The sequence below is a fragment of the Erythrolamprus reginae genome, chromosome 1, assembly GCF_031021105.1.
Source record: "Erythrolamprus reginae isolate rEryReg1 chromosome 1, rEryReg1.hap1, whole genome shotgun sequence".
Lineage (NCBI taxonomy): Eukaryota > Metazoa > Chordata > Lepidosauria > Squamata > Dipsadidae > Erythrolamprus > Erythrolamprus reginae.
In genome coordinates, this window is record NC_091950.1 from 375,424,491 (window position 1) to 375,494,578 (window position 70,088).

Sequence of the window (70,088 nt, forward strand, 5' to 3'; positions counted from 1 at the left end):
AGTAGAAGACAAGAAATTTGGTAGAAAGAAGTATTGGGTAGTTTTCAGTGTATCCTTGGAAGAGGTATAATGGATTAGCGAGATGAACGGCATATAAATTGGTAAATGAATATTATTAGAGATATGTCAAAATGGCAATTGCTGGCACCTCACATATTGATTAATAACCTTCGCTTGTGGACTGTAAGTTTTAGAACCAAATGTTCCTTTTGGGTGGAAGGAACAAATTTCACAATGTGGAAATTATCAGTGGGAAAATTCAAATTCATGGATTGGAAGAGGTCAGAGAAAGTGAGCACTGCCTTTATTAATAGAGTAGGCAAAAGGTTAAGAAAGTAAGAAGGGTGAAAAGGCAGCCAGCATATATCTGAACTTGTGAAATTATCATGATTTTTGTTTTATTTATCAATTGGTATGCAGCTTAATTAATTCATTTCTATGTGAAGTATAAAAACTATATTTACACACACCTCCCCAAAAAAATCACTCCCCCAATTTTATTTTCTGGATGATGCATTGGTTTGTTCCTTGATCACCTTTCATGAAAAGCATTACTATAAATTATCATTTGTGCATTTAAAAAAAAGACAAAGAAGAATTCTATTTTCCCTGAATCCTGCATATACTAATTTTTACAGAGAGATGAAACATTAAAAATTGTTATAATTTAAATAGAATTCACCAGATGGAGGAAGACTTTGGCTAGATATGGATGTTGCTTGTATGCTAATTCCCTCCCTCTCTGTCTCTCTGTCTCTCTCTATACGTATCCATATCCATATCCATTACATATCCATATCCATGTCCATGTCCATGTCCATGTCCATATCCATATCCATATCCATATCCATATCCATATCCATATCCATATCCATATCCATATCCATATCCATATCCATATCCATATCCATATCCATATCCATATCCATACACACACATATCTGTTTATAAAATATGTGCTTAATGAGCAGCGTCAGTTTGTTTACATAGTGTTGTGGTTGGCTCTGGCCCAGCTCCTGCCCCAGGGAATGTGGAGGTGGAGGCAGGGGAAACGTCAACATGTCCTAGGCCTGTTTTGTTGCCAGCAGAGTCAGGGAGTCAGAAGAGGGGGGCTTGGCACACAGCCCAGGAAGCCAATCACCATTATCTTCGGTCGATTTGGATGACAAAGTGTTAGACCCACGCAGGTGCAGACTTATGCATTGAAGAGACCAATTGAGGAAATATTACAGGAGATAAGAGAGGCCACCTGTGTTTGGGTGGGGCTCCAGTAATTAGAGCTGCTGCTATAAATAGCAGCGTGCTAGTTTGGCTGTTGTGGAAGATTATCTGATTGCAGTTCTTCAGGATTGTGCCTCGATGTGTCTTAACTTTGTTTGTGGATTTTTCACGCCTTTGACACCAAAGCAGAGTAAAGTGTGTGTGTGTTTCACTTCGTGGGAAGAAGGAGGGCTGTGATGTTTCTTCATAGCTACTAGCTCAGTACTTAAGGACTGATTAAGGGACTTGTACAGCCTACTAGGTTGTTTTGGGGAAGAGTGCTCTTTGCAATACAAAAAGGGTGCTTTGTTTCTTTTGAATTTTGTGATAAAGGACAATTTTTGAACTTTCAAATGTGTGTGTGTCTGAAATTTGTACCTGTGAATTTTCAGGAGGCTTCTACCAGAGAGCCCGGCAGAACACATAGTAATATTTCTTAATTTCCTAACTTCTACCCCTTTTATCCAACCATGGATAAAACAAGTTCCAAGTTCCAAAATATTCTGTATTTTCTTTTTCTTTTATCTTCAGTGTTAATCTGTTCATTTCTGCACAGTCCAATATTTTTTTTAATTATATCTTCTTCCATGGGCATTTTCAATGCTTTTCCAATGTTGTGAAAATACACGTGTTGCTGCTGTTAAAATATGCAATATCAAATACAGTATATATTACCTTTATCATATTGTTCTGGTATTATGCTTAAGATCTATATGCTGGCTTAACATTTTTTTCTAACCAAGTATGCATTTTCTCCCAAATTTTTTTTGCTTTTGGGCATGTCCACCACAGGTAATAATACTGTATATACCTGGTTTTGGGTTACATTTCCAACACTTGGTAGACATATTTTTAAATATTTTTGCTAACGTCACCTGTGGTAAGTGGCACCTATAAAATATTTTACACAACTTTTCTTCATAAGTAGTTGCCATTGCCAATTTATAGTTTCTTTCTCAGAGTTTTTTCAGTTATCTAGTTCTATATTATATCCCAAAATTTTGCCCATTTTCTCATTGCCTCTTTCACCTGTGCACCTTCTATTTTTAGGCTTAGTAAAAAGTTAAATAGTTTCTTAATTAACTTGTCATCTACTGTTAACAGTATTTGGTCAAATGTTCTTCATAAAAGCCATATATCTTAGCATCTTTATTGCATTTGTATTTGTGGCCACCATGATAAATTAATACCCTGTTCTTGTAGTTCTTGTTTGATTTTTAATTTCCCTTCTGTATTTAAAATAGCTTTATATATTAGAATTTGTTCAAGGTTTACTAGGTTTGAGTGAACAAATGCTTCCAATTGTTGAAAGCCACCCTTGTATTTTCATGTATATTTTAGTGTTTACCTTTTTCCATGCTAAAAATAGTGCATTTCTTACATAATGATTTGGAAATATTTATGAATTTTATTCTTATCATACAACATGAAAGCATGCCATCCTAGTTGCAAATCATGATCTTCTAAATACAATAGTCTTTTATATCTTAATTTTATGCTAATTCTTGATGAATAATATCAAGCTCTCCATTTTCCCTTCTATCTATCTGTTGTGGTCTATCTATCTATCTATCTGTCTGTCTGTCTGTCTGTCTGTCTGTCTGTCTATCTTAATCAATCAATCAATCAATCAATCAATCAAACAAACAAACAAACAAACAAACAATCAAACAATCAATCAATTATTAGAGTTGAAAGGGACCTTGCAGATCATCAAATCCAACTCTGTACTCAAGCAGGAAACCCTACACCACCCCAATGAGATGGCAGTCCAATTTTCTTTAGAAGGGGTCAAGTGATGGGGCATTCACAACCTCTGCTGGCAGGCTGTTCCACTGGTTGATCACTCTCACCATCAGAAATTTCTTCCTTATTTCCAGTTTTAATCTCTCCTTGGCCAGTTTCCAACTGTTGCTCCTGGTCTTCCCCTCTGGTGCCCTGGAAAATAGTGTGATCCCCTCCTCTCTGTGGCAACCCCTCAAATATACTGCTATCATGTCCCCTCTGGCCCTCTTTTTTGCTAAACTATCCATGCCCAGTTCCAGGAACCTCTCTTTGTATGTCTTGGTTTCCAGTCCCTTTATCATTTTAGTTGCTCTTTTCTGTACTTTCTCTAGAGTTTCAATGTCCTTTTTGTAGCGGGGTGACCAAAATTGAATGCAGTACTCTAGGTGTGGTCTTACTAGGGCATTATAGAGTGGTATTAATACCTCCTTAGTCTTGGAGTGTATTTTTTATTATTATTATTATTATTATTATTATTATTATTATTATTATTATTATTATTATTTAGATTTGTATGCCGCCCCACTCCGAGGACTCGGGGCGGCTCACAGCAGAGAAAAACAAATCATAAATAATCTGAATACATTTAAAACATTTAAGATTTAAAAAGAAAACCCCATATAATACATACACACTCACAAGCATACCATACACAATTTAAACATGCCCAGGGGGAGATGTATCCCCCTGTTGATGCAGCTTAAGATTGTGTTGGCTTTTTTAGCTGACGCTGCACATTGCTGGCTCATATTTAGTTGGTTATCCAACAAAACTCCAAGGTCTCACTCACAGTCACTTCTGTTAAGTGTGGTTTCTCCCAATTTGTATGCGTGTCTTAGGTTTTTCTTACCTAGGTGTAAGATTTTGCTTTTTTTCAACATTAAATTTCATTTCGTTAGTTTGAGCATACAGTACTAATCTATCTAGATTTTTCTGTAGTTTGAGCCTATCCTGGGATGTTGGCTACCCCCGCCAGCTTGGTGTCATCTGTAAATTTGACTAGTTCCCCTTCTGTTCCCTTATCTAGGTCATTGGTGAATACGTTGAAGAGCACTGGGCCCAGGACTGAAACCTGAGGTACCCTGCTCCTTCCATGTGGATTTGGAACCATTGAGGACTACTCATTGGGCGCGGTTGGTCAGCCAACTGTTAATCCATCTACATGTGTTGTAGTCTATCCCACTTTCCAATTTGTAGAGTAGTAGGTTGTGCTTTACTTTATCAAAAGCTTTACTAAAGTCCAAGTATATTAGGTCTTCAACCTCCTATCTGTACGTGGTTTCATCACTGTTGTATCTTCTGTAAACTTTAGTAGTTTAATGGATGGATCGTTTGAGATGCAGTCATTGGTATATAGAGAGAAAAGAAGTGGTGAGAGCACACAACCTTGAGGGGGCTCTATGCTAATTGTACAGGTATCTAATGCGATTTTGCCTAGATTCACCTGCTGCCTCCTGTCTGTTAGGAAGCTTGTGATCCACTTACAAATGTGTTCAGATACCACTAGCTGATTTAGTTAAGTTAGAAGAATATCTGGCATGATATTCTTCGGATATTCAAGATGTAGTGCAGAGCCATATTAACAATTGATCCATTTGCTCGGTATGCAAATTGCAGGGAGTCTAACAGTAGATCCATGATAATTTTCAAGTGGGACATCACTAGCCTTTCAAAGATTTTATAACTACACATGCTGCTCTGATCTCCCTTATTAATACATTTCTGGACTGATTGTACAGCATTCTATCACCTTTTCGGTAGGCTTCCTCTTTGGAACAAAGTAGCTGCTTAAATTTAGCTGTGAACCAAGGTTTATTGTTACTGTATTTTCGCAAGTTCCTGGTCGATACACATAGATCTTCACAGAAGCTGACATGGGGTGTTACAGTATCTATGAGCTCATCCAGATCAGCAGAGGTATCTTCAAAAATATTCCTATCCATGCAGTCAAAGCAAGCCTGTAATTTTAACTTTGCTTCTTCAGTCCAAGTCCTCACTGATTTAATTGTTGGTTTTGTAGCTTTAAATCTTTGCCTGTAAGCAAAGATCAGAGTGGCCTACAGCTGCTCATGGTAAGGACTGATAAGCATCATTTAGTGCTGTGTAGAAGTGGTCTAAAGTATTCTTGCCTCTGGTGGGACAATTGACATGCTGAAAATATTTTGGAAGCTCTTTTCTTAAGTTACCTTTGTTAAGATCACTTAGAATAATGGCCAGTGAATCTGGGTATTTGGCTTCAGCCTCCATAATCTGATCAGATAGAGTTCTCAATGTGTTGTTTACACAGGTTTGTGGCAGGATATACACATATAATAGATAGATAACAGAATCCTCCTATACTGACAGGTTTTCTGTTTGTCCCATCTTGGCCCCCTCATGGAGGTGGGTGATTTGTATTACTATGTCAGCCACCTTGCTCTTCCATCAGATCACAAATGTCTCCCCTTAAATATGGGACAGGATTCCTACCTGATTCAGATTCTACCATAAATTGTTTTGTATTTTTGTTGTTGAAATCATCCATAATTTTGCTGCTTCTTAACACTCTGCTCATATTTATTTATTTATTTATTTATTATTTAGATTTGTATGCCGCCCCTCTCCAAAGACTCGGGGCAGCTCACAACAAGATAGAACAAATCATAAATAATCCAAATAACTTTAAAATATTTAAAGATTTAAAAGAACCCCATATACTAGCAGACACACACACAAGCATACCATGTATAAAATTGAACATGCCCCGGGGAGGTGTTTCAATTCCCCCATGCCTGACGGCAAAGGTGGGTTTTAAGGAGTTTACGGAAGGCAGGAAGAGTAGGGGCAGTTCTAATCTCTGGGGGGAGTTGGTTCCAGAGAGCCGGTGCCGTCATAGAGAAGGCTCTTCCCCTGGGGCCCGCCAACCGACATTGTTTAGTTGACGGGACCCGGAGAAGGCCCACTCTGTGGGACCTAATCGGTCGCTGGGATTCGTGCGGCAGGAGGCGGTCTCGGAGATATTCTGGTCCAGTGCCATGAAGGGCTTTAAAGGTCATAACCAACACTTTGAATTGTGACCGGAAATTGATTGGCAGCCAATGCAGACTGCGGAGTGCTGGTGAAACATGGGCATACCTAGGTAAGCCCATGACTGCTCTCGCAGCTGCATTCTGCATGATCTGAAGTTTCCGAACACTTTTCAGAGGTAGCCCCATGTAGAGAGCATTACCGTAGTCGAACCTCAAGGTGATGAGGGCATGAGTGACTGTGAGCAATGAGTCTTGGTCCAGATAGGGCCGCAACTGGTGCACCAGGCAAACCTGGGCAAACACCCCCACCGCCACAGCTGAAAGATGGTTCTCTGATGTGAGCTGTGGATTGAGGAGGACGCCCAAGTTGTGGACCCTCTCTGAGGGGGTCAATAATTCCCCCCCCCAGTGTAATGGGCGGACAGATGGGATTGTCCTTGGGAGGCAAAACCCACAGCCACTCCGTCTTATTCGTGTTGAGTTTGAGTCTGTTGGCACCCATCCAGGCCCCAACAGCCTCCAGGCACCGGCACATCACTTCCACCGCTTCGTTGACTGGACATGGGGTGGAGATGTAAAGCTGGGTATCATCAGCATATTGATGATACCTCACCCCATGTCCTTGGATGATATATCCCCATTGATCCCTATTGATCATATATCCCCATTGATCATATATCCCCATTGATCCCTGGTTACAAATTTATTATTCCAGATTTATTTATTTATTTATTTATTTGTTTATTTATTTATTTATTTATTTATTTGTTTATTTGTTTGTTTATTCATTCATTCATTCATTCATTCATTCATTCATTCATTCATTCCAATACACAATAATACACAATGAATGTTATAGAGGATATAGTAGAGAAGAAATACGAGATATAGGAGAGACTATAGGACAGGGGGCGGAAGGCACTCCGGTGCACCTATGTACGCCCCTTACTGACCTCTTAGGAATCTGGAGAGGTCAACTGTGGATAGTCTAAGGATAAAATGTTGGGGGTTAGGGGATGATACTATGGAGTCCGGTAATGAGTTCCACGCTTCAACAACTCGATTACTAAAGTCATATTTTTTACAGTCAAGTTTGGAGCTGTTAATATTAAGCTTGAATCTGTTGTGTGCTCTTGTGTTGTTGTTCCCCATTTCTGTTCTATTTACCTGAAAAGTGCCTCCCTACTAAATCTAACTGATTTCACATCTCTTTCTTCAATCCACTCTTTAAATTTTACATTTTTGGGAAGCATTACCATTCCTTATTGAAACTGAGTATGTAGTAGTGAACAGCTGCCCATTGCATATCACTTTTCCTTTTTATTGCTTCCTTTCCCCTGATAAAATCTTGCATTAAATTATAGATTGGGAATTCCTTGAAAAACAGTCTGGCTTTTAATAAAGTTTGTTATATTCACAGTAATGTAAACGAAACAATATAACCACATATCATCACCAGACAGGTGAGCTGTATTCCACAATTGGTCTAACAAATGTCTTGTAAACTCTGGTGAGCAGATTAATATTGCTAGAGAAGAAGCTATGTAAAATTAAATTAACAACTCTTAGTGCTTTTTTGGCAATGTTGTTACAGTGGGCTCTAGCACATAGGTCATTGGATATGAGTACTCCAACATCTTTGACAGAATGAGGGTCATCTACAAGTTCATTTCACCCAAGTTTATATTTTGTATTCTGATTCTTTTTGCCAATGTGTAAGACAGAACATTTGTTGGTTGAGATTTGAAGTTGCCAGTTGTTTGACCATTCTGATACATAGTCGAGGTCTTTTTGAAGGATAGCAGTATTGGTGGTGGTATTAAATAGTTAAACATAATAAGGAAAGAGAATGCAGTTGCTTATAATATGATCACAAAGATCATTTATGTAGAGTATGAAGAGTAAGCAAATATTCCATGTTAAATGGATATGATGAATGAAGAATGAAGAAACCTGAAGACATCCTAGTTGGTCCTAGAACACTGCCTGAGGGACACCGCTATTGACAGGAGCAGGATTTGATATGGCACTTCCTATTTTTACCACTTGTTGTCTGGTAGACAGGAACACGGTTATCCAGTCATGTAAGGGTCCAGAGATGCCATAGGATTTTAGTTTCAGAAGTAGTTTGTTGTGTATTACTGAATCAAAGGCTTCACAAAAGTCTATGTGAATTGCGTCTATTGTTTTACCTTAATCAAATTGAGTGGTCCATACGTTTTTGCAGTGTAAGAGTTGCAGATTACAGGATTTTTTCCCTGAAACAAAATTGTTTATTGGAGAGTATGTTATTAGTTTCTAAGTGGAGTGTAAAGGATTGGTTTATGATTGATTCCATGACTTTGCAAGTGATGCAACCCAAAGAAATTGGTCTGTAATTTTCAACATTACTTGAATCTCCTTTTTTGAAGATACGGATAACTGTGGCTTGTTGTGATCATAGGTTGGGTAAGGAGCTAGTCCTTACTATCATCTCTTAAATACAATCAGCTAGGTTATATTCCAATTTTGCTTTCCCTCATTCAGTCTGCCTCAATTGTATCTCTCACCGCTCCCCTCTTTCTATCTCAGGGGGCTATTCTGCCTCTACTACCTACTTTCTTACACCTTCTCTCTCCTTTCCTCCCCCTTCCTTCTTTCTTCTCCAGTTTCTCCTCTTCTCTCTCCCCTTTCTCTCATTCTTTCCTACTTCCTCTTACATCCTCAAAAATCCTTCCCTGAGTGGATAATTCTATTTCTATTGCATGACAGACTGAAATTACCTGTCTTTTAGTCTGTCATACTAACTGTGCATTCTCTGTTGCATCACCTTTTCTGATTGAGACATCATCTCCCACAAATGATCCAGAGACATGATTTCTACTGTTTCCATAAAGTTAAGATTACTTAAAAACATGAAATTAAAATTCATGCCAGAATGCACCAGAATAATGTAGCAACATAGTTCCAGTGATGCTACCCAAGAACTGATCATCTTAAATTCAGAACTAGCTGCTCATTATTCTAGTTACATTTGCCCTCTACACATGATCATTCAAAAGTGCTTGAGGAATTATGAGACAGCAGAAAAGACTTATTCTTTGGAACAGCCTTTTTACTTTCCTAAGGTCACATAAAGATTAGGGGCAAGTACCTCTGGTTGGTTAGCCACGCCCATACTGAGCTCCATCCCTGGAGGGCAGGCAACTTTAAGGTAGCTGAACAGTTAAGATCTCACATACCCAAGAGGAAGAAAGGAAACCAGACTCTAGCTGTGTAGAGCGAGGACTTGTGTGTGTGTGATTTTGAAAAAGGAAACAGCACAATGTCTTCAGCAACTGCCACAGCTTCTTTACCTAGTGGTGCTTCAGTCCTGGCATCATTTCCTGACATTCTTGTTATTCCTGAGTTTGTGAGTATAACTTTTTCTTCTTTTAAACTAAACTAGTTTAGTTGCTAGAAAACACAATATAAAAACTGTCTATCTTTATTCTGTATCTAAAAAGCCCGGGTTAGATTAGCCTTCACGTTTGTTTCATAGGGATTCTAAAAGCAAAGTGTCTAGGTTTTCCAGTTTTGCTAATACCTTTCTTCCCAACATCAGATACATTTTTAGTGGAATGAGCTATAGTTTATTAGAATGAATTATATTTTGAAAACAATAACATGAGGCTGGGTAACAAGTTTTTTTTAATTAAAGAACTAGACTAGCAAGGAGATAACATGGTCCCACTCTTCCATTCCATGTTGACAGGCTTCAGAGTTTTTTTAAAAATTCTATTTTTAAATTGCAAGAGCATGTTTAGTTGACTTTCAAGGTTATACTCGACTAATTCATGCATATAGCAGGTGCACATTGGGCAGGTGCGCCGCACTAAAGTAGCTAATTATTTGGTTGAACTGGTGACCTGTGTACTGAAAGCCAATCTTCAAGGTCTATTGAATTTACTGTTTCCCGGAGAAACAAGGCATATCATGCTTGTACATCGAGGTGCCTGGGTCTTTTAATAGATATTAGAAGAGGTAGAACACATGTTTGGAATGTGAATGACTAGAGGGGTAGCTACAGTTGCAATGATTGTAAAGGCTAAGAGAGTTTGACAGTTTTGGGTCCAATGGAGCTCCCAGAGTTTTGAGTTGATCAAATTTACTGAAGGATGCTTTTCTCATAGCTCACCAGTCACCACATCTATCCTGGGAAACTATCACTTTCGGTCTTTCAGGGTGTTTGGGGGGGGTATACACATAGAGCTTATTTTCTGTTCACCCTAGAACAGTGATGGCAAACCTATGGCAAGGGTGCCACAGGTGGCCCATGGAGCCATATCTGCTGGCACGCTAGCCATTGCCCTAGTTCAGCTCCAACGTGCATGTGTGTGCCGGTCAGCTGATTTTTGCCTTGCACAGAGGCTCTGCAAAGGTGTTTTTGGCTTCCAGAGAGGCTCTGGGGGTTGGGGGAGGGCGTTTTTACTCTTCCCTGACTTCAGGGAAGCCTTTGGATTTGGGGGAAGGCGAAACATGAGCCTACTGGGCCAACCAGAAGTTGGGAAACAGGCTGTTTCCAGCCTCCAAGGGCCTCCGGGGAGTGGGGGAAGCTGTTTTCACTCTCCCCAGGCATTGAATTATGGATGTGGGCACTCGCGCATGTGCGATAGCATACACGCATGCTTTTTCGGCACCCGAGGGAAAAAAGGTTCGCCATCACTGCCTTAGAACACTTCTGTAAGACTGATAGGCAGAGGGAGCCACTGAGGTTCCATTCCTGAACTTCAAGAATGAGTGAAGTTTTAAACTTGAGTTTCCAATATTCTATGTATTTACACTGAAACAAAGAGTCATATTTATTCTCAAGGAGCTTTATCCTTAAGGTAGGCATTCAACAGGTGGTTTCCAAGAGAAACACCTGAAAATATGATAGCTTGGTGACTTTCTATCTCTATAGGAACTCTGCTAATTGGCAACAACAGCCTTGAGTTACCTTTTAGATCTGCATGCTAAAAGAGGCTGTAGATTCTTTTACCTATATCTACTATTATATTGCAGCTCTACTTATTTATTTTTTTAAAGACTTAAGAGTGGAGTTCTTAAACAGCTACCCAGAAAGATGATATTTCCTTCTTCAATGGGAGACTTGATATCCTCTCCAAATGTTAAGCGCTCATAATAAATACAAGATTGTACAGATAAATCAGCTCTAGTAACTTATCAGGGTGGGGTTCAGTTGTGGATATGCTTTTTCTGTTAAAGGGATTTAAATGTTTATTATTCTATGGGTGCTACATCGAATGCTTAGTGAGCTTTAATCTCTATGCATGTCCTAGCAATTCTTTGAAAATATCAGATCATTTCCTTATGAATACTGGTTGGCCTCTGTGACTGGATTCACACAATATTCTAATCCCAGGTAATTGCTATATTCTTCTAACAAGCTCTGTCCAAACTGAGAAGCATTTTATTTGTTAGTGTCCTCACCTAGTTTACACAGCCTAAGAAAAAGATTTCACAATGCATTGAATGGCAAAGTACCCAAACCCATTTGAGCGTAATTTTGGGCATTGGATGGATTCAGTTTTTGTCTTCTAAAATTTTAACTGTAGCCAGGAGGAGGGAGGCAATTTCCACTCCAGTCCTACAGTTTCCCTAAAAGACTCTCAAGATTCTCTCTTCATACCTGGAGGGTGTTGTGATTCCGTCTGAGGCCCCTCAGGGAACGGCTGATCCTCTGCCGGCTTCCTGCTCAGAGGGGGAGGATGAGGAACAGGAGGTTCAGGCAGACGGGGAGGAGGAATCTCAGGCTGAGGGAGAGGGAGGGCAGCCAGAGTCCCCCGAGAGGGAGCTCTCCCCAGCAAGCAGCCTGGATTCCTTAGATGAAAATGCACAAGCAATAATCGATCTCCGGCAGAGAAGAGCAACACAACGAAGGGGACAATTAGCCAGGTACTTTCAGCACTAAAGAGGCAACAGCTAGGTTTGGGTGTGGTGCTCTCTGGAAAGGCTAAAAGGCAGACCCACCCTTCCTGGCTTGTGGAGTATTATCTTTGGGAGTCCTGGGACCTGGCTGTGATCTTTGGTGTCTTGGAATTCTGGTTTGTGACTTTGAATACTGAAACCTTGGGGGGGAAAGGTGTGGGTCTTATTCTCTACAGTGGTGGGTGTGCCAGCAAGAAGTCTGCTGTATTGTCTGGCCATCAGGACTCTGCTGTGAAGTCTCATAGCCTGACTGTTGGGAAGAACAGGTTTTTCTCTGTGTTTATTTTTCAAACTATAAAGTGCTTTTGCTTTTACCAGCGTGTCTGGCTGCTTTTTCCAGTTGGTGTTGAAGTCTGGGGGCACCCAGGCAGAACAGAGGGGCTATTAGTTGCTGAATTCTCAGGAAGAAGAAAAATATGGACTTTGGTATCCAATAATAAAAAAATGCCAATGGCATGATTACTCTCATGTACAATTTGACCTTAAAATCATCTTTTTTCTAAACCTCCCATTTGTAACAGAACACACAAAAGCCTTCTTTTCTTTCCTAGAAAATAAGGATGAACTACAAAGCATAAACATTTTAGTAATCAAAATTAAAAATAACAATACAAGAGAGACTGGCTCATCTATTCCTATGTGAAAAGAAATTTCTGATCTGTTAACAAAATACGATTTTTCCAGAGTGTGCACCAAAACTATATGCTAATTGAAAGAGATACTTTGAAAAACATGTCCTTAACTGTCTTATACTGAGTAAAAAGCATATTCAGAAGAATCCCCAAGTCCAATCATGGAATTATTGTGTCACATCTCAGCTTTGACATGCAAATCACACTAAATCAGCTTTTTTTTAAACCAGTTCCTTCTCTTTTAGGAGTCTCCAGCTGTTGATGTAGACCTGCTTAGTTACTTCTGAACAGGACAGACAATGGGGAAATTCCAAAACCTTTGCTCCATTAGTTGCAGTGTTTCTAGGGATTGTGGCAGGTCACTATATTAGTCAATTAAGAATCTAATCTCTGGGTGGAGCCATACCTTTAATATTTGAATTCATACCATTCATATATGGACTGTGTGACATTTTTTCCAATTGGACTACATAATATGGTGAATCCCACCTGCATGATGTATTTATAAAAATACGAAATGTACAGCATGCTATAACTATAATCCCCAGCTATATTGTAAGGTGAGAGTGGGAGATTTGTACTTAGTCTAGAAAAAAATAAAAATGCATCAGAGAGGAAAAAAATCTCTTCTTCTCCTATTGCTCCTATCTAAAAAAATCTTCATTCAGTCCTAAGCAAACAGTCCACTAACAACTACCAAAGATTTATGTATTTTCTATTGGTCTTTCCCCCCCACCCTTCTATATTTTTTCTATCTGTCTGTCTGTCTGCCTGCCTGCCTGCCTGCCTGCCATTGAAGGGCACTTAGAAGCTACAATTGGCCCAGAACTGACAGTGACCCACAACCACGAGCTGATTATCTCAGTGTCGTTATAGTTGCCGCCATCTTGTTTTTAAATACTGTGCATGAGGCATGTCCGCAATTGAACCAGCAGTGGGAGAAACCAGAACCCACCCCTGGTGATAACTCTGGTAAAGAATAGTTATTTCTCTACCCTTATGATGTCCAGATGAAGCTGTCCAGTGGCCTTGCTTAAAGGTGACCCAGTTCCTTCTGGGCTCTTTTATGGCCCCTGAGAAGATTATTCTAGACATCTACTGGATAAAGTTATTCAGAGTTGGAATCCAGTTGTACAGGTTTTGTGGAGTTGCCTGAGGGATGGACTTGCCTGGTTAACTGGAAAGAGCGTTAAGAGTTCTGTTAGTTCTAATGACCTGCATAGGGTCCTCGGAGAGGTGAATTCAGTCACCTGTATTTTAGATCTCTGTCCTTCCTGGTTGATTAAGGTCTCTTGGGTGCTGGAGGTGGCTGGGCTTGTGCCTAGGTGAATATTTCTCCTTTGGGAGGCTGTGTGTTTCTTGAAGGAGGCAGTTGTTTGCCCCTCCTTATCAGAAGTATATTAGACCCAATGAATTTGAACAATTTTTACTGAAAGTGATTGAATTTATAGTTTTTAGAAGGCACTGAAAGAAGCAAATCTTTTCAATTAGGATTCAGGACTGAATATGGCATTGCAACTATTGTCCTTTTTTATCATTACTTTTTACTTATGTTTATACAAAATACTATCCTATGCATGTTTGACAAATAAATAAATACATAAAATAGATAAAAATAAACAACATTGATAATGCTTGGCAATGAAATCTGTTGGATTTAAAATGGGGATAGTGCATCCATCCTGGTCCTTCTTGATCTTTCTGTTACCTTTGATATCATTAATCATGAATCAGCTTGCATCAGCTCAGTGGGTTGGGCATGGGAGGCACTGGGTTACAATGGTTCTCCTCCTTTCTCCAGAATTGATTTCAATCAGTGGAGGGTGGAAGGAGGCAAGTTGAGCCTAAGTTTGCTACCTTTTCCTCTCATTCTGTTTAAGATCTATGAAGCCACTGGGCAAGGTAATCATCAACAGTGTGTTAATTATATCCAGTTCTACTTTCCACTCTGGGCCAACCAGGCAATGGGCAAAGTCTTTTACCATTGCTTGAAGGCTATGATGGTCTGGCAGGAAAGAACAAGATTGAATGGATGTGGCAAGATTGAATGGATATGGGTTAACTTTCAGGGCACCCCAATTCTTGGGACTTTACATCTTAATTCTGAATGATGGTGCATTTTCCCAGTTAAAGTTGGTGCCCATTTTAAACATCTTCCTCAGCTTCTGAGCAAAGATCAAACGGCAGCCATGGCCAAGGAGGCTTTTGCGCATCTTCCACCTGCGAGTTTCACCCCTACTTGGATTGATCGATCGATCGATTGATTGATTGATTGATTTAGTTAGTTAGTTAGTTAGTTAGTCCAATACACAATGACAGTTTTAGTGGGTATATATATATGACGGTCTTGGTATATTTGGGTTTCTTCCCATGTAGGATTTGGAAATTTCTGGCGACGTTTCGACGAGGTCCCACTCGTCATCTTCAGGCTGGTGTTTCTGTCCTTGTTGTAGGGTGAACAGTGTTCGCTCTAGAACAAGGACAGAAACACCAACCTGAAGATGACGAGTGGGACCTTGTCGAAACGTCGCCAGAAATTTCCAAATCCTACATGGGAAGAAACCCGAATATACCAAGACCGTCATACCTGTACCCGTGAAAATCTACGAAAACACACACACACACACACATATATACACATACACACACATAGTAAAATACATGATGAAGGTTATAGAGGAGATATTCATAGTAAAATATATCTATGAAAGAATAGAAAAGAAGATATAGTAATAGAACATATCAATGAAAGAATAGAAGAAGAGATATAGGAATAGAAGAAAGGTATCTGGAGTCCTTGCTCATGGTGAATCTCGCCTTAATTACCTCCTTAATTAGATTGCTGTAATATTCTCTATAGTGCATCAAACTACCATTGAAGGGCCATTGAAAGCTGCAATTGGTCCAGAACAGAGATGGATTCCTACCCATTTGGACCAGTTCTATAGAAGAGGTAGTAACTTGCCTGCTATGTCCGAGCTGGCTCTCTTGTTGGTGCCATAGGCACTGCCATCTTGTTTTTTTAGTACTGCACATGTATGTGCCTGCGTGTTGCGTCCCTGAGCGAACTGACAGTAACACAACCCGGAACCCACCCCTGGTCCAGAATGTAAGTTTTGTGAGTAATTTTTGGCTTCTCTTATTATTCCCCTGTATCATCACTGCTGTGTGAGTTTCACTAGTTCTGAGTAGGCTTCTGGGTTCAATTAAATTCAGGATGATGGTTATCGCTTGTAAAACCTTGCACAGCATAGGGCCTGCAGCAGTGGTGGGTTGTAAATGATTTTGCTACCAGTCTGCACATTAGCAGAAGCATCCTGGGTGGGTGGGTAGAGCCTCCCACTGCCAGTGCTACTGGTTCTAAGAACACAGAAACACAGAAGATAGCTGGCATAAAAAGACCTCATGGTCCCTCTAGTCTGCTCTTATACTATTTCCATCTAATCTGCTCTTATACTATTTCCATCTAGTCTGCTCTTATACTCTTTTATCTTAGGATGGATATATGTTTATTCCACGCATGTTTAAATTCAGTTACTGTGGATTTACCAACCATGTCTGATGGAAGTTTGTTCCAAGCATCTACTACTCTTTCAGTCAAATAATATTTTCTCATGTTGCTTCTGATCTTTTCCCCAACTAACCTCAGATTGTGCCCCCTTATTCTTGTGTTCACTTTCCTCTTAAAAACACTTCCCTCCTGAACCTTATTTAGCCCTTTAACATATTTAAATGTTTCAATCATGTCCACCCTTTTCCTTCTGTCCTCCAAACTATACAGATTGAGTTCATTAAGTCTTTCCTGATACGTTTTATGCTTAAGACCTTCCACCATTCTTGTAGCCCGTCTTTGGACCCGTTCAATTTTATCAACATCTTTTTGTAGGTGAGGTCTCCAGAACTGAACACAGTATTCCAAATGTGGTCTCACCAGCGCTCTATATAAGGGGATCACAATCTCCCTCTTCCTGCTTGTTATACCTCTAGCTATGCAGCCAAGCATTCTACGGTTCAGAACTGGTCTGAACCAGGAACAACCCACTACTGGCCTTCAGAGTACCTACAGAACCATCTTTCTCCCATTGTTTCTGTTTTCCCCAGCAGATCTAGCAGAAAAGTCATGCTCAGGATCCCTTTCATCAATGAGCCATGTTGGTACAGTTCTGCAGACTAACTCACTGCTGACTCCAGGAGTTTTTTTATGAGTAGCTCAAAGTTGACTCAGCCACCATCCTTCTGTGGTCAGTAAGGTGAGGACCCAGATTGTTGGGAGCAATATCCTGGCTCTGTAAACCTCTTAGAGGAGGCTGTAAAGCACTATGAAATGGTATATAAGTCTAAGTGCTCTTGCTTTTGCTATCAGATTTAATGCCATCTTGTGGAATGCCCAAGTTTTTCTTTTCAGTGCCTGTCTAATGGTACAGGCAGATTTAGATGGAGAGCATTCATGGACCATCTCCCAATCTCCCCTTTTCTGAAAAAACCCAAAGGACTTGTCTATTACCTTCCTCCATTCTTCACAGAGGTTGCTGTCTTCTCTTGTTCATTGAATCAGCCATGACTCACACCGGAAACCCCCATGTTATGCCACGAGGTTACATACAACCTTTACTGTGGGAAATGAGTTGAGACACGGAATACTTGCTTTCAGGTGTTTTATTTCATAAAGGGTTCAGCAATGGTTAATTAATTACTAAGTTGCCATTTTCAAACACAGAGAATTGGATAGATCACACTTAGAAATACATGGTCTTTTTGATCTAGTTCAAACTTTCTGGTTAGCTTTTTCCTGGTTATTCCAAAGCTGTGTGGATAGAATGATTAGGGTGGAAAGAAACGGCAGGAAAAGTACTTGGTACACTCAACTGTAATCTACACATGTGAGGTGTGACTGGATGTGAGAAACTAAGTACCAATGATTCTCAGGCTAGATTTGATAGTTCTGCTCAGATTTGACAGTTCTGCTCAGACTCAATATTATCCAGTGCTACACAAAGCCCATTATTTATGAAAAGAGTGAGAAGAAAATTCTAAAGATTTAAACTACCAGCAGTATAAGGAGGCCCTTGTGCACTGAAAGCACATAGTCAAAAGTTTAATTTGATGTCGTTCTTGTATGATAGAAATATAGAAACATAGAAACATAGAAGACTGACAGCAGAAAAAGACCTCATGGTCCATCTAGTCTGCCCTTATACTATTTTCTGTATTTTATCTTAGGATGGATATATGTTTATCCCAGGCATGTTTAAATTCAGTTACTGTGGATTTACCAACCACGTCTGCTGGAAGTTTGTTCCAAGGATCTATTACTCTTTCAGTGAAATAATATTTTCTCATGTTGCTTTTGATCTTTCCCCCAACTAACTTCAGATTGTGTCCCCTTGTTCTTATGTTCACTTTCCTATTAAAAACACTTCCCTCCTGGACCTTATTTAACCCTTTAACATATTTAAATGTTTCGATCATGTCCCCCCTTTTCCTTCTGTCCTCCAGACTATACAGATTGAGTTCATTAAGTCTTTCCTGATACGTTTTATGCTTAAGACCTTCCACCATTCTTGTAGCCCGTCTTTGGACCCGTTCAATTTTGTCAATATCTTTTTGTAGGTGAGGTCTCCAGAACTGAACACAGTATTCCAAATGTGGTCTCACCAGCGCTCTATATAAGGGGATCACAATATCCCTCTTCCTGCTTGTTATACCTCTAGCTATGCAGCCTAACCTCAACCATTATAATAATAATGGTTGAGGTTGGGACTAAAAACTAAAATTATTAGTCACTGCAAATCCTTCACATAAAAACAAGTCTGAAATTTTTCAAAATCAAATATAACAATACATGAAAGGGGCGGCATACAAATCAAATCAAATCAATCAATCAATAATTCAGAGCATCCTTTTAAACAGATTGAGAATTCTCCTTGGCAAACAAAAACCACTACAACAGTCTTTCCTGATACGTTTTATGCTTAAGACCTTCCACCATTCTTGTAGCCCGTCTTTGGACCCGTTCAATTTTGTCAATATCTTTTTGTAGGTGATTTTGTATGATTATTGTATGCGGTTCTTTAGCTTTATAGTTACTCTTCTGTTGCACACTGCTCAGAATCACATTGTTTGAGTTGGATGGCCCTATGAATTCAATAAGGCCTAAAGGATTCAATAAATAAATAATCAACCAATATAGCTGTGCCATGCTGATAAGATTTCTAACAGTTCTTAGCTTAGAAATCAGGTTAACTCTGTACAATGAAAATATTTTGATGGGCTCCAAAGTTCTTGGGTGTCTGAAATCTAGCAATCTGTGAATATGCTTATACCAAGTCTGGTTCTTGGTCAAGAGAACACAAAGGGGATGATTGGAGAGATCTCATGTAGCTTGTACTGCATGCCTGGTGTGGTTTTTTTGAATGGTGCGGAGAGAATTCAAGTTGCTTAAGTTACAACATGTTTTATACTTCTGCTGAAATAGCAGTTTTTTGTATTGCTATACAACAGCAATATCTCTTCTCCTTTGAGATTACTCTGCATTAAAAAGAACAGATTGCACATTCCATGCAATACATTTGATTGCATTTTTTAAATCATCATTTAAAAAATTATTGCTATATTTATTTATTTATTTATTTATTTATTTATTCATTCATTCATTCATTCATTCATTCATTCATTCATTCATTCATTCATTCATTCATTTATTTATTTATTTATTTATTTATTTATTTATTGTTAGAGTTGGAAGGGACCATGCTGGTCATCAAGTCCAACCCCCTGCCTAAGCAGGAACCCTATAGCAGCCCAGCCAAATGGCAGTCCAATTTCCTCTTAAAAATGTCCAGAGTATTGGAGTTCACAACATCCGCTGGTAGGTTGTTCCACTGGTTGATCGTTCTGACCGTCAGGAAGTTCTTCCTTATTTCCAAGTTGAATCTCTCCTTGGTCAGCTTCCAGCCGTTGTTCCTCGTCCGGCCCTCCGGTGCCCTAGAGAATAAAGTGATCCCCTCCTCTCTGTGGCAACCCCTCGTATACCTGTAGACTGCTATCATGTCCGCTCTGGCCCTCCTTTTCTCTAGGCTATCCATGCCCAGTTCCCGCAGTCTCTCTTCGTAAGTCTTTGTTTCTAGACCCCTGATCATTTTGGTAATGATCATGTGTTAGAAACATTTAATGCAACAGCTCCTTCAGTTCTTGGATGAGAAGCTGAACATCTTCAAAGAAAAAAAAAAGAAAATTTAGTTGCCTTTTGAAAAACACCTTTGGGACAACCATGACCTGGATGGTTGAGAATTTCCATAGACCTCTAATCTACACAATCCTTTTTTCCCAACATTTATAACAATAGCCATATGGCTAAATTGGAGTGCATAAAACTGGGGGCCCTGTCACAGTGTGTAAAAATTTTGACTATGGTGAGCATTAGCATAGCACAGCACAGCACAGCACAGCACAGCACAGCACAGAACAGAACAGAACAGAACAGAATAGAATAGAATAGAATAGAATAGGAATTCTTTATTGGCCAAGTGTGATTGGACATACAAGCTTTGCATAATGTGCAAAATTCAAAACTTATATATATGTTTAAATTGCAGCCCCTTTTTGGTACCCCTAGTGACTGAGTTATTTTAGTTTAAATGGGAATTATCTTCCATGTTCTAAGGACTGGCTTACTTAGTTGTACCTTGTGAGTATTCAGCAGAGAGGTAGTTATTTGAAATAAGGAATTTCCTGATTTGTACTTAAATTTCTGAGCCTTATAATGCAAACCTAGCTCTTCCACAAGACAGCGTAATAATCTCATCAGACATAAAAAACAGACAAGAATACCATGCTGCCTTTAAAAAGCCATAGCTGCACTTCCAATGTTTACTCTGCCTGGACAGAGATTCTGGCTACATCAGAAGTTGGTATGTTGAGGGAAGAGTGAGAGTGGGGAAATCTTCCTTTGCTATCAGTTGTCCAACACCACAAAGATCAAAAGAATTGACAGCAGGAAACGTGTATTCCTCTTCTGCACTTTGTAGGGAGAAGAGAGTCTTTGTGGTGCTGGAAGAACTCGCAATCAAAACACCCTTTCCCCTTCCTGCTCTCCCTATATTTCCCACCTTATCTAGATTGGCAAGAGAGGCAACAGAGATCTTTGATATAGTGAGAGAATCCTTCTAACAGAAGAGCAGCTCTGAAAAGAAGTAGCCATTTGACTAGAGCAGGGGATGTGCCTGTGGTAGCTTCAAGTGACCAGTAAGGGAGGTCAGTTTATTTTGGGACAGTTCAATTGAAGTCTAGCCATTTGGAATGACTAGTTCTGGCAGAAGTTGAAAAACACTGTTTTTGTAAAAGCAAGAAATTATGGATGGAAATTGCCTTCCATCAAGGAGGGGTACCAAGGAGGGGAATAGCATGAATGCCCTCAACAGACAGTTAGTGATATTTTTTGGCGAAGGCAAGCAGAATGTGTGGAGGAATTTTTATCATTCTTGGAAATAAATTTTTGTGGGACTTTAAAACTTATCTGTTTATAATACAGGTTTTTTTTACAGGCCAACTTTAACCCACTTTTTCAAAAGTATCCACCCTTTGTGAGTTTCTGTCTGTCTCACAAGAAAAGAGGTTTAGGTTTTTTTATTATTATTTAAATGACTCAAACAACAGAAAAGTTAACAGTGTGTAAGTACTGGGTTGTATTCCACTGGAATGTCTGCATTTGCAGCAGAAGATAAGTGTTTGAGAATGAAAGGCTGGGAACAGTTAAAAGATGGAACATGAAGTACTGTTACAGGTCTCAAAGAGAGATTGCAAAATAGAAGTATTCTGTCTCTGCTACTGATAGACATACACTGACTCGAGAAGGAGAAGTACCATATCTCTCAATATCAGGTACTAAGGGACAAAGTGGGACAGTGCTCAGACCTTGGTTTCATACCTAAAGGCTTCCCTACTTGACCACCACGAAGAAATTTTCTGGACTCCTTATTACTTCTAATGGGAATCATTATGGGATACTTTCTTAAAGGTAGACCTATCACTTTGAAATGAGCATGTTACTCAAGTGTAGTTCAGAAGCTGTTGTGCATAAAAGCAATGTACCCTAGCATTACTTTCCTCCAACAGTTGATATGTTTGGGCAAATATACCTATCCTTAAAACTTAAGGGTAGCAGGAAAGAGGTGGCCATGGTATGTACCTGTTGCGAAAGCCCAGGATTCCAGCACACCCAACTTTATTTTCACCATTAAACAAACTGATAATAAACTACAGGCATGGGGAAATAGCAAATAGTGTGGCTTATAGAGGTGGTGCCCACTCAGTGAAAGATTAGAGAATGGGTACATAGTTCGGCTGCTTAAAATTGGCTTCCCACCCACCTGATACAATAGCAGAAAACTTTATAGCGAGCAAAGATAAAGAAGAGGGTGGTGCAAGTCCAGGGGAGGGGGCAGACTTATGGCTCCAGTGCTGGGAAGAAGGAAAGGGGAAGAGGAATTAATGGCCCATTTCATTTTTGTGTGGAGCAGCTGCCCGAAACTTGTTAAACCAGGTAGTCTGCTATAGACTGCTGCAGGCGATCTTTAAAAAAACACACCAAACAAATGACCAAACTTTATTGAGAGCATTTGTAGAACAACTAACAAGAATGAAGAGGCATGTTTCTACGTTGTGCATATGCCAGATCTAGTCTACTAATCTGCTGTTGGAAGGAAAATCCATCCGGTTCAGTTCCCCACTGGGACAAATATGCTGGAAATAAAATGGAGGCTGACTGGAAAGAAAGATTCAATTTAGTGATGAGCAGAACCACCCTGTGATTCTGGGGCAGTGGACCAATTGGTTGAATGAGTGGATGGATTTTTGTAGGTTTTTGTGACTTGGAAGTTTGAACTGTTCTGGGGGTTTTAAAATGAAGGGGCTTGGGTCTTTTGCTAAATGGCGATAGGTTAATCCTATTACAGTAGAACCTGTGGTCACGAATGCTTCTGACCAAATCAGGTTCTGACCAAAAAATTCACCTTTTTTTGCCGTCAATTTTTCCTTCCGTACCATTTTTTTGGTAAGTGACAAATTTCCAAAATTAGGCTTGAGTCACAACCAAAATGGGTTGTGACCAATGGTATAGAATGAATTATGATCATGATCAGAGATTCTACTGTCATGGTCCTGTCCTTCTTAATCCCGTCACCTTGGAGCTAAAGTTGTTTTGTTTATGAATAGATTGGCCTGGATTTCTTAATGGGCACAAATACAGTATCTATTTCTAAAGACGTCTTGCATCTGCTGGAGGCTCTTTTACTATGCAGGAAGCTTCACTTCTTCTTTGTGAAAATATAATATCCTGTCTTTTTAATACGTCCCCAAATATTACATTCTCTAGGACAGTGATGGCAAAACTTTTTTTCTTGGGTGCTGAAAGAGCGTGCGTGTATGCTATCATGCATGCACGAGTGCCCACACCCATCATTCAATTCAACAGCTTCCCCCACATGCCAAAGGCCATCTGGAGGCCGGAAATGACCTGTTTCCCAACTTCTGGATGGGCCCAGTAGGCTTGTGTTTCACTCCCCAATGGAGGCACTCTGGAAGCCAAAGACGCCCTCCCAGAAAAATCAGCTGGCTGGCACACACATGCATGTTGGAGCTGAGTTAGGGCAATGGCTCGTGTGCCAGCAGATATGGCTCTGAGTGCTACCTGTGGCACCCATGCCATAGGTTCACCATCACTGCTCTACGAGGATGGGTTGGTGCTGACTTGTACACTACATAGCCTTCTCTTCCTCCTCCTGTTTTTTCTTTTAAAATTCACATGGCTACTTGAGCATATTGACCATCACCATCTTTGAATTTGGGACATTCAATATACTTAATATTTGATATACTTCACAATATATAGCCGCTCTGAGTTTCCGGAGAGGGACGGCAGACAAATCTAATAAATAATAATAATAATTCATAAGTTGGAATATGGCATTAGGGTAAAGCAAGTTATATCTTTTTACTTGTATGCATCTAATGAATTTGGCCTTTCCGAATTTACTGCCCTCTAGATGTGTTGAGGCAATGGCTCCCCAAATTTTCATTTAGAATATCCAATGATTCATGCTAGCTAGGAACTACGGAATTATAATTTCAACGCATCTGAAATGTGCCTGGTAAGGGAAGAATGGGTTGCAATATAATATACCTGGAAGATACCACTGTGGATATGAAGGATACTCTATGCATGATTTGAAGTCTGTCTTCTTCATGTTCTAAAAGAGATTCTTGTTTTCTAGAAAACAGCCCTCCTCCCCTCCTCCCTGTGGCAGCCCCTCAAGTATTAGAACACTGCTATCATGTCTCCCTTGGTCCTTCTTTTTGCCAGACTGACCATGTTCAGTTCCTGCAACCGCACTTTGTATGTTATAGTTGAAGGCTGCTGTGTTAGGGGTTTGTTACTTATTATCTTGGAAGGAAGTTAGGCAACTCCAATGACTTGAAGTGGGATAAGGATCAGCAATGAGGAACAGAACATTTCAAACTGGTGTCATTTTTATTTATTTATTAGTAACTCAAGGATGGATGGCTATTAGTTCAACTTGGCAGTGGACAAAGATATGGGACATGAGGTGAGATGCTAGAGGAAGAAGGGAAGGACACATTTTCTCTGAGTTTGGAGTTAGCTAGAAAAAAGTGGGGAACAAAATAACTTGGGAAGAGTGTTGGTAGGATATTTTTAAATGCCACCTTGCATTCTAGGTGGCTGACTAGATGGATCAGTGGCTAAGGCACTGAGCTTGTCAGTCAGAAAGGTTGGCAGTTCGACGGTTCGAATCTCTAGTATAGGTCTCCTTTGTGAGCAGGGGGTTGGACTAGATGACCTCCAAGGTCCCTTCCAACTCTATTATGGTTACATTCAGTTTTCATTCCTGCACTCTCGTACCCTTTAGCATTTAAGCTGGAAATCTGTTATTTGTCTTAAACTGTGTAATTCTGAACGGAATGTACCTTTCCCAGGAGATAATGGTAGAATAACTCAGCGAAATAATAGAAGTAAGCCAGGGTGGACTGTGTCTCTAAACAGTTTCTTTCTACCCCTATCTAAGGGAAGCGTTGAGCAGGAGCTGGTCAAAAGGAATTGCACAATCTGGTGACACACCCGGCGACAAATATTTTAAAACAATCTCTTTTACTGTATCTCAGAAAGCCAATCTCGTAATTCAGCAGTGGTTATTCCTGTCCCACCACATTGCACGTTGTGGGATGCGGCAGAAGAATCCAGCTTGTGCATGAAGTCAGAACTACTTGCCTAACAGTAGAGTTTGGTTGCAGTTAAGTCCTGGAATAGGTTCCAAAGTCCAACTCATAATGGGTGGGCGTGGGGGGTCATCTGTAAAAAAAAAGGACTGTAGATGCCATTTGAGGTCTGAGATGAGAGGAAAAAAATGCCTTTGGTCTATTCTGCAAGCACAGCAGCCATGCTCTTTGGCTGCATAGCTAGAGGTATAACAAGCAGAAAGAGGGAGATTGTGATCCCACTGTATAAAGCGCTGGTGAGACCACATTTGGAATACTGTGTTCAGTTCTGGAGACCTCACCTACAAAAAGATATTGACAAAATTGAACGGGTCCAAAGACGGGCTACAAGAATGGTGGAAGGTCTTAAGCATAAAACGTATCAGGAAAGACTTAATGAACTTAAACTGTATAGTCTGGAGGACAGAAGGAAAAGGGGGGACAAGATCGAAACATTTGAATATGTCAAAGGGTTAAATAAGGTTCAGGAGGGAAGTGTTTTTAATAGGAAAGTGAACACAAGAACAAGGGGACACAATCTGAAGTTAGTTGGGGGAAAGATCAAAAGCAACATGAGAAAATATTATTTTACTGAAAGAGTAGTAGATCCTTGGAACAAACTTCCAGCAGACGTGGTTGGTAAATCCACAGTAACTGAATTTAAACATGCCTGGAATAAACATATATCCATCCTAAGATAAAATACAGAAAGTAGTATAAGGGCAGACTAGATGGATCATGACGTCTTTTTCTGCCATCAGTCTTCTATGTTTCTATGTATTGAGATCCCTTTTTGAAACATCCGTGTCATTCTCTGATATCCCAATTTTCATATTTGGGACCTGCTGAGTGGGTCTCTCTTTATTCCCAAATACAGTACTCTACTGCAGGGTGTTAAATCTAGGCAATGATTGAGGCTGGCAAGCATGGAAATAAAACAGGTTTCTTGAACGAGAGCAACCAACGACTTCAACACTAATCCAGAACAATGCTGGTCACGCCTGGCAGCTATATATATATATGTCCCGTTGCCAGGCTCTGCTAGCCAATAAGAACTTAGGGATTTTCTCATTGTGGAAAAAGAATGCCCATAGATACCTGGCTGTTGCTAGGACATAACACCCCTCCCCACCTGATTTGAGCACACATAGTCCCCTAAATCTCCGACCCCTCCGAGTCTTCGGAGAGGGGCGGCATACAAATCTAATAAACTATAACTATAAATACGAGGGACGCTTGTGCGACCTTGTGGAATGGCGTAGTTTGGTTTCTGGCGGCGTTGGTGGTGTTTGGAGTGGTCTTAGTGTTTCATGGGAGGATGGTTGATGAAGGTCTTCTGAATTTGGTCCCGTAGAAGAACCTCCCTCTCTTGGTGTTACCGGCTCCTGGTGTGGGATTTGAGGAACCGGTCTTGAGTCAAGGGTGTCTGGCAACAGGACATCTGGTGGGTGACTTGGCGGGGTGGTTCTGGGCATTGGGACAAATGGTGGAAGAATCAAGTGTCTGGAGGTGTAACTGGTCAACATACCGGCACCAGGTCCATCCATCATTTAACTGGACCCTGTAAGAACAAGGTCCATTTATCTCAAAGATCCAGCCCAGTTCCCAATGTAGATCTCCCCCGCCCCCGTAGTGGTCTCCAACCGTGGCAACTTTAAGACTTGTGGACTTCAACTCCCAGAATTCCTCAGCCAGCTTTGCTTTGCTGGCTGAGGAATTCTGGGAGTTGAAGTCCACAAGTCTTAAAGTTGGCAAGGTTGGAGATCCCTGCTCTTATGGTCAGCATTACTTCCTGAAATTTGGATTCACAGTGTAGAACCTCCATTATGTTATACTGAACCAGAAGCTAGTGATTTTAAGCTGGTGTGCTGTTGAAATTCAGGCTCCTGTGGCGAGCAGATGGAACATCCTGTTGCGTAGACACAGAAAATTGACTTGAGTTCAGCTATGTATGAGTATGCATGTCTTTCAAACACCTACTGGCTGAATTAAGATGCAGATTGATTGTGTCCTTTTTCACAATATTTAAAGCTAGAGCTTTGAAGAACCTCAGTAGCGCTTCCCATCCCACTACTACTTAACTCTCACTTTTGTTAGACCGCCACCCTTCAAAATCAACAAAGGTTTTTAATAGTCCCTAGTTGAAGCAGGTAAGATGAATTTGCCTCGGTGGCATAGTGGTTAGAGCAGTGTTTTCCAACCTTGGCAACTTGAAGATATCTGGACTTCAACTCCCAGAATTCCCCAGCCAGGGAATTCTGGGAGTTGAAGTCCAAATATCTTCAAGTTGCCAAGGTTGGGAAACACTGGGTTAGAGTGCAGTATTACAAGCTCAGTAAAATGAGGACCCAGATTGTTGGGTGCAATATGTCACTCTCTGTAAACTGCTTAGAGAGGGCTGTAAAGCACTGTAAAGCGGTATATAAGTCTAAATGCTATTGCTATATTATATGTAGTTTATATATTTCTGTAAGATTTTTTAGCTATAATCTTGTGCTGAGTGGAAAAGGAATGCTTGGCTTCATTGGTCAGAAGCCAAGCAATGGCAAATTAGCTCTGCACGTTTGAATTTTTTCTTGTCCTAATTTGTACTCCTAGGATTTCGCTTTCACCAGAAGTGTCTGAGGGGCAGAGGACAGGTCAAAATTGCAGCTGCAAATGCACAACTGAAGAATTGCCAGTGTTTTTAAAATTGTGCATCAGGTATAGGAAGCAGCACAATTTACAAATGAGGATATCGTTTTCTGCAAACCAAGCAGGGCAATTGCATAACCAACAGCTTAGGTATAAGAAAAGAAAGAAAAGATGAATTTGGATTTATAGACATCTTAGTGTGGCAGATTTGAAATGGCTGATGTCTACTGGTGCTCCTGCCTGTTAAAATATTTAAGTTGTTTATATCTCAGAGTTCAACCTGTATATGTGCAAATAGATGCAAATGTTATAAAATGTTTGTTTTGCACTTGGTACAAAGAATTTGGTAATATTTCACCATCCAATGAAACTTTGCTCCTATAACTTCTTGCCATCTGGAGAAGTGGAATGAATGAAATAATGATTAGAACATGGACGTTGGAAATGTTTGTTGTACTTCTACAGATAACTCTACCCACAGTTATAGGGTAATTTCAATGATTTTCCCATTCCATTTCTTGCTTTGCTTGTAGATGAGTTGTAGTTGAACCACACTAAAAATGGTCTGGCTTCCAAAATCAGCATCCGCCTGTCCATCTATCTGTCAATTTGCCTGCCTGCCTGCCTGTCCCTCTCTCCTCCCTCTTTTTCTATCTCTATACTAATCATCTGCCTGCCTGCCTGCCTGCCTGCCTGCCTGCCTGCCTGCCTGCCTGCCTGCCTGCCTGCCTGCCTATCTATCTATCTATCTATCTATCTATCTATCTATCTATCTATCTATCTATCTATCTATCTATCTATCTATCTATTAAATTCAGTTACTGTGGATTTATCAACCATGTCTGCTGGAAGTTTGTTCCAAGGATCTACTACTCTTTCAGTAAAATAATATTTTCTCACATTGCTTTTGATCTTTCCCCCAACTAACTTCAGATTGTGTCTCCTTGTTCTTGTGTTCACTTTCCTATTAAAAACACTTCCCTCCTGGACCTTATTTAACCATTTAACATATTTAAATGTTTCGATCATGTCCCCCCTTTTCCTTCTGTCCTACAGACTATACAGTTTGAGTTCATTAAGTCTTTCCTGATACGTTTTATGCTTAAGACCTTCCATCATTCTTGTAGCCCGTCTTTGGACCCGTTCAATTTTGTCAATATCTTTTTGTAGGTGAGGTCTCCAGAACTGAACACATCCTACTTGCTTTCCCTACCGCCTGACTGCACACATTTTGAGACTGTCAGAAATCACTACCCCTAATGTTGTGATTCCGTCTGAGGCCCCTCAGGGAACGGCTGATCCTCTGCCGGCTTCCTGCTCAGAGGGGGAGGATGAGGAACAGGAGGTTCAGGCAGACGGGGAGGAGGAATCTCAGGCTGAGGGAGAGGGAGGACAGCCAGAGTCCCCCGAGAGGGAGCTCTCCCCAGCAAGCAGCTTGGATTCCTTAGATAAAAATGCACAAGCAATAATCGATCTCCGACAGTGAAGAGCAACACAACGAAGGGGACAATTAGCCAGGTACTTTCAGCACTAAAGAGGCAACAGCTGGGTTTGGGTGTGGTGCTCTCTGGAAAGGCTGAAAAGGCAGACCCACCCTTCCTGGCTTGTGGAGTATTATTTTTGGGAGTCCTGGGACCTGGCTGTGATCTTTGGCGTCTTGGAATTCTGGTTTGTGACTTTGAATACTGAAACCTTGGGGGAAAAAGGTGTGGGTCTTATTCTCTACAGTGGTGGGTGTGCCAGCAAGAAGTCTGCTGTATTGTCTGGCCATCAGGACTCTGCTGTGAAGTCTCATAGCCTGCCTGTTGGGAAGAACAGGTTTTTCTCTGTGTTTATTTTTCAAACTATAAAGTGCTTTTGCTTTTACCAGCGTGTCTGGCTGCTTTTTCCAGTTGGTGTTGAAGTCTGGGGGCACCCAGACAGAACACCTAAATCCTTGTCTTCTGAAGTTTTTGCTAACACAGAACTGTTAATACAATACTCAGATTGAGGATTCCTTTTCCCCGTGCATTATTTTACATTTGGAAACATTAAACTGCAGTTTCCATTGCTTTGACCATTTATCTAGTAAGGCTAAATCATTTACCATATTACAGATGCCTCCAGGAATATCAACCCTATTGCACACTTTAGAGTCATCGGCAAATAGGCAAACCTTCCCTACCAAACCTTCCCCTATGTCACTCACAAACATATTAAAAAGAATAGGACCCAGAACAGACTCTTGTGGCACACTGCTTGTAACCTGTCTCTGCTCAAAATACTCGCAATTAACAATAACTCTCTGATGTCTACGCTTCAGCCAGCTGCAAATCCATTGAACTATCCAGGGATTAAGTCCAATCTTCACTAATTTTCTATCAGCTCTTTATGTGGAACCATATCAAAGGCTTTGCTGAAATCTCCTCTCACAAATGACTGTATGACTGTAACTTTGTCGCTTGTATCCTTACAATTGATATTGACTGGTTCCTAGTATGATTTTATTGCTAATTTGTACCCAGACTATCATTAAGTGTTGTACCTTATGATTCTTGATGTATCTTTTCTTTTATCTACACTGAGAGCATATGCACCAAGATAAATTCCTTGTGTGTCCAATCACACTTAGTCAATAAAATTATCTTCTCTTCTCTTCTCTTCTCTTCCAGTCTGTCTACCTATTATCTCTCTCTCTCTTTTTCTAAACTATCATCTATCATTTGTCCGTCCGTCCGTCAGTCCATCTGTCTGTCTGTCTGTCTGTCTCTCTCTGCCTCTGCCTCCCTCAATATCTACAGTATCTTTATCTCATAAGAGCATCTAGGTCCATCGTTGCTTCCGAAGCAATAGAAAGCTCTTTTTTGGGAGAGCCCACAGATGTCCTTCAAATAATGGATCAGAAACCTCAAGATTTGGCGATTATAATTTAGTACAAGGAAACCAAACAGTACATGTTAGTAGTGCTAATAATGTATTGTTATTGTGTTGCTTTAAAGAAATATTTCCACCTGGAAAAAAACACTTAATACCTGCATTACCTGGGGCTACTTTGCTTGGCCTCTCTTGGGCATTACCATTTTCTGTTTCTCCACAAACAAGTGGAGCTCCTGGAACTGAAAATATTTTTTCCTAGGAGAGACGTGGGGTCTGGAATGTGTGCATACAGTCCAGCCTTTTGTAAAACTGTTGCCTTTAGATGTATTGGGGCTACAGTGATAAAAATTTCTCACCTACTGCACAATTACCTAGTCTTAGTGATTTCCTCCAAAGGCTATAGTAAATATCCATCCATTGTCCTGTATCATTTGTCGTTCTCCACTCAAATCAACCTATTTATGATGGCTCAAGTGAAAAGAGCTATGAAAAAGACTATAGGCAAAGTGTGTAGGAAGTCACAATTTCCTTTTCCGATGTATGTTGTCCAGGGAAATCCAAATTATGGGTACATTTCTACAGGGATTATTTACATTAGAATTGGAATTATTTTCTCTATTAGCTGGGAGAGATGTCAGGAGAAACATGCATTTTACCTAGAGAACAATCTTTTCAAAGTTCCCATGTACCATTCTTGTTTATTATACAGTGGTACTTCATCTTACGAACGCCTCTTCTAACGAACTTTTCAAGATACGAACCTGGTGTTTAAGATTTTTTTGCCTCTTCTTCCAAACTATTTTCACCTTACGAACCCAAGCTGCTGCTGCTGGGATGAAGGGGTTTCTTTCCCCCCCTTTTTTTGAAGAAAGAAAAGGGAGGGGTGGCTTGGAGGGGGAAAAGACTGCATTTAAATAACTAGGAGAACAGCCTGTTTGCAGTAACTGAAAGGGTGTCTTTTGAAGAAAGAAAAGGGAGGGGCCGCTTGGAGGGGGAAATGACTGCATTTAAATAACTAGGAGAACAGCATGCTTGCAGAGGCACTGAAAGGGTATCTTTTGAAGAAAGAAAAGGGAGGGGCCGCTTGGAGGGGGAAATGACTGCATTTAAATAACTAGGAGAACAGTGTGTTTGCAGGAACTGAAAGGGTGTCTTTTGAAGAAAGAAAAGGGAGGGGCCGCTTGGAGGGGGAAATGACTGCATTTAAATAACTAGGAGAACGACGTGTTTGCAGGAACTGAAAGGGTGTCTTTTGAAGAAAGAAAAGGGAGGGGCCGCTTGGAGGGGGAAATGACTACATTTAAATAAGTAGGAGAACAGCGTGCTTGCAGAGGCACTGAAAGGGTGTCTTTTGAAGAAAGAAAAGGGAGGGGCGCCCCCCTTGCCTTTCTTCCTTCCCACTCACCCTTTAGCCTAGCCTTGCTTCTTCCACCCGCCCCCTTTAGCTGCTCCTCCCTGCCCTCTGTTCACCTCTCTTCTGAAGTTTGGGATTTTCCTAAAGGATTTGCACGCATTATTTGCTCTTACATTGATTCCTCTGGGAAACATTGTTTCATCTTACGAACTTTTCACCTTACGAACCTCCTCCTGGAACCAATTAAGTTCCTATCATGAGGTACCACTGTATAGTGCAGAAAATAATTATTTTGATTATGTTGAAGTCTTGTTTTCAGAGTAAGGAGTAGTACAGAATTTAGGGGGAAAGTGTGTCTATGTTGGTGGTTTAAACTACAGTATGTTGATTCTTTGTTTTGTATGACTTCTTAAGTTGCTTAAATTTGGCCCAATTGAAGCAGGATAGAAATCGCAAGTCAGGAAAATAGCAATGCTGTATATTTAGTGCCCTTACTCTGAGTAAGTCAATTTGAGAACATTTAAGTAGAATTTTCTCTCCCTTTTTTGTCTTCACAAAATCCTTGGATGATAAATTCCTGCACTCTGATAGAAATCCTCCCCAAATCAAATTCCAGTCAGCCCAGCAGAACAATTTACCAGATAATTGCAGAGTAAATTATTAAGACATAAACCTAGGGAAGAGGATATAGCAACTAATTTGCCTCCTTAGCTCTGTTTCTTAACAGCAGAGTTTTGGTTCTAGCTGGTATGAACAAGAGCCCTTATTGGATTCAGCATTGTTGTCTATCACAGTTGCCCCTAGAAGGAAGCGTTCCAGCCACATGTTTGTGCTTTAAGAAGTAAGACGATTTGAAAGAACCCATACTACTATCCAAGCAACCAAAACTAGCTGAGAAGGGCAAATAAAAATGTTTTCAAGGTTGGAAAATCAAGGAACAAGAAGCTGTCCCAAGTTGAGAGCTGATAAAATATTGTCCAATTGACACACCAGATAAAGCTATAAGTTGTTTAAAAGGATTTACTGTATCACAGTTGACTGAGTTCTCATAATATCTTAAAAATCCCAAATCATGGTTGTTGTTAAGGCCGAGGAAGAGGGTAACAGCTCTTTATTCAATAATCAGGAACATTAAAAGTGACCAGCTCGCAGGCAGGTAGTGACTAAAGAAAAGTGGCCGAAGCCGCACCTTATATACTTTGTTACCAGCGCTGGGGATTGGTGACAATGTTTCAAGACTTCGCGCCGGGGCTTCCTATTGGTTGTGCCCGGAGGTTCCTTATTGGTCGTGCCTCGGCTTCCCATTGGTTGCGCTTGCGGGTTTCTCATTGATCGCGCCTGCTCCAATCAGCGATCACATTTATTCTAACAACTTGCAAACATAACAGTTGTCAAAGCTAAGCCAAGCAGATTCAAATAAAGCTAAGCCAAGTAGATTCAAATAAAGCTAAGCCAAGTAGATTCAAATAAAGCTAAGCCAAGTAGATTCAAATAAAGCTAAGCCAAGCAGATTCAAATAAAACAGGTGATAGCTAAGTACACACACCCTATTTTCCTATCCTTCAGTAGCCACTGGTTGATTCTCTGTTGTTTGCTGTCTGACAAACTCCAATGTGAACTAGAAGACCTTGCAAGCAATAAACACAATATATTGGGTAAGGGAAGACTGATGCAGTGACAAAGTAGCTGCTTGACAGGAAATGTTTATAAACTATGAAATAGTGTGTATCTGCTCATGACAAAAACGCAAGGTGTTTTGAGCATCCTTGAACCCAAAGCCTTTCCTTTCTTTGGAAGAGTTGAATTATAGTTGATGGCTATAGTTACACTGAGGGTTGGAAAAGGGATTAATTATAACTAGAGCTTGGTGTTGGGTGAACAAAGCCTGTGTCTGCTTTGGCAATCAATGCGGAATTACTGTGAAACAATTGATTGCATTTCTTTATTAAATTTATATAGTCACCTATCTCACACTTATGATTCAATTGCAACTGAATAACAAAGGCCATTGTGCTTTTGTTATAAAAGAAAAATGTAAACAACATGCACATATGTTAACTTATTAGTTCTCTTGGAAATCTTGGCTCTATCAGTAGTAAGTGTCTGGTGGGAAACAGAGGGTACCAACATGTCATATTTAGGTTCTATTCTCACACCTTCTTTGAATTCCAGGGCAGTGATTGGCTAACAAAATTTTTACTACCCCACTGTGGGCATGGCTTATGCATTTTGTTTCAACATCTTTCAGTGCAAATTGGGTACTCTGGGGTGGAGCTCCAAATTTTGCTACCAGAACTGCGTTCCTGACCATTCCCGTAGGAGCCCATGACTGGTTCCAGGGGACCTGGTTATAGCTGTTTCCCAAGGGAAAGGGACCTACTCAGGAGGTAATTAAATCCTCTCAATGTCTTTTTGAAGAGCAGGTGCCCAATCCTTTACATCTGGAATCTGAAAGGAATGGAACAGGAAATTCCTTCTCTAGGCCAAGCCTTTCAATAAATAACTCCAGCTTCCTTCTTTAACCAGGTTTATCAGGGCAAGTGCTTTTGAAACAAATAGTACTAGAACAAAGAAGATAGTGGGGGAATAAGTTAGCTATACCAAGTTATAGCGGGGGCCTGGATCATCTTACGAAAGCTTGCATTTGTTACTCTGCTGCAGGCTCATAGACAAAGAGATAGAGACAGAAATTGTGAGCAAAGATAAAAGGGCACAACTGAGCAAAGGAATATTGAAATAAAATATACCCAATACTTCTGCCTATATTTTTGGATTTTGGATTTGGACAGAGGGTACCAACATGTCATATTTAGGTTCTATTCTCACACCTTCTTTGAGTTCCAGGAGACTTGGTTATAGCTCAGGGAACGCCTTCTGCTGCACGAATCCCAGTGACCTGTTAGGTCCCACAGAGTGGGTCTTCTCCAGGTCCCGTCAACTAAACACTGTCGCTTGGCGGGACCCAGGGGAAGAGCCTTCTCTGTGGCGGCCCCGACCCTCTGGAACCAACTCCCCCCAGAGATTAGAATTGCCCCCACCCTCCTTGCCTTTTGTAAGCTTCTTAAAACTCACCTCTACTGCTAGGCATGGGGGAATTGAGATACTCTTTCCCCCTAGGCCTTTACAATTTTATGCATGGTATGTCTGTATGTATGTTGGTTTTACAATAGGGGTTTTTAACTGTTTATATTGGATTGTCATATGGTGTTTACTACTGTTGTTAGCCACCCCGAGTCTACGGAAAGGGTTGGCATACAAATCCAATCCAATCCAATCCAATCCAATCAAGCTGTTTCCCAAGGGAAAGGGAGAAGAGTACTGCTTTTGAGCGTATAGTTGTCTTAAATCCAATCAAAAACACTCCTACAGCCCTTGTTGTTCTCATGACTTGAAACCCAGAAGAAGAAATCCTGCCACATTTCTCAATGGAAAGGGCTTTATAACGTTTGACTTGAAACCCTAAAATCTGTAAGCAAAGTGCTAGATGACAAATCTACTACATGTGGAAAAGAAAGCAATAAAGCACGTATCAGTAGTAGAGTAACAAAGGTATATGTACATTCTCGGAGCTGGGAAAAGAAATTCTGGCTCAAACCCAAGTTTCAAAGGAATGTAACTGTGAGCAAAGTGCTGGATGGCAAATATGAAACTAAGAAAATGAGTTTGTGCCAACTGAGCCAATGGTTCAACATCATCTGGAATCAGAATCCGCCCAAGAGTAATATTGTTGTAGAAGATGGTAAACACCATATCACCCTGGTAACTCATTAGTAAGCTGTTCCAAAAGCACTGAAGGGAACTGATATAGGGATGAACCAGTGTTTACATATCCATTATGTTACTCCTTTGGTGGTGTTCTGTCGGGCTCTCTGGTAGACTTCTCCCAAAATTCACAGGTACAAATTTCAGACACACACACGTTTGAAAATTCAAAACAATGTTCTTTAATATGAAAAGTCACTTAAACTAAGCCCTCTTTTGGTATAGCAAAGAGCACTGTCTCCAAACAAACTGGTAATTTGTACAAGTCCCTTATCAGTTCTGTGATACTTATCTTGCAGCTGTGAGGCAATTCACAGTCCTTCTTTCACAAAGTGAAACACACTTTGCTCTGGTTTAGTTTCAAAACGGGGAAAACTCAGCACACAAAAGGTCAAAGTCAGTAAAGCAGTCACGAAACACAACGATCAGATAATCCTCCACAGTGGCCAAACCCACAGGCTGCTATTTATAGCAGCCTCACTAATTACCACAGCCCCACCCAACCACAGGTGGCCTCATTTTCTTTGATAATAATCTCTCAGTTGTTGTTGCCTATGCATCGCTCTCCACATGCGTGGCTGTATCATTAACTCTTGTTCTGAATCCAAGGAGGAGCTAGATAATTGATCTCCTTCTGAGCTGTCTGCCACACTCTCCTCCTCCCTGTCACTCATGTCTTCTTGGTCAGAGGAGCCTTCATCAGCAGATTCCACCGAGGGGCAAAACAGGCCTGCAGCATGTGGATGTCTCCCCCACATCCACAGTCCTTGGGGCAGGAGCTGGGTCAGAGCTAACCACAACAGGTGGTAAGTGACATCTCCCAAAACTTAGCTTGCCCTGATGGGATTTCAGACAGACACTTAGTCATCATTCATGATCATGAAAATGTGCTATCAAGCTATAGTTTTTAATGTCATAAGTCTTGGTTTGGGATCTAAACCGAGAGTACATTTCTAATAAACTGAAAGACAAAAAGTCGAAACAAGAGCACATAACTAAGGCAGAATATCAACAAAAAGCTAGAACCAACAAAGATAAAGTTGGCAAAACAGCCTCAAAATGAACTAAGGTTTGTGACAGTGCTTTACAGCCCTCTCTGAGTGGTTTACAAAGTTAGCATATTGCCTCCAACAATTTTGGGACCTCATTTTACCCACCTGAGAAGGATGGAAGGCTGAGTCAACCTTGAGCCTGGTGAGATTTGAACTGCCAAACTGCAGTTAGCCAGCAGTCAGCAGAAGTAGCTTGCAGTATTAACCAAGTACTACACTCTAACCACTGCACCCCCATTTGTTTCAACATGAAAAAAAAACCAATTAAAAATCAAGGGAATGGTCCATTAATGGGAGAAAATGACAGAAAGGAGATGAGCAGCAGGGAGAAAGAAATGCTTAACTCATTTTTGGATCTATCTTTATACAAAAGGGGAAAAAACCAGTCTGACTTATCCCTCACCCCACCCCACCCCAAATACTGTAAAATACAGATTAGAAATGTAAGTCAAATAAACAAAAAAATGGTAAAAGTACAACTTTCCACTCTAGACAAGTTCAGTTCATGAGAACTAGATTGATTACACCCCTAGGTTCTGAAGAAATTGCAGACATGATCTCAGAACCATGTCTTTCAATGATCCTTCAGCACTAGTGAAATATTAGAGGACTGAAAAAGGGTTGATGCAGTTCCCATCTTTAAAAAAAAAAGATCCAGAAAACTACAGTCCTATCAGCCTGGCATCAACATCAGGGAAGACTCTGAAAAAGATTATCAAACAATGGATTTGCAAGCACCTAGAAGTGAATAAAGTCATAAACCAGAAACCAACACGGGTTTGTCAAAAACAGATCATGTCAGATAAATCTTATGGCATTCTTTGACAAAGGGACCAAATTAGTGGACCAGTGAAATGCTGTAGTATAGTACTTTAGGATAGGGATGTCAAACCCGAGGCCCGGGACCCAGATCCGGCCCAAGGGGTGCTTAGATCTGGCCCACGGGGCCTCACTGGAAACAGGGAGTGACCTGTGGTGCATTTGACAGTGAAAACAGAGTTTGGGAAGGCTGCACGTAGCCCTCATGGACTGTTTTCACTGGCAGAGAATTGCAGGAGTCCGTCACCACTGAAAATGGAGCTCAGGACCCTGTTTCTGTTGGCCACCACAGGTACCCACAATATGAGTGACATACTCAGCCTGGCCATGCCCACCCTGCCCCCCTAGGTCAAACACAACCCTGATGCAAGCCTCAATGAAATCAACTTTGGCACCCCTACTCTAGGAGAACAAATGGATATAAATGATTTTTTTAAAAAATTAACTGCATTCTTCTAAATCTGTTTAAGGCTTTCTCCCACTTAGGACTGTATGACTGTAACTTGTTGCTTGTCTCCTAAGATATTTATTAATATTGATTGTTTCTCCATTGCTTATTAGATCCCTATGACAATCATTGAATGTGGTACCACATGATTCTTGACAAATGTATCTTTTTCTTTTATGTACGCTGAGAGCATATGCACCAAGAGAAATTCCTTGTGTGTCCAATCACACTTGGCCAATAAAATTCTATTCTATTCTATTCTATTCTAAAGATGACATGTCTGGATTTTTATAACTTGTCTATTTTAGCATAGTTTAGCACATCTAAATCTAGTCAACATGCTGTTTATTACTGATAAATTGATAACTTGTTTTTATATTTTCTTGTAGGTCTTTGGTGGCCTGGTCTGGATCCTGGTGGCTTCTGCCAAAGTTTCTATAGCCATGAGTCAAGGCTGGGTGATGTTTGTCTCAGTGTTTTGCTTTGTAATTTCTACGCTTCTTTTCCTCTTATATTTGTGTGGAGCTCACGGAGGAAAAAGTGTTTGGGTTGCTTTGGTAAGTCACTTAAGAGAGACTAATACTGTGTATGTTGAATCTCATCTCTTTCCAAATTACCAGATCTTACAATAATGCATCATATCCTTCCTCACTCCTGAATTTAATTCACATGATGCAGAAAAACTGGTGAGCTATACAAAACGAAAATGTACCCTCAAAATATTGAAGCAAATGGCTTCAGATGATGGCAGTCTTGCCAGCTGACATTGTTTGGTCGACGGGACCTTAAGGAGGCCAACTCTGTGGGACCTCACCGATCGCTGGGATTTGTGCGGTAGAAGGCGGTCTTGGAGATAATCTGGTCCTGTGTCATGTAGGGCTTTATAGGTCATAACCAACACTTTGAATTGTGCCCGGAAACTGATCAGTTGCCATTGCAGTCCGCGGAATGCTGGCGAGATGTGGGCATTTCTTGGAAGGCCCAAGACTGCTCGCGTGGCTGCATTTTGGACAAGTTGAAGTTTCCGAACACTCTTCAAAGGTAGCTTTACAGACCAATCACTTTATACTTTTTCCTAGAATCGCCCAAGACATTAGTATTAGCATTATAACAGTCAAAGAATCCTTCACTTTCCTAATTTTGAATATAGGGACAATAGTTTCCTTCTCCAGACATCTACTCTTTCATATGTTCTCCAGGAATTTTCAAAGTCAATAAATGAAGCATTGATTAAATCAGTGATTCACTTAATTTCCTCAGATATGGTAGGATGCAATTCCTCAATCTTAGAGATATTTCCATGAACACCCCCCCCCCCCCCCGCATTTCATTATTCAATTCCCTTCTCGGCACAATTTTTTGATGAAACACATGCATTTTGTTTTGTTGTGAAAACTGGTTTTGCTGGCTAGTTTGAGCCCTCATGGGGGCGCTGTTCATTGGAGTTGATTATTGACGGGATAAGAGAGAAGACTCCACCCCATGTTATCTAGTCCCTTGGTTTTAATTCTTATTTAATTCATATTAATTTTAACTGCTTTTATATCTTTTTTGTCATTTTCTAAGCCTCCAAAAATCACTTTATGAGTAAGATAAATGGTATATAAAAACAAAAAACCCAAACAAACTTTAGTTCTTTCTGAATTTTAGCTTGCTTGAACATATTCTTACTAATCCAGACTTTCAACCTGTACCTTCAGTTACCTGATTCTTTTTGCAACACGTCCAAATATTCATTCTTCAATTATTTTAGTTCTTCGAGGACTTTTTAAAGTAGCCACATTTGCTTCTTTTATTGTCCTCTGTCCTCACCCAGTGGAATTGCTTGTTTGCTATTATGCTTTCAGTACAGTAGTACCTCTAGATACGAGCTGCTCCACATGCGAGTATTCCAAGATACGAGCCACGAGGGGAGAGAAATTTCTTTTCGAGACCCGAGCTCAAATTCAGGATACGAGCCGAGCGTCCACTAGGTGGCGCAAGAATCCTTGCTTTTGGTTATCTCGGAAGGGAAAATTCGACATACAAGCTCCCTTCTGGAACGAATTAAACTCGTATCTAGAGGTACTACTGTATTCCTTTTTAGATACTTCTGCCCACTTTTTTCCATTAGTTTTTCCTGCTATAAAATCCTACACAATATTGTTCAGGGTTTCAAGATACACATTTTTTTTCTGTTAAAGCAAAAAATTTCAACATTTATTTATTTTATTTATTCATTTGTCCAATACACAAATACATAGGAAGAAAAATAGACATGTAGTAATATATATTAGGGTAAAGTGAACTTAGAGGAGAGGATATATGAAAGAAAGAAAATATGTATGATAAGTGAGAGAAAGGAAAGACAATTGAACAGGGGACGAAAGGCACACCAGTGCACGCCCCTTACTGGCCTCTTAGGAACCTGGAGAGGTCAATCGTGGAGAGTCTAAGAGTTGCTTTCCCTATTCTTTCTGAAACGTCTATTTCCTCAAGCAAATCTTTCCTGTTGATTAGTATTAAGTCAAGGATAATTAATCACCTTTTGCTTTCCTTCACCCTCAGAAAAATACAATAACCACAAGATAAGTCATGAATTTTCTGGAATGTACAGGCAGCAAAACTCAATAATATTATATTTTATTTAAAAAGCATTGTTCAATGGGTTCTATTACTACATTTTTCATTTTTAACTTGCACCACTCTTAAAATTTTCATAATCAAGCTCACGACGCTTTCTCCACTTGTACCACTACTTACTAAAACCAATAATATACCAGCAGTCCATCAATGAAATAATTTAGACAGTGGCTCAGAAAACAAATTTATCCTATTAACTTCTCCTATCAATCTGTATAGTCTGGAGGACAGAAGAAAAAGGGGGGACATGATCGAAACATTTAAATATGTTAAAGGGTTAAATAAGGTTCAGGAAGGAAGTGTTTTTAATAGGAAAGTGAACACAAGAACAAAGGAACACAATCAGGACTTCCGGCTTGGCGGAGATCGCGGCGGGACATCTTTGGCAGGGCTCTGCCAGGCGATCCCTTCTACCCCCTCCGAAGGTCGCATTTGTGATCGGATCGGGCTCGGATGGCCCGATCCCAGAACAGGGGGCTCTCCTCTGCCCGAGGAGCCATCGCTGAGACTCCGGAGGCAGCGGTTCGCCCCGCAGCTTCGAAGACGGGAGAACCGATCCTCTTTGCTTAAGAGGACCGGCCAGCGCTTTCTCCCCTCACCCAGCGGGAAGCTGAGAAAAAATTTTAAAGTGAAAGTCTATATTTAACCAACTGAAAAAGAATACATTCGATAAAGGACTCAAGGTAAAAAAATTCCTCTTTGTTTCAAGACTAAAATTTGAAGATTTGATCGTTCGGAAGCTTCAAGGGAAAGCTTTCTTTAACGAGGCGAAAGTGAAAGTTTTTCTCTTTGAGTCTCATCCGCAAATAATAGCCGAGACTAATCCTTCCCATTTTCATTGTTTCCATCTTGCAAGTGAATTTTGGAATCTATAAAACATTTTTCTACCTTATGCTTTAATAAAAGAACTTAAATTGGAAATGACTATTTAGAAGATTTTGATGCTTAAAAGAAATCAGCAATGATGAGTAAAACTTCTTTTTTATAGTCTGTTAAAAACATTGTGTTCCGGGCTGACATCTCAACAGCGGAGGAATATAACTTTGTTGCCATATTTTTTTTTCTCTCATCCTGTTGTCTTTGCAACATAATAACATTATATAACAACTTGAAAACAAAAGGGAAATAGAAGGAACTGATACCTTTCCTTTGGATTAACCTAGCTGGACTACTTGCTGATTGCCTTTGGATTACTTTGGATTACTTGCTGATTGCCTTATTCTTGGGATTATTTTTTTTCTGAGAACTTTTTCACATCTGCCTGGTTATATGAATTTCTGACTTTTAACCTGACTCCATTTTGGGATCTACTTTTTTTGCCTTTGTCTTGAATTTGGAAAAGAACATAGACTCCATTTTAATCACAAGGAAATTATTAATTTGACTTTTGTTTTTGAGACCTGCAACTGGGATTAAGTATAACTGTATTTTCTGACATTTGGATTCATATTTTTCATTTATTCAGTATAATCTCTTGATTTATAAGAAGACTATAACTATATATATTGTGTTCTCTTTTTGATTAATTAATTCTTTTTTGATTCCCTTCTGACTTTCCTTTTTTTTTACACCTATCTGTAAAAGAAGTTTGATGCACTGTTAGCAAACCTTGGTCTCCTGCTCTATTCCAATTATTTGAATTGAAATATTCCCCCTTTTTCTCTCCTTTTTTCTCACCCCTTTTTACTGCCTTATTAAGTCTCTTTTCTCTTCTTTTTTCTTTTCCTTTTACCTTCTTAGAATCTCCCTTTCTAAAATAGTTATTATTCTTTCTTTGCTGTTATTTACTCTGTTTTCTTACCAGACCATTTATTTTCAACTCTTATTTGTTTCTTATTCCTAAAAGTGTTACATTTGTTTTTCTGTGCTGTTATATTTTTAAATTTTTAAATCTTCAAAATAATAACAATAATAACAATAATAACATATATTGGATTTTCAACTTTGAATCTTCCTGACAACTGAATAGTTATAATTTAAGGGTAACTGTTAACAAAACAGATTGAATAGATTTGGAATTTATAGAAATTTTCTCTCTTTCACTACATATAAATTTTGATTGATTTAAATTAATTTGAATTTTAAACTGTGGATTCAAAATTGATAATGTCAACTTCTTCAACTGTTGTTAAAACGGTCAAAAAACAAACCACTGCAACAATCTCTTCTCCACAAGTGTCGCCGCGTCCTTCCCCGACGCACCAGGCGTCAGCTATGTCTTCCAAAGATAAAGAAAAAGACAAAACAATGCAGTCCAACTTTGCAACACTACAAGAAACTCTAAACAACATGCAGGACTTTATGTTCAAATCTCAAGAAAATGCTACTCAACAAAGAGAGGCTATAAAAGAGGATGCAACACAACAAAGAGAAGCTATAAAAGCAGACTTGACAGAATTTAAAAAGGAGATGGCCCAATTGAAAGTTGATATGGCTGAGGTGAAAGACCAGATAAAGGTGATTCAACAAACACTACAAGAAAGTGATGATCGAGTGAAAAAGGTTGAAGAGAAATCCGACAAAAATGCAAAAAGAATAGATTATCTTGAAGGTAGAGCTGATGCAAGACATAGAAGACACGATGAATCAATCATACAGCTGGAGATGCAACGTGCTTCGTATGGACTACGATTTCAGAATATGAAAGAGGAAAAAGATGAAGATTTAAAAATGACTATGGCGGAAACTATTGGAGGAATACTCCAGGAGGATCCTGCTGCGCTAGTGAAAGAAATCGATGAAGTTTACCGAACTTCGAATAGTTACATCCGTCGCCACAACCTCCCAAGAGAGATTCACATCAAATTTACCAGGAAAACTTTGCGAGATGACATACTCCACTGGGCAAGAAACTCCAAACTCCAACATCAAGGAGTAGAAATAAAAATATTAAAACAAGTTCCAAAAAGTGTCAGAGAGAGCAGAAGAGATTACCATTTTCTTACCAGAATTTTGATCAAAGAAAATATAACCTATCGTTGGTTAATCCCACAAGGTCTTTCTCTGACATGGCGCTCTACAAGATACAAGCTGGAAAATGTAGAACAAGCTAGATATTTCTTTGAAAATAGTGGCATCAGCCACATGGACTTTTCAGATAACCAACAAGAGGCTCAACAACAACCAGCACAACACCAACCAGGGGAGAAATTAGTAATCCAACAAGAAGAACTTTTGGGGGCCACTGCTATGGCAATAGAGCAGGACCAAGGCGCTAGAAGAGTTCAACCCCAGCGAGAAACCAAAAAACCTACTAAATGACAACAACTAAAGATCTAAAGATCTTTTCGGTAAATGTTAATGGACTTAATGAACCAAGGAAAAGGAAACAAATTTTTTCCAAAATCAGAAGTCAAAATGCTCAAATTGCAATATTACAAGAAGTACATATTAAAAAAGATAATCAAAAATTATTGTTGAATCCTAAAATTGGAAAAATGTATGCTGCATTAGCAGATCAAAAGAAAAGAGGTGTGGTGATGTATGTAGAGAATTCTATAAATTCCAAACAAATATACAAAGATAATGACGGTAGAATACTGATTGTACAAGTTGATATTGAACCTAGACCTATAGTGGTTGTCTCTATCTATGCTCCCAATGAAGACCAAATTACATTTTATAAAAATTTACATCAAATAATAATAGATTTAGCAATTGAGAATGTATTAATAATAGGCGATTTTAATGCTATTGTGAACAGGCAATTAGATCATTCAGGGGGGGGGAGTAATAATAAAAGGAAAAAAACAAAAAGAAATCTACTACCCAGTACTTTCCAAAAAATGAAAACAGAATTACTGTTAAATGATATATGGAGGGAAAGACACCCCCATAAAAGACAATTTACGTTTTATTCTAATCCCCACAAAATCTGGACAAGAATAGACATGGTATGGACACCAAAAATGGTTGCAGAACAAATAAGGGACGTAGAGATAGATGTTAATACATGGGCCGACCACAACCCAATAGTGGTTTACATAAGAATGAATAATAAACAGAATACTTGGCGGATGAATAGAAATATATTGAATGATAAGAAATATAAGGATTGGATCGAAAAGGAATTAAAAACATTTCTTGAAATTAATAAAACTCCAGACACCACTTCACAGAATTTATGGGACACACTCAAACCTTATATAAGAGGGTTAACAATATCCTATACAGCAAAATATAATAAGGAAAATAAATTAAAGTATCTACAATTAATAAATGAATTAAAACAACTGGAATTTGCATCGCAGCAACACACCAAGAACAGAGATTTTAAAACAGAAATAAATGTAATTAAACATAAAATTAGAATTATAGAACAAAATCAAATAACTGAAAAAATTAAAAGAGCAAAACAACATTATTTTGAACATGCAAATAAACCAGGCAGATGGTTAGCATATAAACTTAGAAAGCAGAGTCAATCCAAATTGATAAAAAAATTAGAAGATAAAGATGGTACAATAAAATACGATACAGAAGGAAAGGCAGATATTGTCTATAACTTTTATAAAGATCTTTATGCCAAAGACAATGTTAGTGAAGATGAAGTTTTTAATTACTTACAGGCTTCAAAATTACCACAAATAACAGAAGACCAACAGACTATGTTGGATGGACCAATAACAATGGAAGAACTCCTATCTATAATTAAAAAACAGAAAAACAACAAAGCCACTGGTCCGGATGCTATACCGGCAGAATGGTATAAGATAGAAAATGAAATAGTAAGAAATCATATGTTAGAAACCTTTAATTTATGTAGACTTGAGGGTAAAATTCCGAAATCTTGGTCAGAATCGTTGACAACTTTAATACACAAATCCGGTACTGACCCAGTAAAAATTAAAAATTATAGACCCATATCTTTATTAAATGTAGATTATAAAATATTTATTGCCATTTATGCAGATAGACTTAAAAGAATTATAAATGGAATAATACACCAAGACCAAAATGGATTTCTACCAGGGCGACAAATTAAAAACAATCTTAGAACTGTAATAAATACATTAGAATATTATGAACAACATTCAGATAAGACAGCATCTTTAATGTTTTTAGATGCTCAAAAGGCCTTTGACAACGTCAACTGGACATTTATAAAAATGCAACTAAACAAAATGAGATTTGGCCCAAAATTTGTTAACTTAATAGATACTATATATTCAAAACAAACGACTAAGATAATATTAAATAATAACCAATTACAAACACTTGATATAAATAAGGGAGTTCGTCAAGGATGTCCTATATCACCATTGCTATTTATTATGACACTTGAAACTTTATTAATTAAAATAAGAGCGGATTCTGAAATAAAAGGTTTAACGATAGGAGGCGAAACTTATAAACTTCAAGCTTTTGCAGATGATTTAACGTTTATAATTGAAGAACCGATAACAACAGTTTCTTTGTTATTGCAAACTATTGAACAATACGGAAAGGTAGCAGGTTTAAAGATAAATAAAAGCAAAACTTCTTTCTTAACTAAAAATATGAATAAAATACAAGAAACTAAATTAGAAAATATTTCTGGAATAAAAACCGTAAAGAAAGTAAAATATTTAGGAATAAATTTAACAGCGAAAACAATAACATTAAAAAATGATAACTACATAAAATTATTATCAGAAATTAAAAAAGATTTAGAAACGTGGAACAGCCTGAAAATATCATTTTTAGGAAGAATTGCTACAATCAAGATGAATATTTTGCCTAAGGTTTTATTTCTTTTTCAGGTAATTCCAATAAATCCAGGGGGAACTTTTTTTAGAACTTTGACAAATTTAGTTAAAAAATTTATATGGCAAGGGAAAAAAGCAAGGATAAAAATAAACTGTTTAGAAGATATTAAAGAAAGAGGAGGATTTGGTCTTCCAAACTGGAAATTATATTACCAGGCCGCCGCCCTAACATGGATTAAAGATTGGATAACTTTAGAGAATAAAAGGATATTAAACTTAGAAGGACATGATCTCATGTTGGGTTGGCATGCATTCATATGGTATGACAGGGAAAAAAATCACTCATATTTTAAAAGACACACATTAAGGAAGTATTTACTAGAGGTTTGGAAAGACATAAAGAAAAATCACTTCTTAAACGTTCCAGAATGGATAGCCCCCCTAGAAGCAATAACACACCCAAAGTCTATAAAAGACACGAAAATATTTTATAGATATAAAGAACTATTAGATGATCAGATGAAGTTAAAACCTAGGAATAAATTACAAGATGAAGGAATAATAATAGACTGGTGGCATTATGCCCAGATTCGATCCAGATACCAGAAGGATAAAACTCTTTACATTTTTAATAAAAGTAAGAATTTGCTAAGTAATTTAATTATCACCAATTCAGTAAAAATGATAGGGAAACTATATAAATTTCTTATCGCTCACAAAAATATAGAGTTGACTTTAAAAGATACTATGATAAGATGGTGCAGAAATATAGGTAAGGAAATAGACATAGATACTTGGGAAAAAGTTTGGATTAACAATTGGAAAATGACCAAGTCAGTTTCATTAAAAGAAAACCAAATTAAAATGTTTTATAGATGGCACCTCCCACCAAACAGGATAGCAAAAATGTTTCCTAAAACATCCCCACTATGTTGGAAATGCAAGAAAGATATAGGAACTTATTACCATCAATGGTGGACATGTGGTAAAGCCAAAATCTATTGGAAAATGATTGAGAAGATATTAAAAGAAATATTAAAGCTTGATATAGATAATACCCCGGAATTTTACTTATTAGGAATTACTAAACAGACTTATAAGAAAGAAACTCTTTATTTAATCATACACATATTAACCGCGGCTAGAATAATATACGCGCAAAACTGGAAGGGGGAGGAAATCCCCAAGAAAGAAGAAGTTATAGCTAAAATATTAGATTGCGCTGAAATGGATATGATGACAAGACGATTAAACGATCAAGAAGACACTAAATTTTATGAAACATGGAATAATGTATATAGATGGTTAGATAAGAAAAAATAAGAGATAGATCTGTTTTTATTTAGGTAATAACAATATTAATATTAGTCCAAATGTATTTGTTGATGACTTTGATATAATAGTTTACTTACAAACAACATATTAAGAATTTTGTTTTATGTATGTTTAGTAACTGAGATTTGTTTAAATGTTTGATTAGATGAATATATTACACATAAACAACATATTAAGAATTTTTACCTATACCGTACTAACATTGCATTTAAGATTTGAAAATTTTTTACTAGACTTTTTAACATTTAACAAATGTTTGATTATGTATTCTTTTTTCTATTTGAATGTATACTTTCAAAAGAAGCGGGGAAATACATCCCCATTTTATGTTTAATGTTTGTATGTCTGTATGTCTATTTTATGAAAAATAATAAAAAAAATTTAAAAAAAAAAAAAAAGAACAAAGGAACACAATCTGAAGTTAGTTGGGGGAAAGATCAAAAGCAACATGAGAAAACATTATTTTACTGAAAGAGCAGTAGATCCTTGGAACAAACTTCCAGCAAACGTGGTTGGTAAATCCACAGTAACTGAATTTAAACATGCCTGGGATAAACATATATCCATTGTAAGATAAAATACAGGAAATAGTATAAGGGCAGACTAGATGGACCAAGAGGTCTTTTTCTGCCGTCAGTCTTCTATGTTTCTATGTTAACTTTCTACCTAGTTAGTTATTAGTCTACAGCAGATTAATTCAAGCTGATTCAATATGGGTTATGGATGAATAGAATGAAACAACTTGAGAACATTGCTAAAGGAGGCTATGGTATTGTTGTGCCATGTTTGGTGCAAGTAGGAAAAGTCATTACAGATGTTTTATAAATGGCCATTGTTGAAAAGGAATGCAAACTGAACCATCTGCTCATATTAGATACTTATAGTGCCACTGGGGTGAGATGGGAATGTTGGTGGATGCTTATAAATAACAGAATTTGCAGAGTTGTTAATACTTTTTTTCCCCTGATGTCCTTTTTTCCAGGATGCTTTCTACCAGGTAACTGCATCAATTTTCTATTTGAGTGCAGCAGTTTTGCAAGCCTTCACAACGAAACAATTTTATTATTTTAGCGTGGAAACAAAGGAATACAGAATAGATATAGCAGCTTCGGTGAGTATATGTCAGTGATGATTAATCATTTCTGGGCTGAGTGCCAAAGCTCCCAAAATGCATTGTTATAGATCTCCACCCCATGTCCAGTCAACGAAGCAGTGGAAGTGATGTGCCGGTGCCTGGAGGCTGTTGGGGTCTGGATGGGTGTCAACAAACTCAAACTCAACCCAGACAAGACGGAGTGGCTGTGGGTGTTGCCTCCCAAGGGCAATTCTATCTGTCCATCCATTACCCTGGGGGGAGAATCATTGACCCCCTCAGAGAGGGTCCACAACTTGGGCGTCCTCATCGATCCACATCTCACATTAGAGAAACATCTTTCAGCTGTGGTGAGGGGGGCGTTTGTCCTATTTGGACCGGGAGTCACTGCTCACAGTCACTCATGCCCTCATCACCTTGAGGCTCGACTACTGTAATGCTCTCTACATGGGGCTACCTTTGAAAAGTGTTCGGAAACTTCAGATCGTGCAGAACGCAGCTGCGAGAACAATCATGGGCTTTCCCAAATATGCCCATGTTACAACAACACTCCGCAGTCTGCATTGGTTGCCAGAAAAAATTAAAAACTATAGGCCCATATCATTATTAAATGTAGATTATAAGATATTTATCGCCATTTATGCAGACAGACTCAAAAGAATTATAAATGGAATAATACACCAAGACCAAAATGGGTTTCTACCAGGGAGACAAATTAAAAACAATCTTAGAACAGTAATAAATACATTAGAGTATTATGAACAATATCCAGGCAAGACAGCATCTTTAATGTTTCTAGACGCTCAAAAGGCCTTTGATAACGTCAATTGGATATTCATAAAAATGCAATTAAATAAAATGAGATTTGGCCCAAAATTTGTTAACTTAATAGATACTATATATTCAAAACAAACAACTAACATAATATTGAACAACAATCAATTACCAACACTTGATATAAATAAGGGAGTTCGTCAAGGTTGCCCTATATCACCATTGTTATTTATCATGATTCTTGAAACTCTATTAATTAAAATAAGAGCGGATCCTAAAATAAAAGGTTTAACTGTAGGAGATGAAACTTATAAAGTCCAAGCCTTTGCAGATGACTTAACGTTCATAATTGAAGAACCGATAACAACAGTTCCTACTTTATTGCAAGCTATTGAACAATATGGAAAGGTAGCAGGTTTAAAGATAAACAAAAGCAAAACACATTTTTTGACTAAAAATATGAACAAAACACAAGAAACTAAATTAGAAAATATCTCTGGAATAAAGATTGTAAAAAAAGCAAAATACTTAGGAATAAATTTAACAGCGAAAACAATAACATTAAAAAATGATAATTATACAAAATTACTAACAGAAATTAAAAAAGATTTAGCAATGTGGAATAATCTGAAAATATCATTTTTAGGAAGAATTGCAACAATTAAGATGAATATTCTACCCAAGGTTTTATTTCTCTTCCAGGTAATTCCAATAAATCCAGGGGGAATTTTTTTTAAAACTTTAACAAACCTAGTTAAAAAATTCATATGGCAAGGGAAAAAAGCAAGGATAAAAATGAACTGCTTAGAAGATATCAAAGAAAGAGGAGGATTTGGCCTTCCAAATTGGAAATTATACTATCAGGCTGCCGCATTAACATGGCTTAGAGAGTGGATAACTCTAGAGAACAAAAGAATACTAAACTTAGAAGGACATGATCTTTTTTTTTTTTTAATTTTTTTTTATTAATTTTCATAAAAAACAAACAAATACATACAAACAATAAACATAAAGTGGGGGTGTATTTCCCCCGCTTCTTATGAAAGTATACATTCAAATATAGAAAAAGAATACATAATTAAAAATATGTTAACTATTGTAGAAAAAAAAAAGTTAATAAGTTTGAGTTAAAGTTTTACAAATCTTAAATTCAATGTAGATGTTAAATAGGATTAGTATAACATAGTTGCCAGAAAGATACCTTTAATATAATCCTAATTAGTATGATAAAATAATGTCAAACCATCAATCCAAACATTTAAGCTAATTTCAATTATTATACATCAAAAGTCTTAGTATATTGCATTATATTTGTGCATACACTACTATATCATAATCATCAAAAAGTACTTTTGAACTAATATTAATATTGTTATCACCTAGGTAAAAACAAATACAAAAGAAATAACTAAAAATCAATCTATATGTCTTATTTTTTCTTATCTATCCATTTATAAACATTGTTCCATGTTTCATAAAATTTAGTATCTTCTTGATCGTTTAATCTCCTTGTCATCATGAGAAGGACATGATCTTATGCTTGGATGGCACGCATTTGTATGGTACGATAAGGAAAAAAATCATTCATATTTTAAAAGGCATACATTAAGGAAGTATCTACTAGAAGTCTGGAAAGACATAAAGAAAAATCACTTTTTAAATATCCCAGAATGGCTAGCTCCCCTAGAAGCAATAACGCATCCAAAGTCCATAAAAGACAAGAAAATAACTTATAGATATAAAGAATTACTAAATGATCAGATGAAGCTAAAATCTAGGATTAAATTACAAGAAGAAGGGATAATAATAGACTGGTGGCATTATGCTCAGATTCGATCTAGATACCAGAAGGATAAAACTCTTTATATTTTTAATAAAAGTAAGAATCTTTTAAGCAATCTAATTACTACCAATCCAATAAAAATGATAGGGAAAATATATAAATTTCTTATCGCTCATAAAAATATAGAGTTGACTTTAAAAGATACTATGATAAGATGGTGTAGAAATATTGGCAAGGAAATAGACATAGATACATGGGAGAAAGTTTGGATCAATAACTGGAAAATGACTAAATCAGTTTCATTAAAAGAAAATCAAATCAAAATGTTCTACAGATGGCATCTCCCACCAAATAGGATAGCAAAAATGTTTCCCAAAACATCCCCATTATGCTGGAAATGTAAGAAGGATATAGGAACTTATTACCATCAATGGTGGACATGTGGTAAAGCTAAAATATATTGGAAGATGATTGAGAAAATATTAAAAGAAATAATAAAGCAAGATATAGATAATACCCCGGAATTTTACTTATTAGGAGTCACCAATCAGACCTACAAGAAAGAAATTCTTTACTTAATTATACACATATTAACTGCGGCTAGAATAATATATGCGCAAAATTGGAAAGGGGAGGAAATCCCCAAGGAAGAAGAAGTTATAGCTAAAATACTAGATTGCGCTGAAATGGATATGATGACAAGAAGATTAAATGATCAAGAAGATACTAAATTTTATGAAACATGGAACAATGTTTATAAATGGATAGATAAGAAAAAATAAGATATACACATTTATTTTTAGTTAACTTTTTGTATTTGTTTTTACCTAGGTGATAACAATATTAATACTAGTTTAAATGCATTTTTTGATGATTATGACATAGTAGTTTATGTATAAGTATAAGTATAAGCAACATATTAAGAACTTTGGTCCGGTCACAATTCAAAGTGTTGGTTATGATCTATGAAGCCCTCCATGGCACCGGACCAGACTCCCTCAGGGACAGCCTTCTGCTGCACGAATGCCAGTGACAAGTTAGGACTCACAGAGTGGGTCTTCTCCGGGTCCCGTCAACTAATCAATGTCGCTTGACGGGACCCAGGGGAAGAGCCTTCTCTGTGGCTGCCCCGGCCCTCTGGAACCAACTCCCCCCAGAGATTAGAATAGCCCCCACCCTCCTTGCCTTTCGTAAGCTGCTTAATTCCCACTAGGCCTTTCCAATTGTATGTATGGTATGTCTGTATGTATGTTTGGTTTTTATAATAATGGGTCTTTAACTGTTTTTAGTATTGGATTATTATTATATGCTAACTACTGTTGTTAGCCGCCCCAAGTCTGTGGAGAGGGGCGGCATACAAATCCAATAAATACAAATACAAATTGTGTGTGCAGCACCTGCACATGTGAAGTCCCCGTCCTTGTATGTCCCATGCATTCACCCTACCCCAACATGTACCCCATGCATGCATATGTGCCCCTGCATGTCTGCCCCACGAACACCCCCCCTAGGCATGTGTGACAAACCTGAAGACCAACTGGCTGGCAGGAGGTGCATGCACAGGCAGGGCAGAGCTGAACTGGGGCGATGGCTCATGTGACGACAGAGAGGGCGCTGTGTGCTACTTGTGGCACACATTTATTTTTATTTATTTTATTTTATTTTTAATTGGATTTGTATGCCACCCCTCTCTGAAGACTTGGGGTGGCTCACAGCATATATAAGACAAAACAATACAATAGATCCAAATAATGCAGTTAAAAATCTTTAAAAATTCTAAAACACTTTAAAAACATTTATTAACATTCACCCAATAAATTTACACTAAAAACACTCATTGGTCAGGGGGAAGATCTAATGACCCCAGGCCTGGTGACAAAGATGAGTTTTTAAACTCTTTCGGAAGGCATGGAGGGTGGGGGCAATGTGAATCTCCAGGGGGAGCTGATTCCAGAGTGCTGGGGCCCCCACAGAGAAGGCTCTTCCCCTAGATCCCGCCAACCGGCATTGTTTGGCCAACGGGAACCTGAGGAGACCAACTCTGTGGGACCTCACCGGATGCATGCCATAAGTTTGCCATCATGGGTATATGTCTTTCAACTAAAATGGAAATGATTCATTAATTAGGGCAACTGAAAGAGAACTGGGTTTAATTTATAAATTGGAAGTGACTGGAATGGGGTTTTTTTGATAAAAACTTTTTCTGATAAAAACCTTTTGGGTACAAATCTATTTGTATCTATGTATATCCTGTGTTGAGTTCATTCTTATCTACAGGTGACCCTATAGAGAAAAAGACTGTATAGATAGAAAACATCTGTAATTAAAAGGGCTCAAACAGAATGTGAACCCAATCAGGTTTTTTTAAAGATACGTATGGGTAAATATATATGGATTTTTGTATAAGTCAAGGATAACTTTTCTCTTCCTTCACTCTAAAAAAATTCAGTAGCAGTACTGTACAAGTCTGTGGAAAATAAACAATTAAGAATTAGAGATTATATTTGGAATTGCAGTATATAAATCTTAGGACAGAATGTTATATAGAGGAACACATAGCATTAGACACAATGTATTACAGTAATAACAGTCATGACTTCTTGCATTTTTCATTAATAACAAAAATTAGATTTTTATGATGAGTTAACATTGAGATTAAGATGACTAGATGTGTATACCAAGGTCTTTAACCGAGTGGGGATTATCTGTGATAATTTGATTATTCAGTTCGTATTTGGAGTTCAGATTTTTCTTCCCAATGTGTAGGACAGAGCATTTGCTAGTTGAGATTTGGAGTTGCCATGTGTTAGACCACTCAGAAACAGCGTCAAGGTCTTATATATTATTAGTTAATTATTAAAATTAGACTTTTTCTACGATCTCAAGGCAAGTTTACTTGAGGGTCTCCTTTAACTTTATTCTTACAAAAGCAAGTCTGTTGATAGAAAGTCAAACAGAAAGGTGAGCACTGACAAGCTATTGATTCTCTGTGAAACCCCAAACTCAAAATGTGTCCTTGTGCATGGAAGCTATTCAAATAGTCCAGATAAATTTGGTGTTCTGTTGGGCTCTCTGGTAGAATCCTCCCAAAAATTCACAGGTACAAATTTCAGACACACACACATTTGAAAATTCAAAACAATGTTCTTTATAATGAAAATTCACTTAACCTAAGCCCTCTTTTGGTATAGCAAAGAGCACTGGTCTCCAAACAAACTGGTAATTTGTACAAGTCCCTTATCAGTTCTGTGATACTTAGCTTGCAGCTTTGAGGCAATTCACAGTCCTTCTTCTTTAACAAAGTGAAACACACTTTGCTCTGGTTTAGTTTCAAAGCGGGGAAAAATCAGCACACAAAAGGTCAAAGTCAGCAAAGCAGTCACGAAACACAACGATCAGATAATCCTCCACAATGGCCAAACCCACAGGCTGCTATTTATAGCAGCCTCACTAATTACCACAGCCCCACCCAACCACAGGTGGCCTCATTTTCTTTGATAATAATCTCTCAGTTGTTGTTGCCTATGCATCGCTCTCCGCATGCGTAGCTTTATCATTAACTCTTGTTCTGAATCCAAGGAGGAGCTAGATAATTGATCTCCTTCTGAGCTGTCTGCCACACTCTCCTGCTCCCTGTCATTCATGTCTTCTTGGTCAGAGGAGCCTTCATCATCAGATTCCACCGGGGGGGGGGGTAAAACCAGCATGCAGCATGTGGATGTCTCCCCCACATCCACAGTCCTTGGGGCAGGAGCTGGGCCAGAGCTAACATTTGGGGAACATTTGAACCTGGAATCAGAGATATTGGGAAATGGAGAATTTATTAGAATAGAAGTGTTCTTAATCTTTAAATGTTAATAATATTTAGAATTGCAATTTTAGAATTTAGTGGATCTATGTACAACCTACACAGACATTAGAAGAGCAAGTCCTCATAGTGAGAAGCGCTTGTTGATACCTTGCAATAGTAATACCACCCAAGTATGATGGATCAGCTGTGTGTTTGTGTGGCTATAAAATCAGCATACAATAAATGTGCCTGTGATGTATCCCAAAATCTGATTGTACTAAAATAAAAAGAGAGAAAGGGCTAAATAGAAAATGTTTCTGTGCTGGGATAGAAAATTAATAGCAAAGGCAAGAAAAAAAATGACACTAAAGAGTGTTGCTCTGGGAAAAAGTCAGTGTTAGGAAAAGCCAGAAGAAAATTAGAAAATGACCACAGGACCACAGGACTTTGACTGGCCAAATTCCCAAGCTAAATTCTCTTCTCTTCTTTTCTAGGTTTTTGCATTTGCTGCCACACTGACTTATGTAATCCATATGGTGTCCTCCCTCCTGAGATGGAAATCTTCTTAAACCCAATGTTCAATGGATTTTACAGACATATTTGTTATTTTGTAAAGAAGTTCCTTTCAAAATCTTATATAAACAATAATGTACTTTATTACATGTCAACAGTAAATTTCTTTAACAATATTTACCTCTAATCTTTGAACCCTGGATTCCAAGTCCTTGTTAGAAGAGAGTGAAGGAAACTGAGTATCTACCTTAAAATACATTTGTATTACAATGTCTTTTATGTAAATGAACAATGGAGTGTAATTTACAATTATATAACTTGTACAATAAAAAGCTTCAAGTTCAACTTTTAGATGGAGTTTTCTCCCCCCTCCCATTTTCTTTAGTGGAGTAATCGACCAACATGAATAATGATGTGGCTAAGTTTGTTGACATCACTAAATTAGATTGATGATGTTATCTAGTGTTCTGTCTGGGTCACTCCGGAAGCTATAACCAACCCAAAAAGATAAGCCAGACACACTGGTAAAATTTAAATTCAGTTTTATAATGTTCAAGGAAAACGAAGCTAACAGAAAATGTCCGGAAAACACTGGAACTCCAAATATATACACGAAGGTAATTGTCCATGCATCAATATAGGATTCTTGCTGCCAAGACGAGGCTGTAGATAACAGACATACACCTCCCACGGTTCTTCAAGACTGCTGGGCCACAAGCCAGGAACAGAGACGCCGAGAAACAATGCAGGTTACAGGAACTCCAAACTGATAACACTCCACATGGCTTCAATAGCTTGCCTGCCTTATAAACCCTTCCCTGCTAGTGAGGACCACACCCAAGCCGTGATGTTCCTTATTCAATGCTGATAATATCTCCTCAATTGATCCTTCCTTTGATCTAAATGTCTCTGTCGCATGTCAATGACAGCTTGTGCCTTGTCACCTAATGACTCCAAGCTACTGGCAGGGGAGAGCCCCTCCCCGGGGCTCCCATGCTGTTCTTCCTCGTCACATTCTTGACTGGACCCTCCCCCGTCTGACTGCTCAGCCCCCTCCTCTTCGCTGTCAGCCTCCTCCGGGCATGGAGCCAGCAGAGACGCAGCTGGCCTTTGATCTGCCTCAGGCTGAACCACAACATTTAGTTGAGTAATAAAACATTTATGAGCAAATCACCAATCTCAGAGAGAACTAAGAACTTCACATGCAACCCTGAGTTATAGATACTCTCTTCTTCTGCAACACCACTTTATTTTGAGCGATTGCAATGATTTCAAATACTGGTACTTCAAAAAGGATTGGGGAAGATTGCAATGCATGTCTGCATGAGAAAAAATATCATTTATTCCAAGGAAATAAATTACTTAGTAAACATCCAATTTTTAAAAATTGTAACATCACTTGATGGTCCGAACTGATAATGACTGATCTTTTTTTGGGCGGGGGGGTGTGGCGTTTAAATTTTTTATTGCTTTTCACACCTTACAGAGATTCCAGTTTACATACCTCAAATTAAAATATAATACAATATAATATCAAATGCCAAAGTCTTAGTCAAATTAATCAAATTTTTCTAATTATTTATCCAATTATTTCTGGTCTATATCATTCATCCTGTGCTACCTCCTTTCCAAATGCTACCATCCGGATTTTAGATAATGTTCTTCGCTTTCATTTATATTTAAAGTGCTATAGCTATCTAAATTTCTTTGGGCTATTTGCTATTTTTCCTAACTGTGCCATCGTGTTTCAGTCCCTTTCTAGCGTTCTTAGAAAACACATTCCTTCTTTCATCTGAAAAAACCCTCATTTTATCGTAGCTGCCCTTAACAATAGAAAATATCCAAATTTACGTCTCTTTAAAAGTCCAGGAAGGAAAGAAAGAAAACAAGAAAAGAAAACAAGAAAATAATAATAATAATAATAATAATAATAATAATAATAATAACAACAACAATAATTTATTAGATTTGTATACCGCCCCTCTCCGAAGACTCGGGGTGGCTCACAACAACGATAAAAATAATATTATACTGGCACAAATCTAATATTAAAAAACTAAAAACCCTATCATAATTAAAAACCAAACAGCACATACATACCAAACATAAATTATAATAAGCCTGGGGGAAAGATGTATCAAATCCCCCATGGCTGGCGGTATAGGTGGGTCTTAAGTAGTTTATGGAAGACAAGGAGGGTGGGAGCAGTTCTAATCTCCGGGGGGAGTTGATTCCAGAGGGCCGGGGCCACCACAGAGAAGGCTCTTCCCCTGGGGCCCGCCAGACGACATTGTTTAGTTGACGGGACCCGGAGAAGGCCAACTCTGTGGGACCTTATCGGCCACTGGGAAAAAGGAAAGAAAAAAGAAGAGAGGAAAAGAAACCCCCCCCCCCACTATTCATATCATATCTTAATCTATACATTTATGAGCAAATCACCAATCTCAGAGAGAACTAAGAACTTCACATGCAACCCTGAGCTATAGATACTCTCTTCTTTTGGAATGCCACTTTGAGCGATTGTAATGATTTCAAATACTGGTACTTCAAAAAGGATTGCGAAAGATTACAATGCATGTCTGTATGAGAAAAAATCATTTATTCTAAGCAAAGCATAAATTAAGTAGTAAATATCCAATTTTTAAAAATTGTAACATCACTTGATGGTCCAAACTGATAATGACTGATCTAAAAACAGATGTAACCATTGTGGTGGTGCACTTGTTTGAAATTATCTACACCACGGTTGTCAAACTCAAGACCTCTGGGATAGATCTGGCCCCCAAGGTACTCAGATTTGGCTTGTGGGGCCGCCCGCCTCTATGGTGCCTCTGCCAAAAAACCAGAGCTCTGTTTTCATCCACAATGGCCTTCTGCAGCATCACAACATGGGTGACATTGAGCGGGCCACCTGCCCCCCCCCCCACGGGTCAAACACAACCCTGATGCGGCTCTCAATGAAATTGAGTTTGATACCCCTGATCTACACCAACTAATTCTACATTAGGGATTAAGAACATGATAACATAAGAAGACCCATGCTGAATCAGGCCAAAGCCCATCGAGTCCAGCATTCTGTGTCACACAGTGGCCCACCAATTGCACATGGGGATCTTGAGCAGAAAGAAAAGGCAAAACCTTTTCTTTCAAAAGGTACCCAAGAGAATTTGCCTGCTTCAACCAACATAGAGGCAGCACATGGACATCCATTTTAATAACCACCGATACACTTGGCATCCATGGGTTTAACAATCTAGGGATTGTTAAATGTAAAAAGAAAAATAAGGCTGCCAGTAAAAGACAGAAAAATACAGGAAGATGTGTCCCTGTGTTTTGTCATTAGAATTTAGGATGAAACACACCAGGGTAGGCTGAACACATGGAGATTTAGGACAGACAAAAAGAGATACAAAAATACAAAAGAGGGAGGGGGAAATTTGAGCAGATGATGACCAACCCTAGAGCCTGTTTAGCCAGATTATCTTCTTATGGTTCCTCCCACAGGAAATTAGTAGCAATGACTTTCTGGGAAAATCTTAGAAATTGTTCTTTGAAAAAAACACACACATCACCAAAGATTTCTCTCTCTCTCTTTTTTAAAAAAAATCCAAATTATAACCTGTGTCACTGTAGGGTGAAAGTTGTTAAGGACAAAATTAATCAGTGAATCATTTATTCAGTGAGAACATAGAAAAATTCTCCACCTGTCACAGAATATACAATGCACCGCAAAGTTATAAAGGCTCAGAACAGGAGCAGCTTACCTAGAGAAATACTCAGGGGTGATATTGGGATTGGGATTCTATACAACAGTGATGGCGAACCTTTTTTTTCTCGGATGCCAAAAGAGAGCATGCACGTTTGCTATCGTGCATGCGTGAGTGCCCACATCCATAATTCAATGCCTAGGGAGGGCAAAAACAGCTTTCCCCACCCCCCTGGAGGTCAGAAATGGCCTGTTTCCCAACTTCTGGTGGGCCCAGGAGGCTCGTGATTTGCCCTCCCTAAGCTCACCCGCGTGCCCAACATTGAAAATCACCTTTGCCGGCCTCCGCTGTGAGAAGAACGGAGAGAGAACGAGAGACAGTGAAAGCGACAGAGCAAGATAGAGAGAAAGTGAGAAACATAGAGAGAGAGAAAGAGGGAGGAGAGAAAGAGATAGCAAGAGAGAGAGAGAACAAGAGAGAGAAAGAGTGAGAGAAAGAAAACAAGAGAGAAAGAGTGTGTGTGAGAGAAAGCAAGAGAGAGAGAGAGAGAGAGAGAAAGAAAACAAGACAGAGAAAGTGAGAAAAAGAAAGAGAGAGATGAGAGAGGAAGGAAGGGATTTTTTCTTTTTTTTTCTTATTTATTTGTTTATTTGTTTATTTGTTTATTTATTCATTCATTCATTCATTCATTCATTCATTTATTTATATGCCACCCAGTCCCAAGGACACTGCCGCTCAGACACTATACTTTTCCGCCCACACAGAAAAAAAATTAGAGGGAACATTGGCTAGGGCAACAGTTCACCTGCCAGCAGATATGGCTCCGCGTGCCACCTGTTTTACCTGTGCCATCACTGCTATAGAAATTCATAAAGCACTTGCTCTCTGGCTACCTTGAAAACAATGACATGATCAGTAGAAATCATCACAGATTAATCAACAATGCCTTATCAAATTAACTATATTTCATTTTTGATGGAGTAATTTCACTGTAATAGTGAGAGGGGAAATATTAAAGAATTTGACATGTGCCCCATGACATTCTGATTACTACTCTATTTGAGTCAGGCCTGAATAATGTAACAGTTAAATGAATTGATATCAATAATCATTTAAAGTTCCACAACATTCTGGAAGGAGATAACGTCTTCAGATGCATCAAGTTTTCCATTCAACTTTGGCATATTTTTTTATTAATGATTTGGATTGAGCAAAAGACATAACATTGGATGGTATTGATAAATAGCTCGAAAACTCATAATGACAAAGACATATGCAAAGTTTTTCAAAGTTTTAGGAAGCATAATTCACACGTTTGATTAAAAATAGTTGTGAAAAAGATCTTGAAATGATAAGTTATTAGCATGATATAGCCACCACAAAGTCCAATGCAATTTTAGGCTGTGGGTAGTAGTTTTTAAGTCTTCTTTAATTTATTTATTCACAAATCAATCAAATGATTCAGGGCAGTAAACAGAACTTTCAAGCAAAAATCTCTTCTAATCTGAGAAATAATAATTCCACAGCCCATGGTACTGTGTTAGGCTCAGTAGGAAACATCTTAATTGAGAATATCCATAAGATATTCAATTTCTTCCATTTCCATTTCACCATAAAATGCTGAATTCTGAACAAAAGGGACCCAAATATTTATTTCCTTTAAAACCCAGCACGATCGATTCTCTGGTTTACTCTATGGCTTAAACACCATGATTATGGTCACCAGTTCTAGGTATCACTCTTTAATTCAGACACACTAGAACATATTCAGAAAAAATTCAAGCAAGCAGTTGATCAGGGGACTAGAAATTAAGTCTTCAGACAAAAGGTTGAAGGATCTATTTATTATTAATAAGGGAAATTGAAGGAATATTTATTTTTTGTTAGAGTTGAAAGGGTCATCGAGTTCAACCCCCTGCCCAAGCAGGAACCCTATAGTACACCAGTCAAGTGGCAGTTCAATCTTCTCTTAAAAATGTCCAGAGTGTTGGAGTTCACAACATCCGCTGGTAGGTTGTTCCATTGGTTGATCGCTCTGGCCGTCAGGAAGTTCCTCCTTATCTCCATGTTGAATCTCTCCTTGGTCAGCTTCCAGCTGTTGTTCCTCGTCCGGCCCTCTGGTGCCCTGAAGAATAAAGTGATCCCTTCCTCTCTGTGACATCCCCTCGTATACTTGTAGACTGCTATCATGTCCGCTCTGGCCCTCCTTTTCTCTAGGCTATCCATGCCCAGTTCCCTCAGTCTCTCTTCGTAAGTCTTGGTTTCCAATCCCTTAATCATCTTGGTTGCTCTTTTTTGCACCTTCTCCAGAGTTTCAATGTCTCTTTTGAAGTGTGGTGACCAGAACTGAAAACAGTACTCCAGGTGTGGTCGGACCAGGGCGTAGTAGAGTGGTATTAAGACTTCCCTGGTCTTGGAGTGTATTCCCCTGTTGATGCAGCTTAGGATTGTGTTGGCTTTTTTTAGCTGCTGCTGCACATTGTTGGCTCATGTTTAGTTGATTGTCCACCAAGACTCCGAGGTCTCTTTCGCAGTTGCTAGGTTATATGTGTGTCCAGGGTTTTTTCTGCCTAGGTGAAGGACTTTGCTCTTGTCGATGTTAAACATCATTTTGTTGGTGTGGGCCCACTGTGTTAGTCTGTCTAGGTCTTTTAAATGTTGGTTTGGCAATATGATTGTAAGTATCTGAAGAGCTTCACCGAAAAAAGGCCAAGAAAGTTCTCTACTAACTCAGCACAAAGAATGATACATTTAAATTACAGGAAGGTACCGGTAGATTATATTTGAATATCAGGAAAAACTTCCAAACTAATAAGAATAATTTCACCATGAAACTAGTTACCAGGGGAAGGATGGTCTCTGCTACAATGGATGCATTCTTGTAAAGTCAGTAAAAAAAAGTCAGAAGATTTTAATGTGATTCTCGCACTGAACAAGGAGACTACTCCAGACTCCATAATGCTATGATTTTATACATTTTGAGGACTGTTTGGCAGCCCAAATTTTGTCACATTGTTCCCGCTGGAAAGGACTTCTATGTGGAATTTACTAGTTGAGTTGTATATCTTATCCATCATGAATGTGATAGAACTTTTAATAAGCCTGGAATGGCTTTTTATAAATATATCTTTTATGTGATAGCTTCTTTCTTAGGAAATGACTATAGATATATCTTTGCAAAGACAATGGTGGGAAATTGGTGGGACAAAGGATATTGTAGCATCCGCAATTGAGGTAAGTGTATATCCTACATATTGTTATTTTCCTAAATCAGTGTTTTCTCAACTTTGGCAATTTGAAGATGTGTGGTCTTCAACCAAAGTTGCCAAATTGAGAAATATGGTCCTAAATTGTTCAATAGAAGTACATGATATATTTGCTATATTTTTAAGCTATTCTTATGAACAATGAGAAACAAAGCAGCATTGGTGCGAGAAAAATACCTCATTTAGGCCCAGGATCTCAATGCCTGCTCTGCATAGGTACTTATTAAAGGCAAAGGGGCAGAGGCAGGCAAAGAATAATGAAGAATGGTTCTGTGGAAAGGTGTGTCTAGGGCTGGTGAATATTTTTAAGAACTGGTTTGTACCAGTAACATGCAGTTCCTTTGACATTCTGCTTTAATAAGCCACTATTTGTTATACAATATGGGAAAGGTGAAGAGAATATGATCAAAGCAGATGATCAGAAAAATGCCATGAATGCAGTGCAGTTTAATGATCAACCAATATAGAATTTGGTTTTATTCAAGCTTTCTTCTGTAACTGCTTTTATTGTGATGATTGAAAAGACTGATATGTAGATAAGGAAGTAAATTTGTTCTCTGTTGCCATGGCAAATAGGCATAAACCAATATTTTCATAAAACAGAAACTAGAACATATCTGACCTGAATTTCCTATAAGCTTTTTGAAGTTGCAGGTTCTCTATGATTAGGAGCAAAGATTTATGGAGCTTTGGAAAGGCTTGGAACACCAGTTTTATTCCATTTAGTGTCCCCATCAGAAAAATGTCTTTGTTGGAAATACATAATTTGCAGCTGAATTTGAATTGTATGATTTGGGGAGCTGCATAAAACAGATTGGAGGCTTTTCGGGGCTCAAGGGACCAGTTTGCTACTTTTCCACTACATCTTTTTCAAGAGCAGTTGTGCCATGGCCAAAGTCACATTTAGACTTGCGTTGATTGGAAACAGTCATTGAATATCATGGCAGGATATGTTGCTTTTTGGTAGACTAACTGAGCATGTGCCTGACTTTTTTTTGCCATTCCTAATACAGCTTTGAAAATGGATCCATGTGAATGGTGGGAGCTTAGTGCTATATATGGCAACCATTCATTGGTGGAAGGCAGGCAAGGGTTCCCCGTAGCCGCCGCTACCAGTACGGTTGCATGTGCCGCTCCACATGACCACTGGGTGCGTGTGCCCGTCTGCGTGAAACTTGGCTTTTGCGCATGTGCAGGAAAGCAAATCTTGCACGAGGAAGCTGGTGCATGCGAGATTTTGCCAAATTTTTGCTGATTTCTTTGCTTCTGTGCATGTGCCGAAGCAAAAAAACCCCTAAAATTGGCAAATCTCACATACATGAGCATCCGCATGCTTTCGCATGTGTAGAAGCCAAATTTCAGGTAGGTGCCTGTGCCCACCCGCCGATCACATGGGGCTGTGCGCGCAGCTCCATTTTTGCTACCACTCTATAGAGTGACCCGTACCGACAGGACCCCATTACTGCTATAAGGGGCAAAAAGGAGAGAAGCTAGAAAATTGCTAGATTGCCAGCAGTGTTTGAAGTAGCTACGTTAATATTTTAAGGCAAGTATTTTCTTTCGAATGAAGGTATTTTCTCTTTCTTTGCTTGTTTTGGCTTTCTGAGTTAAGCATTCTTTTTCTTTGTTTCCCCCCCAGAGTGACAGATTCATTCATTTGAATATGTAAAATACTAAACGTGACTCCAGGGCCAAACCTGATCTACATAAATCACAGGGAAACCTCCATTTCTGACAAACCAACATTTAAAAGCCACGCACTGTAAACAATCCTTCTTCATCTACAACATTTCCCATACTTCCTCCACTAGCTGGCTCAGACTGGATTTAAGTCTTTTCCAACAACAAAATATGGCGAGGGGCGAGGAGTACTTTTCTGTAGATAATAGCGTGCAATACTCAAGTTTCATCATATATACTGTATTTGTCATTATATGGGAAAAGGGGAAAAGGAACCCTCAATCTGAGTATTGTATTGGCAGTTCTGTGTTAGCAAAAACTTCAGAAGAAAAGGATTTAGCGGTAGTGATTTCTGACAGTCTCAAAATGGGTGAACAGTACAGTCAGGCGGTAAGGAAAGCAAGTAGGATGCTTGGCTGCATAGCTAGAAGTATAACAAGCAGGAAGAGGGAGATTATGATCCCACTATATAGAGTGCTGGTGAGACCACATTTGGAATACTGTGTTCAGTTCTGGAGACCTCACCTACAAAAAGATATTGACAAAATTGAATGGGTCCAAAGATGGGCTACAAGAATGGTGGAAGGTCTTAAGCATAAAACGTATCAGGAAAGACGTAATGAACTCAATCTGTATAGTCTGGAGGACAGAAGGAAAAGGGGGGACATGATTGAAACATTTAAATATGTTAAAGGGTTAAATAAGGTCCAGGAGGGAAGTGTTTTTAATAGGAAAGTGAACACAAGAACAAGGGGACACAATCTGAAGTTAGCTGGGGGAAAGATCAAAAGCAACATGAGAAAATATTGTTTTACTGAAAGAGTAGTAGATCCTTGGAACAAACTTCCAGCAGACGTGGTAGATAAATCCACAGTAACTGAATTTAAACATGCCTGGGATAAACATATATCCATCCTAAGATAAAATACAGAAAATAGTATAAGGGCAGACTAGATGGACCATGAGGTCTTTTTCTGCCGTCAGTCTTCTATGTTTCTATGGTGTACAACACGAAATTTTCATTGGAACATTGATAATTTGGATTTGGGTACTGGGGTCCTATGATTAGCTTTCTACCTGCCTTACCTTTCTGTGTAATGTCAACACTTTTTGACTGATTGAATCAGATACTCTCTTGCTCTACCCTCCCTGCAAGACTTTCCTCCTTAATATATTGTAGCAAGGGTTTGATGACAATAGCACAGGAATGCTGCTCCTCAGGCAGAGAAGTCAAAACTGGGGCAGCTGTCACATATTTTGCACTATGGGTTTGGCATTACTTGAGAATAAGCACTACTGTATGTTGTAACATACATTCCCCTGCATTGAAACCTTCCAGGGCTGGACACTGGGAACTGTCAAAATTTTCCTTTGAAGAAAAGTAGCAGAAAACAGATCCAATTAGAGTAGCACTACACAGATCTACAATAGTGTTGGCAATTCAACTACCATCAAAATCAATTAACACATGGCCAAAGTAGTTGCTGAGAAAAAGGCAGACCTGTAATTCTGGGAAACAATATTAGGCATGCAGGAAAAATGCAACATTTTGGGGAAAAATATGCATACAAGCTGGGAAATGCATTTGAGTTATTTTTAGGTTTCTTTTTAAAAAAACATAGAAGATTGATGGCAGAAAAAGACCTCATGGTCCATCTAGTCTACCCTTATACTATTTCCTGTATTTTATTTTAGGATAGATATGTTTATCCCAGGCATGTTTAAAAGCAAGAACAAAGCTGGTCCTCTCCAGATTTTTCTCAGAAAAGAATACTAAAGCCAATTGAATTTTGTAAGTGGACACATATTCCCATTAACCTGCAACTATACTCATAAAAGTAGCATTTATGGACATAATTTAAGGATAACCAATTCTAAGAAGTGTTTGGGAAAGAAAAAATTAGAGAGAGCTTCAGTGTGCTTGATTTTCTCCTTCACAATTTTGAGAAAGGCTAGGCTGACACCTCCTGGACATAGTTGGGCTACATCTGAGTTGGCAGAGACTTATAGATCTCTAGAATCCGTTGGATTCCAGTCTGCAGTAGAGACCTTGACCCCTGTTGGCTGGAGTTGATGGGAGGAGCATTCTAAGAATACCCAGATAACCATTAACATGAATTAGGTGTAATTAGATGTCTTCTTAGATTCATTTATGACTCTTTGGTTTTCTATTCTTGAACTTGGATTAGACATCCATCCATAAAAATACTTTACCCTTAAATTATCTACGGTTGACCTATCCAGATTCATAAGAGGTCAGTAAGGGGCGAGTACAAGTGCACTAGAGTGCCTTCCGTCCCCTGTCCTATTGCTCTCCTATATCTCCTATACTTTTCTTCTATTCCTATATCTCTTCTTCTATTCTTTCATTGATATGTTCTATTACTATATCTTCTTTTCTATTCTTTCATAGATATATTTTACTATGAGTATCTCCTCTATAACCTTCCTCGTGTACTTTACTATGTGTATATAGATATATACCCACTAAAACCCTCATTGTGTATTGGACAAAATAAATAAATAAATAAATAAATAAAAATAAATAAATAAATAAATAAATAAAAGCATTTTAACCCCCTTCTTGCAATTAGGATTGTAGAGACCTTAACCAAATTGTTTAGCAATTGAGACAGAAAGTCAGGCCTCTTTTTCTTTGTCTGTGAACCAACACAATTTCATGCTCTTTTATAATTTCCAAAATTAGTTTTTTAAATGCCATCTAAGTGTGGAGTGGGCCCATTAAGCATCCATTCGTGGCAGCTCCTGAAAAAGGCACTTTTCCTCAGGATCCACCAGGAAGAAAGAATTAAAATTCTTTGGCCTTGTGTGCCGGGAGCACAATGGGAAATGCCCTGCCCTCCCACTAAAACAGAACGAAAGCACTTGCAATAAAATTATGTAACGAAAGTAATTATGGTAACTTGAAATGTGTATCACTTGTATTTTTAAAAGTTTACTTATTTTATTATGTTTACATGACAACTTACAAAGTCCTCTTGGCAGGTTACAGTAAAGGTAAACTGAATATTTAATTATAAATATCTTCTGCAACTAAAAATGCCAGGCACACAAGTTTGAAATATAGTTAACACAGTGACACTTGCTTTCACTCAAGGACTTGAGGTGCCTTGACCCTGCAACTGAATGAAAAAGGAATGGGTTTCTAAAATGGATTGAATTGGGTTAGACCAATGCTTCTCAATTATTTTCTGTTGCGCCGCCCCCAACTCTCTGCCGGGATGATTGTTTGTCAGCAAGTTTTCACTAAAAAAACTCAAGTGGTGTATTAGTGGGATTGGGGTATAATGTGTTTAAATGACGTCTTAATTTATTTGGCTTCATGCTGTCTGCTGTCAACATTTTTAGACACAATAAACATGTCTTTCCTCGTCTCCCACCATAGTCACAGTGAAGCCAAGTGCTACATATGCTTCATCATATTTACTCGTCTTAGCTTTCAGAAGACTTTTGTTTGTCTCATTAACTCTGTCTCTCTTCCTTTCTTTTCATCCATTAAATATTTTTCCAGTGTCTCTTAAGGATTTGTTATAAGCACTTCATATCGCCTGCTCTGTGCTGTGTGCTATTATCTGGTGCAAAAAAACCCTACTTCCTGTTGCAAAAAAAGCATAATTTTTTAGTTGTTTAGTATTTGATTGTTACATGCCGTTTTTTATCACTGTTGTTAGCCGCCCCGAGTCTGCGGAGAGGGGCGGCATACAAATCCAATCAATCAGTCAATCAATCAATCAATCAATAAATAATTCCCCAGGGTCACACAGCCCCCCGACATTGCTCCACACTCCCCAGGGGTGGCCACCCCACTATTTGAGAAACACTGGTTTAGATGAAGGTGGAGAAATGGTATTCCTGAACATTCTGTTATGTAAGTAAAACGTAGTTGAATCACATTAAGGGCCAGAACTAAATTTTACAGAGGAGGGTGGGAGAGAATTTTAATTAAATATGATAACTGTTCATCCATGTATGAACAGATTCCTCTTGTGTCATATTAAAGAGCAATTTGCAGGGGGAGGGGGTTGCACTCAAGTCTTTCAAGGAGTATCTGAAACTCAGAGTATGCACATATGATACTAGAGGAAGCACTGGTTTATAACAGGTATTATCTTCTTCAAAAACAAAGTAGGAGAAATCAAGAGCTTGTTTGTGTGTATGTGCGCGGTGGGGATGGAGGAGAGGGAATATTCACCAGCATCTCTATTGTACCTTCCAAATCTTCAGCGAGAAGACCAAAATGATGGGATAAATAATAGTCATAAACCTGAAGCTTCTGCATGAATGCTGAGGAAGCAGGCTGGGACTGTCACAGAATGTAGCAAGAGAATTGGAGTTCGTCTCTGCTTGTTAAGACTAATGAATTTGGGCAGGCTGGTAACTTTGAGGAATTTATTTCCAAATCTGTATAAAGCTGTGTATTTTCCAAGTAACATCCTAAAGCCATGATGGCAACCCCATGGCATGCATGCCACAGGTGGCAGGTGGAGCCATATGGGAGGACACGCAAGACTTTTTGACGTTTCAGCTGATTTTCAGTCTTGGGAAAGGCTTTTTCATCCTCTGGACCAGAGGTCTTCAAACTTGGCAACTTGAAGACTTGTGGACTTCAACTCCCAGAATTCTCCAGCTAGCATAACTGGCTGGAGGATTCTGGAAGTTGAAGTTCACAAGTCTTCAAGTTGCCAAGTTTGGCAACCCCTGCTCTGGATGCTTCAGGGAAGCTTCTCTGAAGCCCTGGAGGCAAAAAAAATATCCCCCAATGGATAAAATTAAAGTTAGGAAAAACGCACTTCTGGTTTGCCCGTTTGGGTATTTTTTTCACCTACCAGCAGTGATGGGTTCATACTGGCGTGGTCCTGAGTGCCGCATTGATAGGAACCAACTGATGCAATTTTTGGTGATTTTTTTCTGGCGTCTCCCGAGAAGGAGCTTCTCAGTTGTGCTTCCGACAAAGACATTAAGACGAGGGCGAGCTGGAGGGCTTCTTTTGACATGGAGATGCTGGGGGGAAAAATCACCAAAAATTGCACCAGCAGGTTCCTACCAGTGCAGCACTCCGGACCACACTGGATGAACCCACCACTGCCTACCGGACTTCAGAAAGGCCTGTGCGCATGCGCGGGATATGTGTGGAGCGGGGATGTGCGCATGTTGTAGGGGGGAGGGAAGGGGTGTGGTCACATGCCCTAGCACATCCACACTCGCCTCGAGTCTTTGGAGAGGGGGTGGCATACAAATCTAATAAATTATTATTATTAAATTATTATTATTAAATGATATAAATTATTATTTTGGCATGTGAACCAAAAAAGGTTGGTTCAGCGTCATCGCTGTCCTAAAGCATTCACTGTTTTAATGACGTATTTAAAAGAAGCTTTGTTTCAGTTAAAATAAAAGGGGAAAAGGGCAGGAAGGAAGGGTTGATGTTAGTTTTTAAAGCTAGATAAACCATGACAAGCATATATCCTGCGTCCTCTAAGAGAAAACATGACTTTTTTTGGGCTAAAGGAAGAGAATTCTCAAATAAATTTTTAAGTTATTAAAAGTGGAAATATGTGCTAACTTGCTCCTTTAGCTATAGCAAATGTTTAGAATTTCCTTATATATATTTATATATTCAACAGAAAACAGTATACATGCGAGTGCATGCACACACAATGCATTATATATTTTTTGCATTTTTTTGTCACTCACATGTAACCTAATGGCTAAGACCTTAAAAGGCAAAGGCCCTGGGTTCAAATCCCAGTTAAAAAGGTGTGGCTACCTGATGAAGGCTAATAAGCCCAAAATAGATCATTAGTAGTCTCTCTTATTTATTTTCATTATCAGCAAAAATGTTATGCACACACTCACACACCTCTCAAATGAGTTTTAGGTTAGCTAATGGTAAATTATTACTCATTTATCTGCTCAGTACGTATATCAATATTTTTTCCTTAATCAGTAAATATCTTCTAAATGCAGTTTTTAAAAATGCATCATCAC

At 38.8% G+C, this 70,088-nt stretch overlaps 1 protein-coding gene across 1 annotated transcript; it reads left to right on the top strand.

Moving 5' to 3' along the window:
• The first annotated feature begins 9,247 nt into the window (after positions 1-9,247).
• LOC139157656 (myelin and lymphocyte protein-like) lies at positions 9,248-55,771 on the top strand. Its single transcript, XM_070734653.1, has 4 exons — positions 9,248-9,444; positions 38,219-38,386; positions 48,456-48,584; positions 55,408-55,771. Exons 1-4 carry the CDS (start codon positions 9,358-9,360, stop codon positions 55,480-55,482), a joined length of 459 nt encoding a protein of 152 aa, XP_070590754.1. The 5' UTR covers positions 9,248-9,357; the 3' UTR covers positions 55,483-55,771.
• Positions 55,772-70,088: the final 14,317 nt, after the last annotated feature.

What these genes read in the sequence shown, in the direction of transcription:
- LOC139157656 (XM_070734653.1), top strand. Translation starts at nt 9,358, where the DNA reads ATGTCTTCAGCAACTGCCACAGCTTCTTTACCTAGTGGTGCTTCAGTC. An exon ending in TTCTTGTTATTCCTGAGTTT is followed by an intron (nt 9,445 to 38,218) that starts GTGAGTATAACT and finishes ATTTTCTTGTAG; the next exon opens with GTCTTTGGTGGCCTGGTCTG. An exon ending in GAATAGATATAGCAGCTTCG is followed by an intron (nt 48,585 to 55,407) that starts GTGAGTATATGT and finishes CTTCTTTTCTAG; the next exon opens with GTTTTTGCATTTGCTGCCAC.